This window comes from Papaver somniferum, chromosome 6, assembly GCF_003573695.1.
Source record: "Papaver somniferum cultivar HN1 chromosome 6, ASM357369v1, whole genome shotgun sequence".
Taxonomy (NCBI): Eukaryota; Viridiplantae; Streptophyta; class Magnoliopsida; order Ranunculales; family Papaveraceae; genus Papaver; species Papaver somniferum.
In genome coordinates, this window is record NC_039363.1 from 63016768 (window position 1) to 63088856 (window position 72089).

The 72089-nt window shown below is 35.9% G+C and overlaps 5 protein-coding genes across 9 annotated transcripts; 3 read left to right on the forward strand and 2 right to left on the reverse strand.

Annotated features, from left to right (window-relative positions):
• Positions 1-21149: 21149 nt before the first annotated feature.
• On the forward strand, positions 21150-23115 carry LOC113287765 (uncharacterized GPI-anchored protein At4g28100-like). The gene is made up of 2 exons (XM_026536601.1): positions 21150-22108; positions 22564-23115. Exons 1-2 carry the CDS (start codon positions 21371-21373, stop codon positions 22900-22902), a joined length of 1077 nt encoding a protein of 358 aa, XP_026392386.1. The 5' UTR covers positions 21150-21370; the 3' UTR covers positions 22903-23115.
• A 3611-nt stretch (positions 23116-26726) lies between these two features.
• Positions 26727-27449, forward strand: LOC113290857. Its single transcript, XM_026540446.1, has one exon. The coding sequence runs from the start codon at positions 26727-26729 to the stop codon at positions 27447-27449; it is 723 nt and encodes a 240-aa protein (XP_026396231.1).
• Positions 27450-37951: 10502 nt separating this feature from the next.
• LOC113287766 (lysine-specific demethylase JMJ25-like) lies at positions 37952-44559 on the reverse strand. 2 transcript variants are annotated; one of them, XM_026536602.1, is made up of 11 exons: positions 43944-44559; positions 43715-43860; positions 43273-43378; positions 42207-43148; positions 41720-42049; positions 40990-41454; positions 40820-40892; positions 40653-40738; positions 40155-40274; positions 39978-40048; positions 37952-38292 (listed from the first exon to the last, which is right to left on the reverse strand). In XM_026536602.1, the coding sequence occupies exons 1-11, from the start codon at positions 44127-44129 to the stop codon at positions 38058-38060; spliced, it is 2760 nt and encodes a 919-aa protein (XP_026392387.1). In that variant the 5' UTR covers positions 44130-44559; the 3' UTR covers positions 37952-38057. The 2 variants fall into 2 exon arrangements, with proteins under 2 accessions (XP_026392387.1, XP_026392388.1); XM_026536603.1 differs by lacking the exon at positions 37952-38292 and adding an exon at positions 38471-38792.
• A 413-nt stretch (positions 44560-44972) lies between these two features.
• LOC113287769 (equilibrative nucleotide transporter 3-like) lies at positions 44973-47324 on the forward strand. The gene is made up of 9 exons (XM_026536608.1): positions 44973-45044; positions 45142-45246; positions 45371-45526; positions 45635-45778; positions 45859-45964; positions 46077-46252; positions 46342-46505; positions 46630-46888; positions 47059-47324. The coding sequence occupies exons 1-9, from the start codon at positions 45018-45020 to the stop codon at positions 47164-47166; spliced, it is 1245 nt and encodes a 414-aa protein (XP_026392393.1). The 5' UTR covers positions 44973-45017; the 3' UTR covers positions 47167-47324.
• A 191-nt stretch (positions 47325-47515) lies between these two features.
• Positions 47516-50556, reverse strand: LOC113287767 (equilibrative nucleotide transporter 3-like). 4 transcript variants are annotated; one of them, XM_026536607.1, is made up of 10 exons: positions 50341-50556; positions 49892-49941; positions 49699-49803; positions 49340-49495; positions 49087-49230; positions 48879-48984; positions 48581-48756; positions 48319-48482; positions 47918-48176; positions 47516-47810 (listed from the first exon to the last, which is right to left on the reverse strand). In XM_026536607.1, the coding sequence occupies exons 2-10, from the start codon at positions 49916-49918 to the stop codon at positions 47703-47705; spliced, it is 1245 nt and encodes a 414-aa protein (XP_026392392.1). In that variant the 5' UTR covers positions 49919-49941; positions 50341-50556; the 3' UTR covers positions 47516-47702. The 4 variants fall into 4 exon arrangements, with proteins under 4 accessions (XP_026392392.1, XP_026392389.1, XP_026392390.1 ...); XM_026536604.1 differs by having other exon boundaries at positions 48319-48500; XM_026536605.1 differs by having other exon boundaries at positions 48319-48500; positions 50301-50556.
• Between the last annotated feature and the right edge of the window lie 21533 nt (positions 50557-72089).

Sequence of the window (72089 nt, forward strand, 5' to 3'; positions counted from 1 at the left end):
ACGCCAAGAATCCATGGTCGATGGGCATTGTTGAGGTAAATATGATTAAATCTCTTTTGTATCTTTATTTTCAAAAAAAAATTAGGCAATCAAACTAATTTAAAATTTTAATTTCATATTTTGTGATATACATATTTCCGAGTGGGTCAGATTAATCTTAAGAGGTTCGATGAACCACATTACATAATGAAAGTCAAGTTTGATGATAATAATTAGGAAAAAAAATATCAACCAATAGGAAAAAAATGAACATGTGTGGAGAACGCAACACATAACAAGAAACAAACATAATGTTTTTTTTTTATAAACAAAGGCCTTCAAAAAGGCTAATGGTCCTCCTCAACTGTTGGTAGAAGTCAAACAGGAGGGGCAGACCAGTACATAGTAGAATTATTTTTTTTGCCCACATTGCAAGTTCATGAGCTACAGAGTTACAGTAACGGGGTTGAAAAATAAAGATACAAGCAGCTAACTTAGAAGAAAATAAAAGAATATCCTTAAAGATAGCATCCGTACGCGTATTCCCTTCGAAATTCCAAGCTGAAAATTGGTCGATGAGGAATTTCGCATCACTTTCAATGATGATGTGAGTTAACTGTTGCTCCGAGGCTTTCTTTAGTACTGCCCAGATGGCTCTTGCTTCAGCTTCTTCAGCAGAATGTACTTCAAAAACTAAGGACGCACAAAAGGTTGCTTTTCTTAAGAAATCTCGCATCACATACCCTGCACCATTTGCTCCAGAAGTATCATCAAAGGTACCATCAGTATGACATTTAATCTAACCAAAAGAGGGGGGAATCCATTTATCACAAATACTGACAGAAGTAATAGTGGTAGCAATCAAGCAGGTTTTTCTAGTGAGAAGCGTAGCTATGGCTCTATCTAGGACAATAGTATGATTTTCAGCAATATTTTGGAAGATGAAATTGTTTCTGCTAGTCCAAAGAGATCATAAGATAGCAACAAAAAGACTTTGAGCTTCATCAGAGAGTTTAGACTGAGGATCAGTAAACCAAAAAAGAAGCCAATCAATGAAAGATTTGTTTTGAAAAAAATGGGTGTTAATGTTGAAATCAGAGATAAACCAGACTCTACTAGCAAAGGGACATAGGACCAAAGCATGCATAATAGTTTCATGAGGATCAGTACACCTAGGACAATCCACACTATGCATTGGCATTCTAGTGTGAAGTACAATTCTGGAAGGCAAAGCGTTTCTAGATGCTCTCCAAATAAAAACTTGAATTTTGTAAGGAACTTTGATTTTCCAGATACACTTCCAAAGATTTTTACAAGGGGAGGGCCTAAGACCTCTGAGCCCCATGTAGGCATATTTAGAGGAAAACTTGCCATTTTTTGAAAGATCCCAAGCCCTCCTATCAGGAGTGCAAATCTGGCTTAAGGGAATAGTGATAATCTTCTGAACATAAGCATTATCAAAGTGGGTGTTAAGTCTAGACACATACCAACTTATGGTTTGTGAGTCAATAAAATAAGACACTTTTATACTAGGATCAGGGGGGGACAAGAGGGTTGGATATGGCAGAACCCAAGGAGGGTATCCATTTGTCATACCATGGGTCAATAAATTAACCATCCCCAAGTATCCAAGAAATAAAAGGATTGATTAGTTCTTTGATGGCATGAAGACACTTCCAAGTCCAAGAAAACTTACCAGTGCACTTGGCATTCAAGTAATCATTTCTAGGAAAGTATCTAGACTTAAGAACGGTGGCCAGCAAGCAATTAGGATTTTTCAGGATTCTCCAAGCATTCCTAGCTAGCATAGACAAATTATTTAATTCAGCCTTTCTAAATCCCAAACCACCTTCAACTTTAGGGGAGAATAAAATATCCCAACCAAGCAGGTGAAACTTCCTATCTTTTGGATATAGAGTTTCACCCCACCAAAATTTGCAAAGGTGAGAGTCCATTTGTTTACAAAGGTGCTTAGGGATAAGAAAAGCTCCCATTTGAATAGAGGAATGGCTTGGCCAATATGTTTAATTAGAGTGGTTCTAGCAGCGTGGGACAAGAGCTTATGAAGCCAGACAGAAATTCTGGCATCAACAGGTTGGAGAATACCCATATGTGTCTGGATTTTAGAAGCTCGAAACACAGTAGGAGTGCCAAGATATTTTTCTCCTGAATCCCTGCTCTGGATTTCTAAAGTATCGGCCAAGAGAGATTTTCTATGCTCAGGAATCTTCCTACTAAATACCAGATTTCAAAATTTATTTCTTGCCCAGAAGCCAGGCAGTACTTTTGGAGATAGTTTTTGATGACTTGAAAATTTTGCAAAGTAGCTTTTGAAAAAAGGAGGGAATCATCAGCAAACAGAAGATGTGTCATTTCAGGAGCATCTTTGCAGACTTTGATACCCTCTAAAATACGTTTCTTTTGAAGACTATCAATGTAAGAAAACAAAGCTTCAGAGAAAATGATGTAGAGATAAGGAGAGAGAGGATCTCCCTGTCTCAGCCCTCTTTCAGGTTGGAAGAACCCGTTGGGCTACCATTAAGAAGAATAGAGTATGAGACCGTAGAAACACACTGATTTATGAGTTTAACCCAGTGGTTAGATAGACCCATTTTCATTAATACCTTTCTACAAAATCCCATTCAAGCTTGTCATAATCCTTAGAAATATCAAGTTTGATAGCGGCTATGCCCTCAACTTTTTCATTGTGACTGACAGCATATATGGCCTCATTGGCTAGAAGAATATTATCTGAAATACTCCTCTTAGGAATAAAGGCACTTTGATTTTGGGAAATTATATTGTTCATAAAGGGTTTGAATTTATTACCCAGGGTTTTAGAAAGAATTTTGTAAATAAAGTTACAGAGCCCTATTGGTCTGTACTAAGAGACAAGTTCTGCAAGAGGAACTTTGGGGATAAGAGCAATATTAGTATGGTTAAAGAACTTAGCAATATGCCCAGTTCTGAAACAGGCTTGTGTCATATCAATGACATCATCTCCCACAATATCCAGTGTTTTTGATAAAAAAGACATGTGAAACCATCAGGTCCAGGAGCCTTCTTTTTCCCCCATTTGGAAGACAACATTCTTAATTTCCTCCGGAGAAAGAGGCATATTTAAGAGAGCATTATTCTCAGCAGACAACTTAATAGGGAGATCAGCAAGAATTTCATCCTGAAACTGCTGAGGATAGGAAGAGTAAAGGTTTTTGAAATAGTCTATGAAAGAAGTTCCAATACTATCTCTATCAGTTAGAATAGTATTCAAGGAATTCTTAATCCAGCTAATGGAATTTCTTTTTCTCCTAAATAGACCAACTCTATGGAAATAGGGTGAATTTCTGTCACCTTCCATGAACCAAACCTCCCTAGATTTATCTTTCCAATATAACTCTTCTAAGTTATAAAGGTACTCAAGTCTAGCTTTGAGTCTAGAAGTATTACTGGTATCAGTAGGGTTAGACAGTTGGAGCTCAGCTAAATCTTTCCTGATGGTAGATATATTAGTTTGATTATTACCAAAAGAAGATTCATTCCAATCTCTTAGACCTTTCTTAGTACTTAAGAATTTAGCTTTAAGCTTGTAGGCAGGGGAGCCTACCACATTGGCAGACCAGGAGTTAGCAACAATGACTCTGCAAGTAGGATCCTCAATCCACATAGCCATAAAATGAAAAGGTCTAGGCATACAAATATCCTCATAGTTAAAACCTATATGCATGGGGCAATGATCATAGGAATCTCTGGGGAGATTTTTGACACAAAGTTTAGGAAAAAGATCTTCAGCTGTTTGGTTTATAAGACATCTATCTAATCTTTCAAGAATTAAATCAGGACCTTGTTGCATATTGGACCAAGTAAACCTAGGTCCAGAAAAACCAGGATCATCCAAGTTGAGCAGAAGTTTCTAAGGTTTTCAAAATCAAGATCATCAACTTCTAGACCACCATTTTTATCTTCAGTTCCTAAGAGAGTATTAAAATCTCCTATAAAAAAATAGGTTCATCTAAGGGAGCATTAGATTGTTGGCATTGTTGTTCCCAGAAGGCTTGTCTCAAACTACTATTGGGCTCACCATACATGAAATGAATATGACAGGTCTTAGAGTGAATGATGTCAGTAAATGTAACATAGATACCCCTCATACTGGATGAGACAATGTTGATATGAATTTATTTCTTCCAAGAAAGAGCAAGGCCACCACTTCTACCAATACTAGGTAAATTAAAGGTACAAGGGAATCCCATGTTTCTTAACTTTCTAGCAACCATATCTTTGTTCATTTTTGTTTCAGAGAGAAAAATGATATCAGGGTTGACATTCTTACATAGTAGACTAAGTTCCTTATTGGAAGATTTTTTTCCAAATCCTCTAATGTTCCAAGCAATCGGATTGATGATATTGACGGAAAATTGGTTAATAGTATTGTTGGCAGTATCAACTAAAGGGGTTGGGAGAGGTTGATTTACCTGAGTGGTAGAGTCAGACCCACCACTAAGAGAAGCACTGGTATCATCACCACTTTGAGAAGCATTTTGGGAAGAATCGAGATTAGAAGTAGCAGCATTGAGATGTGAATTATTGCGGACACCATTGTTGTTTGGGGAATTGTCAGCAGGTACATTGTAGATCCCATAAGAATTAACCATTGGTTGGGTATTGAGAGAATAGATAGAAAGATCGATAACAGGTAAATCCCCCGATTTGGTAATTGGAGGACACAACTGAGCATAGTCAGGTTCAGTGGTGTCTTGTTCTTCAGGAATAACCACAATACTTTCCAAACTAGAATTAGCTCTTGTACGTTTCTTCAAATCAGCCCTGGGGTTAATCTTCCTTTTGAGATTAGCTAAAGCATCATGTTCAGTTGAATTAAAAGTTCCTCTAGTGAAAATGGGGTTAGTATTTGGGGTAGCAACAGTCTTGACCTTCTTGAAGAGTTGGTAGTGCGAATCGGTCCACTAGGAGTTGGCTCAGAACCAGAAATAGTTGCTTCAACAGTAACATTTTGAGTAGTAACTTGTTTTAAAATGATTGGTAGACCATTATCCAGCTGAGTCGAGTGTTGTTGAACATGACCAATATCAAAGATCTTCAGGGTAGAGGATCTGCTTACAAAGGGACCCATCTGAAAAGTGTTTGATAAACCTTTATGAGTAGTATTTTCCATTCTCTGATCCACATCCTTTGCGTTTCCTTTGTTGCATATTGTGATAACAGGAGGTTCGATTTGAGTTTCGAGCACAGATTCGGTTTGTTGCATAATGGTATCTGTCAGAGCATTGGATGAAGAGTCTACTTGGTTGTTTACCATTGGTCGAGGCATCATTAATCTTGAGACAGCAGGGAGAACATACTTGCTGCTGGAAGCTTCAATTTCTTTAATTTTTTTCTGCTTCAATTTCCAAGCTGGACAGTTTTGATCTTTATGATCAAGAACACGACAAGAAGTGCAGAAATACCTTGAAACTTTGATGTGTCTACATTCAATCAAAAATGGTTGAGTTCTACCACTGGCAAAGAGAGGAATGCCTATTGGTAAAGCTTTCTGCACTGGGATTCTGAGACATACCTTGACATTCTCCTCTAGAGGGTGTTTACCAAAAGTATTTTGAGCTTCAATGAGTTCGCCCATGTTGAGAGTAAGTTTCTGAAGATCTTCAAATTTTGTACATTCATTTGGAATGTTGCACAATATAAACCACATAATTTATTCATCAAAATGGAGTTGATGGTTTGCAGTCCATCCTTCAACTGGAACCACTTTTAACACCATTAAGTAACCGCAAAAGAACCAAGGTTTTTGAGAGTTGATTCTATTGAAATCCTCTTCTGATAAGAAACGAATAAGGACTTTGTTTCGCAGACCATTGAAGGTGGTGATAGTAGGATGTTGAGCTAAAAGCCAATTATTGCATATGTAGAAACGGGTTGAGGATGTAGGAACCAACGTTTCACATCATAGATATCCCGCCATACACCATTTCCAGTTACTATCAGATTCAGCTAGGATAACTTTTTTGTCTATGAACACTGGTTCATCAAGTGTAGAAGGTAAGGATAATTTTTCATCCATTTGAATAAACAGGTTTTGAATATCTTGATCTAACTTTTGGGGGTTTCTTGAGGAATTTGAGAACTCCATCAGGTAAGACAATTGAATATATATGAATATATGTTGGTTGAGATCAGTGTTACATATAGTAAATATAAAATATATCTGAAGAGAAAGGAATCTCTTGTTGGTACTGTACTGGAATTGATCACAGACAATAAGGATGTGGAGAAAGCAAGGGGATTTTATTGGTTTATAAGTTTGACCTTAAAAGGGGAATGGGAAAGCTGTTGACTAGAATTTGGATAGATTCCAGGAGAAAATTGGTGTAAGGTAGTTGTAGTGATACTTCAAAGAATGTGTTGGGGAGAGGGTTCATCATAAGAGATGTCATTTTCGTACCCATGCTTTATGGACAACTTTAGATCTGGGGTGTTCATGTGAGTTTGATGATAAGAGGCCCAAGTAAGGACAAATCCCATAATACTTTGTATGTAAGCCTGGGGTGGAAGAGAATGGTATGTAAACTTGACATAGTTTGGGGTTGGTGAATCATTAATGGGTTTGTCTTTTTTTAGACTGACGTAGATATGATGGTAGAAAATGCCAAAGGTAATAATGGTATAAAAGGTAAAGACTGGGAAATAAAGATGGGAATGAAGGGAAAGATTTTGTTGTGGTTCAGGTTTTTGAAAGGGTTGTTGTAGGTTATTGTAGGCATAATTTTGGTAGTGAAGCTAGTAACCCATCTGGCACACATACCCCAGACCGCAATGGTGCCTCTTAACTGATGCTGCATTCTTCTAATCTGCATAAAACATAAAATCTTAATTAGACCCCAAAAATGCATATCAATATTAGATAACCTACCAGGTACTCCCTTAATAGCAGTTCCAAAAGAAGTAATGGCTAAGAGAAGAATTAGATGTTGAAAATATGGCTGAGTAGGGTAATTATGGTCTGCAGTGATTAAACCATACGCATGGTCTTGAAAGGGCGTGGTAAACAAAGCGACATGACGCTTAACCAAGCGCCTTAAATGACAATGAATGGGCATTATAGGTTCTTTAAAAGGGGTTTTATGGACGAGATTAGCATATTCAGAACTTAAAAGTTTGGTTTTTTTGTCAGAAGAGGAAAGGATTAGGGAGAATTTTGTTAAACTAGAATATGGCAAATCAAGGTAATGAGGTTGCTTCCAACAATGGTGTTGCCAATAATCAGAATGATCCTCCACTTTAAATCCCCTTTGAACAAGCCAGAGATCTTGTTCTGACTTTGAGTACCAGTGAACTTCAGCAATTGAGAGATCACATTCAAGCAGAGATTGATCATCGTCATCATGAGATAATTCGTCAGCAGGAAGAAGAAGAGCAGAGACGAAGAGAGAAAAAGGAAAAATATGATCGCAAGTTTACTGCATGGAAGCCAAAGTTTTTGGCATATGATCAGAGGAAGGGAGAGGAATGTATAGAGAAACATTTAGGGTATAAAGATATAGGAGTGCAACAGATGAAGATTCTGAGGACTCGGAAGAAGGGATGGAGTATGATCTTCAGGAGGTGAACACCAGTGATTTGGAATCTGATGCTGCAGCGGATAAAGCAAGGATGAAGCAATATAATGACAAGAAATTGAAGAGAGGATTTGAGTTTGAACTGTTAAATCCCAAGATTTATGCAAGGACAATGCGTGAGAGGGAGAGTAGCAGTGATAGTGAGGATACCCTAGAGGATGAAACCGATGAGGATCAGGATGGAAGTGATGCTGATGATGTTGAGAGTACTCCATCGTCTGTCGACACATCTCGTGCGCCCTCTGAAAGTGCTGATAAGTGGTTCCGAGAAGAGGAGGATTGGGATTCTGATGAAGATGATTATTAATCGTCTCTTCACAAGTACTGGGATTAACCAAATATTAAATTTTTGAGAAGATTTTGAAGATGGTCAACAATTTTTTTGCACAAAGGTAATTCCAGTACTTGTTCTCGTTCCTGCTAAGTCTCATACAAGTGGTATTGGCTTTAAGGTAGTTTCTTTTCTCTAGTCGGACAGTTTTTGCTTTCTTTTGTTGGTGCAGGTGATGTGAATAGGAAAGTATGTTGGATTTGGTATTTTGATAGATTTTTGTTGTGGGTTTCAGAAAATTATGATCTTGAAAAAGTTGAACTGTATTTTGGTGGTTAAAATCCAAGTGTTGAGTGAATAGTAAAATATTGATGTTGCTTTTGGTAATGATATGGTGCTTAGACTGAAATTTTTGATTTACAGAAGCACAAGTGATGTAATGGTTAGGGGCTTTGTTTAGGATGTTAAACTGGGTGTTGATAGAGTTGTAATGAACTTTCTTGATACCAATTTTTTCTTGTGTAAAAACAGTTGAATGAAAAAACTTAATGTTACTAGATAGGGTGTTTCTTGAATTTAATCTTAAGATTATATGTTTCCAAGTCTTGTGAATACGATTGCAATGCAAGAATCACAAACAATGAGCAAACAAACAAGGATAAAGTGAAGGAAGATAGAAATCTGGTAAGTTTGAGAAGGAATTGTGGAAAACATTCGGGAGAAACGAGAAAGAAAAAATGCTGACGTCAGGATGACGGAGCAGAGATTTTCAACAACCTTTGAAAACAAACATAAGGTTGTTTGAGAACTATATATCCATTATTCATAGATGTAAGTGAATATTTTATACCTGTGAACATAATGTTGTTTGAAGTACCTAGGCGCTTATTTTTCGGGGAAATATGCGTTAAATAATTATTGGATGAAATATTTATTTACCGGTACAGAATTTTTCACAATGTGCAACCATTGTTGGATCAAATTAAATAAACTTAACTAGTTTATTTACCATTGAAATATTTATTTATCGGTCCAGAATTTTTCGGATGACCAACTGAGCTAATTGCCTGTTTTTTCTAATTGAAATCAGTTAAATTAACTAATAAAAAATTTACGCTAAAAATTAAACATATTCATGGTACTGGACGAAAATTAACCAACAAGTAAAGGTTAAATCTGTTCATATTATGCTATTTTCTTTGAGTTTTTTATCCCTGCAACTTGTAAAACAAAATAAGTTAAGGATCACGAAAAATTTAATTTTCAAAGGTTGTCGGTTTCTTCGTATAACTTTAGTGATTGACTTGCTAAAACTTAGCACTCATTTGTTTTTCTGCACCAAGGAGAGGAAAATGGTACCATAAGACATAGTTTCTACAAATGGGTAAATCTTCTCTACAATGTACCTAGGATGATGAACTCTTGGTTGGAACAAATTTTACAAAGAGATTTGGTGATATTAAAAAATGCGAGAGTTGAAATGAGGCTAGATATTTTAGGAAATCAAATAAAAATCGTTAAATCTATTAGGCGTTACAAGTCTAGATAAAGCCATGCGGCTAAGGCTTGGTCGTTGAGCGACTAAATTTGAACCGAGTTGCACAAAGCTTTGCCACTTTGTTTTTTTTTTTGACCATGATAAGAAAATTCTAAAATTTGATATTTTTCCAAGCATATTTGCTAGTTTGGTGGTCTTATATTGGACCGAACACTAGAAAATTAGCTATGCCCGTTGGAATCATCGTCTTCTTCATTTTCTTCTTCTTCAATTTTAGATTTCTTATGAGAAAATAAAAAGGTCAATCATTATTTAATCGAGAACATGTTATTGAGATTTGTAATTTGTGAGGTGTCCAATGGATTATAGTTGTATTCATGTTAGTTTTTCCTTTTAGCATATATATAACTTTTTCATCTCATCTTCTTTTTAAGAAAATGCACCGTTGATTTTTTGTTTTCAATATATAAACAAGGAAACCTCGAAATTACATGAAATAAACAAAGCAAGAAATACAAGAAACACAAAATTTGTAACGCAAAACATGAGAGAGAAAGAGTCGTACAGAAACTTCATCTGTAACGCAAAAATAACTAAACAAAAAATCACTCAAACATCAATCCTACTCCAGATTCATAGAAATTAAAGAAACACAAAATCTAACAACAATGAAAGCAAGAACAAGCTATATTGCTCGTCATTCTCAAATGGAAAACTAGGAAAAAAATACCAAATAGTTATCTCAAACCCTGAAAATAGAAGAGAACAAAGCAACCCAAATAACTTTTCTTCCAAGAGAATCAAAGTTCGATTAAAGAAGCCCAATCACCCAAATCACTTCTTGGAGCCTGAATTTTTTGCAGCTCCCTTCCTCACCCTTTTTCTAGCTAAACTCTGGTTCTTTGCTTCTGCTGCACTGAATCCTGTATCAACGGCAGAACTTTTCCTCCCTCTCCTTCTTATTGTCGATTTGGATTCTAAATGTGCTGCACAAGATGGTATAGCTTCATTCTGCCTCTCCTGCAGATTCACTGGATCAGTCTTTATATCAATCACCTCCTGCTGTGGAACAATTGAAGTTATGAATGTTGGCCAAGGAACAAGAATCAAATATCCACTGGGTCATGCAATCATATCAATCTCCTCGGCTGTAACCCACGTTTTATATATCGGAACGATGTATTGGGGATTATTCTCATACATATATCTCTGCATCTTCATTTACATCTGAAACTTTTCAATTTCAAAATCTATGCATCATATTCTTTAATTGCTTATCTTTCGAACCGATTCAACTTCTGGAATTGTAAACTGACTGACGATTTTTTTTTGGATTTCAGGCATTGAACCATTACCGACAAACACTTTACTCTGGGACCCATGTACTCTATCCATGAGAACCACCTTGAATTTGGACCTTGAGATATGGAAAATTTGGTGTCTTATTCAATCTAACTAGCTGTCATCTATCTCACCCATGTGCTATACCTTTCCTAGTATATCAAACCATAAACTTTCTTACCCAACCCTCAAAAATACCTATTTAGTATCTCTTCTAGTATTGACCAATTTCTAGCCATATCAAAACAAGGAGCAATAAATACAACTTCATCAGCTTTATCTGGAGACTGTCCTCATCTATCAACAGTGAGTGTACAAGACAAATTGGAGCCAGAAATTACATAGCATGCAGAAGGGTTTCAAAGCATCTTTGTACTTTGATATTCAGAAGTCACGGACAATTACTTGGGATTCAAATTTGCATCACTACCAAAAATTATATTATTCTAAAAGAACGGCAAACCGCTTTGAACTCTCACGCTCTCCTGCTCTTAAGTTCTGTTAAGCATCGAGTTCAAGCTCTCTTCGTTTCAAGGTCATAATCCAAATATCAATCATCTTTGATAGAATACCTCATAACTTCAATCACTCTGGACATCTTCTGTGGATGAACTCACTGAAGCTATGAAAGCAAACACATTATCCAAGATCCTCTGAGGCCAGTGGTGATTCTAAGCAAAGCTTCTCTCAAACCTAGTGATGATAACTGGTGTGATGTGGGTAAACTTCATAGTAATACAAACGTCAACTACCAGGAAGCGCAAACTTATGCAAGGAAATACTAGAATCTGAAGAAAGATGTAATAGTCACCCCCTTCCAGAAGAAGAAGAACTTCTTTCACTTTCGTTTTAATCATGAAACTGACATCGTAGCTGTTAACTACCCCAAAACCTGGATGGTCTGTGACTCCATACTAGCCATGATCCAAATACCTTTTGAAGGAGTACATAAAATTAAAGATGAATAGTTTGAAAGAGTAAGATTAAGAATCACAATGAAGAGAGTTCCAAACAATTATATCACCTTCAGTGCTTTGGAAGGAATCCCAAAACCTGCTGGTCAGTTAATATTATTCAAGGATCCTTATGGAAGAGATTATTATGAAAATAATGTTGAAACAATGGTGGAGGTGGAGGTCACAAAAACACTCCCCCTTGGCTTAGATTGCTTGGTAGATGGTGTTAAAACATGGATATAATTCTCTTACGCTCTACAGCCCTTCAAGCTTTGTCAGTTCTGTCGTTCTCTTGACCACTCAAAGAATAGTTGCACTCCAAAAAGAAGAGAGATTCTAGCAGCCAAGAGAGCTCTGTCAACATCTCAATTGGTAAATCCAGATTTCAACTCTCCTGGTTTCAATCTCAATGGTAAAAAACCTTCTACAAGTAATCCCTCGGCAAACCCATTTGCTGCTCTAAGTCAGATGGAGGGGGATGTGATTATTAACCATGCCAAGAATGTGCACACCAAGAAACCTGATCCCCATCAGTTTGTTGACAAAATTAATCTCTCGGAGTCTATGATCCAGGTCTCAGATCCTTCCCCTCAAGGGTCTTCAGAAAACCATCATCGTGTCACAGTAAACAACAAGTCTGTATTGCTCCCTTCTCAAAATATTGAACAATACGCTTACAACCCTTTTAAATCCTGGCCCAAACTGAGATACCCGTTTCTGATCCGGTATATCCACCAGGTTTCGGTCCTTTCCCCCAAATACCTACAAACCGTTTCACCTCAAAACCCATATCTCGATTCTCAGAAGAATAAATGGAAAAGATCGAAATCTAGGAAACCATCAGAAAACCCCATCTTGATAGAATCTTCTAACACCCATGATAAGCAAAAGAGAGAAGTTGCTCAAACCCCCAAAACCTCTCAGAAGAAGCAAACAAACTTTGATCCCAACCTTAAATCCAATTGACGAATCTCTCCCAAACCCTAACTTCTCCAAAGAGCTTTCCCTTACCTTTCAAGAAGGCTCTACTGATAAAACCCCAATTCTGAGTAAAATATCCGAGTTCATTAAGTCTCAAAAGGAGGTCAATGACGCAAAGGGGAGGAGACTTGTAAGAGATGCTGGAACTAAAGTGGTTGAAGCTGCTACTTCTTTTCTTGCAAATCGTTTTGATATTGGCGCTAGCCAGGTTAGTATGATCTCCTCCAAAAAACAATCTTTTTTTATTGTGCAACCACTTTAGATTACACTTTGTTTGCATAATCACCTCTAGTATAACTTTAAACAATTTCATGAAACTACCTTATCTTACAGTGTCTTACTTCTGGAAATTCATTAAGATCATGTCGTGGAATTGCCAGGGTCTAGGTCCCCCTCATACTAGACAAAACTTGAAAAAACTCATAAACTCACATGAACCAAACATCTTATTTCTCTCTGAAACAAAACAATTCCATGATTTTGTAGTAAAAACCATGCATACCTCCATATACTATAATTATATTTGCCAAGACCCTATTGGTAAAGCTGGTGGTCTTGTGCTTGCTTGGGATAACAGTGTTAAAGTTCAGGTGCTTTATAAAGATGATAACCAAATAAACTGTAAAGTTTGGGATAACAAAACCTATTCTGACTGGATGCTTACTTGTATGTATGGTAGTCCTTACAAACACCATAGGTAAATTGACTCTTGGAAAGTTGTTAACCAGATGGGGACCTCTATGGTCTTGCCTTGGCTTGTTTTAGGAGACCTAAATGGTATCCTAAACCACAATGAAAAAAGAGGAGGTAATCCTGCTAGTGAAAATGACATTAGACTTTTCTCCTCTATGTTCAACTCTTTAGGTTTGAATGATATTGGCTTCATGGGATTTCCTTTTACTTGGTTTAACCACCAAGAAGGAGAAAATCTCATTGAAGAAAGACTTGATAGGGGTATGGCCAATGGCTCTTGGATTACCCTTTTCCCCAATGCTAGCCTTAGACACCTTAATCATGGAGACTCTGACCACTGCTCTATCCTGCTGGATACTAGTATTCCTTGCCAAGATAGTCATAGGCCATTTAAATTCTTTGGTCCTTTTCAGGAGGAAAAATCCTATAGGGATATTATAGCCTCCTCCTGGGAAACCAACTTCCATGGTTCAAAAGCTTTTGTCCTTGTCAATAGACTTGCTATTGTTAAAAGAGAAGTTAGTCGATGGAATAGGCTAGACTTTAGAAATACTAAAAATAATCTTAATATTATGAATAAGAAACTTGATCAAATTATGTCCAACCCCGGGGTTAGAATAAATGATCAAAATCTTCTAGACTAAAGCTGAAATACAAAAACTTCATGATTATGAAGAGGAACTCTGGAAAATCAAAGGTAGGGAAAATAAAATTCTGTTAGGAGATAAAAACACCCACTACTTTCACCAGAATGTTGTAATTAGGCAAAGAAGTAACAAAATAACATGCCTTTATGATCAAAAGAACACTTGGGTTGAAGATAGAGATAAGATAGCTCACTATTTAAACAATTATTTTGAAACTCTCCTAACTACGACTAGGCCTGTCATTAATCATGACATTGTTAACTTAGTTCCTACCTCTATATCAGATTCTGAGAATTTGAGTATGATGGAGTCCCCTACTGAAGCCGAAATCCATGATGCTCTCTTTGGGATGCTGCCTAACTCTAGCTCAGGGCCTGATGGATTTCCGGCCTGTTTTTTCCAGAAAAATTGGGGTACTGTCAAAAAGGGTGTCATAAAAACTGTCCAAGCTTTTTTTAAGTGGTCATATGCTGACTCAACTGAATCAAGCTCACATTTCTCTTATTCCTAAAGTCCAGCATCCCAATGGGCCTAGTGACTATAGGCCTATAAGTTTGTGCAATATTTTTTACAAAATTATCTCGAAGGTCATTGCTAATAGATTTAAACCATTCCTTGAAAGATTGATTTCCCTCTATCAATCTTCTTTTGTCAAGCAAAGACTTATCTCAGACAACATTCTTGTTGCTCATGAGATAATTCATACTATGAGAAAGAAAAGGAAAGGAAATGATTGACTGATTTTTTGGGTCTAAAAATTGATATGTCGAAGGCCTTTGATAGGGACGAATGGGATTTTCTGATTGCCATCCTTCGAAAAATGGGCTTCTGTGAAGCCTAGTGCTCTCTAATTTTTCAATGCATTAGTACTACCCACTCCTCCATCCTTGTGAATGGGGTTCCCTGTAAACCCTTTAAACCTACTAGAGGTCTTCGTCAAGGAGACCCTTTGTCTCCTTATTTGTTTATCTTATGTATGGAGTCTTTCTCTCGCACCCCGTCCAATGCTGAACAAAAAGGTCTCATATCTTGTGACGGACCGGAAAATTACGCCTTTGGCGCGTTCCCCGCAGGCCGTAACTCCCCCGGTGCGCCATGATGAAGCTACGGTCCGTGCCTTAAAACTAGGCAAATGCACGTCCATATGCCCTTGCAAGCATGCTCGTGGAGCATGATGCAGATAACTTAGCTTCCACACCATTCCAACTCACCCTTGATCCGCAACGGGTTCATTAAGAAAACAAGAACTTTCCTAAAACGGCAAAAACGACATTTTGAGGCCCTAGACGATGGAATTTGGCTAAATTCTGGTGACCATGTGGATATATAGATTAACATGTCTTGATATTTGGGCCATTTCCCATCAAGATGGACTCCTCTTGAGCTAAATTACGACACACGGGTTTTTAGCTTCCAGATAGGCTATAGCTTGCTCTTTGTAGCTTGATAGGAAGTATGAGCATCCACTTGCTGGCATGCAACTAAGCCTCATCAATATTGACCAAAATCATCTATTGCATCGAGTTACCGAGCTTAGATGATATGAGGGGCCAATCTGCCGCAATCATCTCGCAATTAGATGATATGAGCGACAACGTGCTGGACCGGCAATGCTGCAACTCATTGCGTCTGCCTACGTACCCTTCCCTACTCTAAAGGGATCAAGCACAGACCGTAGTTCATCCTCGAAGGGACAACAATTCAAACCATCTCATTTGCAAGGTCGTGGCCTAGCAAAAATGGTAATGACCTAGTCCGCATAGGCCGTTCCGTCATGATGCACAATGATTATGCATCATCGGGTCTGCGGCAGGGCATAGTGATGCTTAAGCATCAAATGCCCTCTTCTTAAGGCTACGCAACTATAAATGAGACTTAGGCATCATTTATACTCTTCTGTCTAAGCTATGAAGCTTACTTGGTACATAGTCCGCATATGCACCTTCAACCAACTACCCCTCCCTATAGATGTCTTAATGGAGTTTCTACAAGTTAGAAAAGGGGAGGAGATTGACATGCTTGCTTCACTATTCATCGCAATGATTGCGCAACACTCCTTTGGTCAGCCCTCTCTGGCCTGATGCATAATGATTGTGCACTACTCGTTCCGTCAGCCTTCTATGTCCTGATGCACAATGATTGCGCGCGATGATTGCGCGCGATGATTGCGCACAATGATAGCGCTGCAACTCAAGGCCACCTACCCAACTTTCCTAATTCATCATGATGATGCAACATTGGCTTCGGGCCAAACACATATTATTATGCAAGGGAAGCTTTAATGAAGCTTCAATCTCGGACCATGACGCATCTTTTAGCATTCTCCATGCTAAAAACACATGGTGTTACATATCTGGTTTTAAAATAAATAGAAACTGCCCCTTTATCAGTAATCTTCTCTTTGCAGATGAGTGCCTAATTTTTACAAAAGCTTCTATTTCTAATAGTAGGAATCTTCTAGCTGTGCTAGAAGAGTATGGAAAAACCTTGGCCAAATGATTAACTACTTTAAATCTAGTATTTTCTTTACTTCTCATATTCAGGGTAGGTTAGGGAGAGACATTATTGATATTCTGAAGGTGAAAATGATTAGATTAAATGATATATATTTAGGTGGCCCTTTATTTACTAACAAGTCTAAAATCCAATGCTTTGATAATTTGGCCGAGAACATGGGGAATAGGCTTAAGGGATGGAAAGGTGAATCTATGTCACCTCCTGGCAGAGAAGTTATGGCCAAATCTGTTCTAGAATCCCTTCATGTTTACACTATGTCCATTTTTATTCTTCATAAAACTACCATAAACAGAATCACTGGAATTATTAGAGATTTCTGGTGGGGGAAATTTGGTACTAATAAAGGCATATATAGTAAGGGTTGGAGAGGCTTATGTAAAAGCAAGGATAAAGGGGGGAATGGTATCAAAAAACTTGACTTAATGAACATCTCCCTTATTGCTAAGAATGGTTGGAGACTCTTCCACCAACCAAATTCTATTTTTACTAAAACTATGAAGGGGAAGTACTTCCCCAACACAAATCCGTTTCATTCCATCTGCAATGATGGATCCTCTTGGGCCTGAAAAGGTGTCCACAAGGGTCTTATGATTCTTAAAGAGTATAGTATCTGGCAAATATGCAATGGTAAATCTGTCCATATTTGGAAGGATAGATGTATTGTTGATTCTTTAGGAAACCCTCTAATACTAGAGAATTCTGAAAATAATAGTGATTTTAATCCGGTGAGTGACTTAATGACTGAAACTGGTTGGAATGTTGCTATTCTTACTAGTCTATTTGATTGGGAAATTTTTAACCAAATTCTCATGATAACTCCCAATAGAGAAACTTAGGACACCCTGAGATGAATTGATAACCCTCAGGGAACTTTCACCAACAAATCTTTATACAATTTATTGGATAAGAAGAACTCTCAACAGACTGATCACTTAGCTAAGAAAATTTGGAATATGCATGTCTCTCATATAATTAAATCTTTTAGCTGGAAGATGAAAAACAACATTCTTCCTTACAGTGCTCATCAAGCTAGATTTGCTAGACATATTGATACAATCTGTCTTTTATGCAAAGAGCATGCTGAAACTGGTGAACATGTTCTCATGAAGTGTAAATTTGCCAAGGTTGTATGGGCTCACTGCTCTATGAACCTTGACAATTCTAGCTCTAACTACAATAATCAAAATGATTGGTGTCTTAGCTGGTTTGACAGAAACAATGCTAGGACTCAGTGGGGAACTTGGGCTAAACTTTGTGCTACCATTTGCTGGTATATTTGGAAAGCCAGATGTGATCTAAATTTCAAAAAATTATCCCTTGCCCTAGGCAAACCAGCACCTTAATCTTAAGTCACTTAAATGAAACTAGCAACCTCTCCCTTGTTAGCAGCAATAGACTAACTCCTAGAAGCTCTGTTTCCATAGGCCAAACTCTCTCAAGGAAAGTTTCCTTTGCTTTTATGTCATTGCATGATCATGTTACATGCTTAACAGGAGTTGGTGTGTGTATTCTATCTCCTTCAGGTGAGACACTTGGCAGAACAACAAGAGGAATCAGAAGTCATGGAAAAGAAGAAGGTGACTGCACAACAGCTCAAGATGCTTTAGATCGGGCCTCTCAACTGAACTGCAAATCTTTCAATCTCCTATGAAGCAATCACTGCATCATGGAAGTTCTGAAGGGAAGCAAAAGAAACACCAGTTGGAGAACAAATGCCAGCATAGATAAACTTATTTCGTGTCTCAAAAACTTTGAAATTGTCTGTTGTAAAACTATTAAAGATAGCTCTATGCCTGACCTCCTAAAACTATCATCAATTGGAGGTAGATTTCAAAGTCCTCAATTGTGGGAGGCACCTTTACTTTCTCAGTACTGTCAGTAACTTTTTTCTTATCTGTAGAAAAAAAAACATACAAGAAATAACACTAGGTAACCAGAATCACAGTGACCCAAATCCCGTAGCCAGAGTCTGTTAATAGCACTGGGCCACAAATGGTAACAGTGATGGTGGGAGTAACACCCGCTCTCATATTGGAGAGCTGATTGATGAAATATGATCCAACTTAGTTGTTTTTTTTTAACTAACCTAGAAAAACCCTTTTCCAGAAAATGAGAAGTAAATAACTCAAAATTTATCCAAGTCTTTTAAAACTGGTGAACAAAAAACTCGCCGAAAACATCACAGAAATTTGCAATTGACCGGGAAAGATCTATATCTATCTTGGGGTAACACATTTATAATAGAAGGGCATCACCCATCTTGAAACATAAATTTATCAAATAAACTAACACAATCCATGAAAACACAGCTAAATGAAGGAGAAACTAAATTGATAACCCTAATTAATAAATATAAATCCCCTTTTCGCAAAGAAATCATGTAGTCGCAGGAAGTAACAACCTCTGATTACGGAAAAGACAGTTTTGCTAGTTGATGATGCAAAAATTTGTTTTTTTTCTTCAAAATCTTGTACCGGCCGGAAAAACTTAAGGTGAAGATTTTTGACGGCAACCTTAAGAACTCTCTTTCGTTGTTAATTTCAATGTAACCTGTTATAGGGGCGGCATTTTAATAGGACAAAAAGGGTCATTACATGATCATTCAAGGAGTCCCTTATAAAAAAAATTGGAAATGACAAATTAATCCTCATAATTGATAAACTAGTTTAATGATGATAATCAAGTTTAGTGTTAATGATTAATTTCACTTATATTAACTCAAAATCAAAACCAAAATCAGATTTTTAGAGTTTAAAAAAAAAGGTTTAGAGGAGAAGGTCAATCTCAATCAATTGAAGAAATTAACCAACAAAATGAAGAACCAGGACCTGAAAATGATCGGGGTATACTTCTAAATTAGTCCCCAACTAGCTTTTTGTTGCTCAAAGTTATCTAAAGTACGTAAAAAAATTCATTTTTTTTACATTTTCAGAGCTAATTACGGTTGGAATTTTACTCATAACCAACCGTAAATCGAAGTTACGGTTCGTTAAAGATGAACTACCAGCCGTAACTGGTTAAATTTGAAGAAACCCAATCGTAAAACCAGTTACGGTTGGTAACCAAATGCTCGATACCAACCGTAACTGAGTTACGGTTCGTAAACTAAAATGGTTACCAACCGTAACTGAAGAAAATTCTCAGATATAAGAACATACGGTTGGTAATTGAACTATTACCAACCGTAACAACATCAAAATATCCAGTTACGGTTCGTAATTGAGTTAAAATCAACTGTAACTCACATAAACCCAGAAACTTCAATTTCAATTTTCATCTAAAATCCTAATTTTTGATAGATATTAAACTTAAATCGAACAAAATAAACCAAATCGTAACTGGGTTTTCAAAACATACCTCATATAAGTCATTACACTACACTTGATTAATTTTCGAATCGTCGATTAATCGAAGATGATGAAATTTTGAGTTTTAATAGGAAAAGAGAAGAAGAAAGAAAACAAATTTTCAATTCAGCTTTGATTTAGGTTAAAAAATAAGGAAGGTAATCTAATTAATTTACACCCTTTATAGAACATCCCTAATCAAATAGAGTGACATTACTATCACACCGTCGCGCCTCCAATAAACCATGCCTCCCCTGTAATAGGTTACATTTCAATTCAAACTTCATAAAACAATAAAGGATTAGGTATTATTATTGAAAAAAGTGGGGTGTCCAATAATGCCGTCACCCACGACTACTGTCTATAGACAGATACCAAACCATAAACTTTTTGAGTCACAGAAAATGGTATGCTTAAAAAGGCTTAAACAGTGTAAAGTCAAAATAAAAACCTACGACCACTACTCACTAGTGTGTTGTTCTCGGAGGAAAAAAACCTACGACCAATACTTTCCCACCCTGTGCCTCTGTATACTAAAAACAAAACCATAAATAATTGCATTCTTATTTTTACAGTTCCCCATTCCAGTAAAAATGTTTGAAATTATGAGAAAGTTTCATCTTGCGCAGATCTCAAGGTTAAAAAATTATCCTTGTGTCAAGATCGAAAGTGCAACGGAAGAGTATGGGACCACGTGGAGTCTGATTTGTGAGAGTAGTGTGATCGTGTGGAGTCCGTCGACTATTCCGTAAAGTGAGAACTCCAGAAATTAGAGAGTGAACAGGTAAGCTAGCTTAGAAGAGGACAAAATATGAGACCAGGCTTTTCTTTATCACCCACCACTACCCTGCATAAAGTACACACATACAGACCCCATCAACAGACAATTGAAGCCCAAAGCAAAAATACTATTCAAAGGCAAAATCCAATTGCAAAAATGCTATTTTTGAGCTGGGGCCGGGAGGAATCTTGGCCGTATAATAAACTAAAAGCCTAAGACGTAACTTTCATTTTTACTGCTGGGAATATGTAACTTTCGCCTCCACAAAACTTGAAGCCTGTGACCATTCTAGGACAGTCCCCAATCCGTTCACCAACTTTCTCCAAAAACCTCTGTTTCTCATGGGAGATGAAATGAGAAACTAATCCGAGGCTTATTTGCCTTGTGAGCCCCAGCTACCTTTTTATAGTTAAAATAATAATAACATGACATTTAATAATTTTAAATAGTGTAAGTCTTTCTCCGTGACAGTGGTGCGCATCATGCTATATATTACCCACTCACTCCTTGTGTTGCATGTTTTCTTTCACTCTTATCACTCTCTGGTTAGTAGTAGTAGCCTAAACTCTATCCCTTTCAGAGTTCTTACTTTCCTTCCACCATATCTTTTCTGAAAAGTAAGATTCTCTTGAATCCTCCAATTTCCATCAAACTTCTTCTTTTCTACTCTATTTTCAAAAACCAGGATATTCAACAAAATCTTCTAAAACTGAAGAAAGAAGATAATGGAACTCAAACTCACTCATCACTTTCTTTTCATTTTCTTGATTCTCTTTTCTCTTTTCGTAGCTTCATCATTATCACAAACTGAAATACCTTCGTCTTTGACATCATCAGATGGTGATGATGATAATGATGGACATGAACAGCCATTGAAACCAGGAAACTACTCAGCATCGATGCCAACAAATACAGTACCAGCATTTCCAGTACAAACACAAACAAAGACATGTCATCTAGATCTTTCTGCTGAACTTTTTGGTGGTGTTAATGAAGCTTGTGGTCATAACTTGGATAGAAGTCGTTGTTGTCCTGTTTTAGCTGCTTGGTTATTTGCTGCTCATGCTAGATCAGCTTTACAGATTATTACTAATACTAATTCATCATCAAGATCACCATTTTCATCATCAGATCTTGATCCAATGATGCCTGATGATTCAACTAAATGTGTTAATTCACTCCAAACTTCACTTGAAAATCGTAATATTCATATTCCACAACCTAATTCTACTTGCGATGCTATTCTCTGTTTTTGTGGTATTCGTCTTCATCAAATTACTTCACTATCTTGTCCTGCTGCATTCAATCTTTCTTCGACCACAACAACGAATTCATCAGCTTCTCATCATAATGCTACTGGTACTACTTCTGCTATTCCTACTTCTGCTGTTAAGAATTTAGAACATAATTGTCTAAATTCTTCTTATGCTGGTTGTACTAGATGTCTCGGTGCTCTTCAAAAGGTATTTACTCGTTTCTGATTTTTCAATCATTTTTTTTCTAATAATTTTTATAACGTTGAATTACTTTAGCGAAATCGATTGAACTGTTGAAGAACAAGATAATGGGTGATGCTATAAATTGTTTTTAAAAATATAACAGTGGATTTGGTACAAGAATTATTGAGGCATTATTTTTAGGGTTTTTGCCTAGTGATAACGGGGTACAATGCGAGGTGTGAATGGCCGTTTTTATGGAGAAAAAAGACGAAAAAGTTTCATAAAAATCACCGGAAAAGAGTAAAACTTTGCCAATTTTTGAGATTCTGAGAACAACAGCAAGGATTTCATGGAGATTTTCCTTTTTATTTTCTTTTGCAAATTAGCTATTTCAGTGATCTTAATTTTGCTGAATACTTTTTGTTTATGATAATTACAATTTGTATTGTTAATGACGAAAATGGCCTTTGGTGGAACAGTTGACAGGAGAGAAGAACGCAACAAAAATAGGGACAGAAAGGGCAAATAAAATGTTCAGCAGAGATTGTAAGCTAATGGGATTGACATGGTTGCTTGCAAGAAACAAAACAGCGTATATACCAACAGTGTCAGCTGTATTACGCGCCATCATGTATAGTGCGCACCCACATGAATCTAAATGCAGTCCTGATCAAGAAAACATGCCCTTAGCCGTCGATTCTCTCCACTTTGACAAACATACATCTTCGTCGCTCTCTCCACCAGTGATTTCTGTTCCTCTCACTAGAATGTTATTTACCTTTTTTACCCTTTGTAGTTTTTATCTTTTACTGACTTAGAATCGACGGTTTTCCTATTTTGACCTATTCTGTCACTTGTCGGGTCACGTGATGGTAAATGACAAACCTAGAGTCCTTTTTCGTCTTTTTGTTACATACCCACCACTGTAAATTTTCAGGGTTTCTGTTTGTTTGTCACTTTTTTGGTATGGTTACTGAACTTGTTCTGATGTTAGAAAAAGGTACTATAAAAATTTCTCACTTTTCCTTTCAGTGTCTCGTTATCAAGTTGGTATGTGATTTTCAGTGGATGTGTATGGCTAATGTGACATACTAATCAGAATCATTTTAGCTCTATAATTGAAGATAGTGCTTAGATTAGAATTGTAGGGACTAGGAATTACTCAAGAAAAAGTTGAGAGATATAAAAGCAGTGATCACGAGTTGTAGGGGAACTTACGTGAGTGATAGAAATAAGATAGTATATGGTTATGTTAACGAGGTATTAGGATTTTGATTGGAGAGGGAATCTGTTGCGGTTGTAGTGGAGTGAGTTGTTAGTTTTTGGCTTTTCACTATCTGTCTGTCTCAACTTGATTTTCTCTTTTCTCTTGAGTCCTAGACTTGGGAATTATAAGCTGTAAGCATGTTGGTCGTATGCATGTTTGTTGTAGCGGGAAATAAGGGAATATCATTTACAATTCTGCATACAAACAAGCAGGAAATGAAAGTTCAATGAAGTGGGGACATTTTGATATTAACATAATCACATGTGAAGGATGTCATGAGAGAGAGAATTTGGGTAAAAATATTTGTCTTCCTACTAATTTAACACTTGAGCATAAGTTATGATATCCGCGAGTCAATATTATTAAATGAAGTACAAGCTGTATAGTATGGTGCTGAAATGGTACTCAAAAACATGTTACGTCTCTTAGATTGTGTGTCTTCGCTTTTCATTTCAAAGGAAAAACAAAATTAATTTAATGGAGAAAAGAAAAGCGGGTCACAATATAGCTGGAGGAACGGGAAGCGGAATACTCAAATACTTGGTTTGTTCATTTATATGTGATGTTTTAAACCAAAAAAAATTAGTAAGAAAATCAAAAGAAGAGAAGTAACCCGTTATAGGGGCGTCATGATTTATTAGAGGGGTGACATTCTAATGGGACCAAAAGGATCATTACATGATCATTCAAGATGTCCCTTGTCAAAAAAACTGGAAATGACAAATTAACCCTCATAATTGATAACCTAATTTAGTGATGATAATCAAGTTTAATATTAATGATTAATTTCATTTATATTAACTCAAAATCAAAACAAAATCAGATTTTAGAGTTTTAAAAAAAAAAGAAAATTGGAGATGGTAGAGAAGTTTTAACCCAAGGTGAAGGTCAATCTCAATCAATTGAAGAAATTAACCAACAAAGTGAAAACCCAATGTCTGAAAATGATCAGGTATACTTCTAAATTAGTCCCAACTAGCTTTTTGTTGCTCAAATACATAAAAAAAAATTCAATTTCTTACATTTTCAGAGCTAATTATGGTTGGCATTTTGCTCGTAACCAACCATAATTCATAGTTACGGTTCGTAAAAGATGAACTACCAACCGTAACTGGTTAAATTTGGGGAAAACCCAATTGTAAAACCAGTTACGGTTTACTAAATACTCGATACGAACCGTAACTCAGTTACGATTGGTAACCAAATGCTCGACACCAACCGTAACTGAGTTACGGTTGGTAACCAAATGCTCGATACCAACGGTAACTGAAGAAAATTCTCAGATATAAGAACATACGGTTGGTAATTGAACTATTACCAACCGTAACAACATCAAATTCTCCAGTTACGGTTCGTAATAGAGTTAAAATCAACCGTAACTCACATAAACCCAGAAATTTGAATTTCAATTTTCACCTAAAACCCTAATTTCTGATAGAAATTAAACTTAAATCGAATAAAGTAAACTAAACCCTAACTTGGTTTTTCATAACATATCTCATATAAGTCATTATACTTGATTAATTTTCGAATCGCTGATTAATCGAAGATGATGAAAATTTTGAGTTTTAATGGAGGTTACGGTTGATGGGAGGAGAAGAGAAGAAGAAAGAAAACAGATTTTCAATGATTTAGGTTAAAACATGGGGAAGGTGATCTAGACAATTTACAAAACCATTTGGACACCTCCTAACCAACCAGAAGGCCACTATTATCACATTGTCGTCCCTCTAATAAACCATGACGTCCCTATAACAAGATAGGGAGAGAAAGGATAACGGGTCCGAGAGGAATTGAGGTTGATTAGTAAAACTGTAGGAACCAGAAATGGTTTTGGCGTGAGGAAATAATCTAAAAGAGTGGTCTGAAGACTCTGAACAGGGAGCTCATTCAGTGAGTAATTCCTATATTTTCTTGGAAACCTGATCTACGAAATTTCTATAAAAGTTGAGCAAAGGAAAGGAGGGTGAAGGGCAAAAGATGCATACCGATAATATACCATGCATACACCACCTATCCACAACCTTTCTGGGACTATTTTATAGTTTTATTCAATATGTGGCATTCAACAATAATTGTACTTGATTTCCTTGTGGATTTCATTCAAAATTTTTTTACAACGATGCTACACAAACCGAAGTTTACACTTAGTTTTTACCCGAATGGAAACTGAACAGATAGCACGTTGCATTTTCAGCATTGGGATTAGTATGGGCAAGAGCGAACCCCAACAATTGTCTCTGTTGGTGGGGATTTCAGTGAAAAAACCGAAGTGAATATAGACTTACTCAAGAGTTTACGACCCCAAGACCTAAGGTGTGGATCTCCTCTAGCGATTAGGTTTAGGAAAAAAAAAACAGACGACGCAGTTCCCTCTCAGCGCAGAATTATCCCGTTTCATTTGTGTATTTTCCAGTTCTCAGTTAGATTTCATAGTTTGTTAGGATTTATTTTAGATTTTTTTTAATGTTTTTCTCTTGCTTTACAACAAGGTTTCTGCCCTTTAATGGTGCTTGTTGTCTACCCTTCAACGGTGCTTGTTATCTTCCTTTTAATAGTGCGGTTTTATTCTTTTCAGAGCAATTCTTCTTCAGTTTAATGACTGGGTTTGGTTAGGGTTGGATTTTCAGTTTACATGCGAAGAAATATGACGGCTGAAAGGTTTATCTCTAAGGACAACAATATGAGATTATCAGTATTTTGATTTAAGAGTACTTCTTGTTGTAGAAGACAACAACAATCAAACAAAATGGTTGACTTATGTGTCCGAAACCATTCCTTCTCCGATTCAATCGACTTTGTTCTCGTACATGTATTTGATCTACACTGTAATGGTGGTGCCCTTAACTTCATAGAGTTTGTTCTTAAACTTTCTATCTTTGGTAGTTACACATGTGTGTTGTACATGTGTAATCTGATCTGCTTTGACCACTGCTGTCTCTACACGTGTACAATGTAGATTGGTCACAGAATTTTCCTTTACAGCTTTTGTCTATATAACTGTAATGTCAGAATACTGTCCTGTATATCTTCATTTCATTTCACTATCCATTATGGTACCGAGAGCATGTTAAGCTTTTAGCTTTTTTGATCCTCTAATGGTGATTTTTTTTCTCTTTATCAAAACTCTGTAATTCTTTGTCTAGTTTTCTGATTCTGTACAACCGAGGCTTTGGTGAAGATCTCTTCTCACCGTATTTATTATCTTTCGATTCTTGAAATTCTTTTCATATCTACTTTTATTTTCGATCTTTCCATTAGTTTTTCATCAAGATTCATTCACATATCTTGATCAATTTGTTTCTCATCATCATCAATTTCTTGATTTCTATCTCTCTGTGTTTTCAGTTTTACCGCAAATCTTGATTTCATACAATGGATCAACGACCTAATATTCGTATTTCCACACTTCTGCTCAATATTATTGCTAATAGCATTCCTTTAAAGCTTAAGGATGATACTTTAATCACCTGGAAAGCTTTATTGTTACCTTTTTTTAAGAAATTGCAGGTTGAAAAGTTCATCGATGGATCTTTTCCATGTCCTGATCAAGGTAACACAAGAGCTCAACTAGCTGAATATCAAGATTGGATTGCAGAAGATACTATTATTCTTCTATGGATACAATCAACAATATCTGACTCTGTAATTAGTTATGTTGCTGGTGCTGATACATCTAGAGGATTATGGCTTAGCATTCAAGAACGATTTTCTCACACTTCAGCAACTCATGTAATTCAACTTCGTACCAAGCTTCAATATCTCAAGATGAATAGTTCTGTATTAAAATATCTTATGGAGATCAAAAACATTCAAGATCAACTTGCAGCTGCAGGATCTCAGATTTCAGATACTGAAATGGTGGGAACTATCTTATCAGGCTTGCCTCTAGAATATAATTATTTTGCTACTTCTATTCGAATTCGTAATCCTCCAGTATTTAGCAAGGAATTGTTCAATTTGCTTATGAATGAAGAAATTGTTGTCAACAACACTAAAACTGATTATGGGGCCAAAGCCTTTGCTGCTCAGCAATATCAGCAGTACCGACCTAATTCTAGTTATCCTCCTAGACCTTCATACTCCAACTCAGGATAATATAGAGGTGCTTCAAGAGGTCGTGGTGGCAGACATCCAAATCCCAATTTCTTCTCCATACCTTCTTATGGAGGAGGTATTACTCCTGAAATTGAGCCCTGTCAAATATGTAAAGGCAAGAATCATGATGCTACTGAGTGTCATCAAAGACTTAATTTCTTATATCAACGCAAGCCTCCACCAGCAAATCTTCAAGCCATGTTAGTAGCTGCAGATATTTTTGATGATTCTCCCTGGTATGCAGAGAGTGGAGCTAACAACCACATTACTTCTAATGATGCTAGTCTCACACACTCTTTTCCATATGATGGTGCTGAGATGATTTCAACAGCTAGTGGCCAAGGTATGCACATCTCTCATATTGGCCACTCCTTAAAACATGTGGATTATCAATCCTTTACTCTAAGTAATGTTTTAGTTGTTCCAAAAGCTTCTCAAAATCTCTTGTCTGTTCACAAATTTACCACAGATAACCATTGTTCATTAACTTTTGATTCTTTTGGATTTTATGTGAAGGACTTGACCTCTCAGAGGATTCTTTTGCAAGGGCCACATAAAAATGGTCTTTATCCTATTCAATTTACTTCACACAATGCTCCTGCTGCATACTCCATTACTCTCATCACCAATGACATCCTACACAAAAGACTTGGACATCCATCATTTCAAACCTTACAAAGACTCTGTCATCATTTACAACTGCCAAAAGTTTCTAGTAAACCTTTATTTTGTAATGATTGGAAACTGGGAAGAACGCATAAACTTCCATTTACTCTCTCTAGTACTTTAGATACTCAGCCTTTAGAGCTCCTTCATATGGACTTATGGGGTCCCTGTCATGTTAGTTCTATTTATCGCTCATACTACTATGTTAATATTGTACATGAATACTCAAAATATTGTTGGATCTTTCCACTAGTTAATAAATCTGATTTCAGGCAAGTTTTCATTAATTTTGTCACTCAAATTGAAAACTTACTATCTTTGTCTGTCAAATGTGCTAGAACTGACAATGGTGGTGAATTCACTAGCAATCTTCTTAAAGACTTTCTTATTCAAAAAGGAATTCTTCATGATTTTTGTTGCCCAAATACCCCTGAGCAAAATGGTGTTGCTGAGGTAAAACACAAACATATTTTGGATATTGGCAGAACTCTTTGATTCAATCTGGTCTCCCTGCAAATTTTTGGGTTGAGGCATTTCAAACTGCCAATTATCTAATTAACAGATTACCAGCAAAAGCTTTAAACTTTGCGTCTCCTTTTGAATTCCTATTTCATAAGTCTCCCAATTATGATTTTTAAAAGTCTTTGGTTGCTCTTGTTTTCCATGGCTGAAGCCATATACATCCAATAAGTTACAGCCTAGAAGCAAACATTGTGTTTTTCTAGGCTATAGTCTTTACCACAAAGGTTATAGGTGCTATGATTTCACAACTGGTAAAGTCTATATTTCTAGACATGTCTTGTTCAATGAGTCTAGTTTTCCTTTCAAAACATTTTCCTCACTTACTCCTTCTGCTACTGTCCAAGCAATCATTCCTCATTCAGATGTTTCTAATGCTCCTACACTCACTGAGTCTGCTACTCCTACTACTCCTGCGGCATCTATAATTACTCCATCATCGCCAGTCATTCCCCAAAATGATCATTCCATGATTACTAGGGCAAAGAGAGGTGTGTTTAAACCTAAAACTATGTTTTCCACTAAAAATTTCTTGCCCGCAGCTTTCTTAAGTGATAAGGCTTCTCCAGTTCTAACTTGTTTTTCTCAATCCATAAAGAGTCCAAAGTGGAAGGTGGCCCTGTTTCAGAAACAAGATGATTTAATCAATCCTGGCACTTGGTCTTATGTGCCTGCCTCTCCTGAGCAAAATATAGTTGGATGCAAGTGGGTCTTTAGGATCAAATACAATGCATATGGATCACTAGACAAGCATAAAACAAGGCTAGTGGCAAAGGGATTTCATCAACAACCAGGTCTTGACTTCACAGAAACCTTTAGTCCTGTTTCCAAGCCAACCACTGTGAGAATTGTTCTTGCTCTAGAAGTTCAGTACAACTGGTCCATTACTCAACTTGATATAAGTAATACCTTTCTTCATGGGATATACAAGAACAGGTATTTATGGCTCAACCACCTGGCTTTATCAGTCATAAATATCCCAACCATGTTTGTATTCTTCATAAGTCTATCTATGGAATCAAGCAAGCACCCAGAGCATGGTATGCTAAACTTGCTCAAGCTCTTATTTATCCTGGCCTTGTTACTTCCTATGCTGATACATCTTTATTCATCCACAAAGTTGGTTCTTTTATCACTATTGTCCTAGTTTATGTGGATGATATATTGCTTACTGGTAACAATCCAAATCATTTGAAAAACATTGTCACTCAACTACAAAGCAAGTTTTCCTATCAAAGATTTAGGCAATGTTCACTACTTCTTGGGGTTGGAAGATAAGAGAACAGCCTCAGCTCTGCATCTATCTCAGTCAAAGTACGCACTTGACCTACTGAAGAAGACTAATATGACTGGTGCCAAAGCATGCTCTTCCCCAGCCTCAGCTACTGTAAAACTAAGCAAATCAGATGGAACTCCACTTCCTGATCCTTCAGAATACAGGTCAATTGTTGGTTCTCTTCAGTATTTGACATGGACTAGACCTGACATCTGCTATGTTGTCAATCAAGTCTGTAAATTTATGCAGAATCCCACTACAACTCACTTTGAAGCAGTCAAAAGAATTCTGAGATATGTCAAAGGTACAATTGAGTATGGCATTCACTTCACAAAGGGTTCTTCCTTCTTACGAGGTTTTTCCGATGCTGACTGGGCTGGTAGTATTGATGACAGAAGGTCAACTGGTGGCTACTGCATTTTTCTGGGTAATAATCCTATTTTTTGGTCATCTAGAAAACAAAGTACAGTTGCTAGATCCAGCACTGAGGCAGAATATAGGACTCTGGCTCATAGTGCTGCAGAACTTGTTTGGGTTTGCTTTCTCCTTAATGATCTGCATTTTCCCCTACCAGCTATTCCCAGGTTGGATTGTGACAATATTAGCTCAATCTCCTTAGCATCTAATCATATTCAACATAGTAAGATGAAGCATGTTTCTCTGGACTATCATTTTATCAGAGAACTAGTACAATCTAAAGCTTTGGATGTTTTTTATGTTAACACACTTGAGCAGGTGGCTGATATCTTCACCAAAGCTCTTCATGGTCGCAGATTCAGCTATCTCAGAGACAAACTGCAAGTTCATACATCTGCACTTCAGTTTGAGGGGGGGGGGGGGGTAATGGTGGTGCCCTTAACTTCATAGAGTCTGTTCTTAAACTTTCTATCTTTGGTAGTTACACATGTGTGTTGTACATGTGTAATCTGATCTGGTTTGACCACTGCTGTCTCTACATGTGTACAATTTAGATTGGTCACAGAGTTTTCCTTTACAGCTTTTGTCTATATAACTGTAATGTCAGAGTACTGTCCTGCATTGAATTCTGTTATTCATTTCATTTCACTTTCCATTACACTGATGTTTCTTTTTTTTCCCTTATTGGAACCTTTGGTCTTGTTCTCTTACTATATACTTTTTATTTTGGTTTCTTGATGTTCTTGATGATGTAACCTTATTTCGCCATTAATGGAATGAATTCTCCGTTATTGAAAAAAAAAAAGGTGTAGATTGTGTACACTCAATGGTCTACACTTGGACTAACAAAAAATGGTCTGAGTTAGAAGATGATGATTAATTCTTTCGAAAAAAAAGTTAGTGGTTACCGTTAGTAATGAAGGGATAAAAAACTTTGCTTAGATGCAAGATACCTGACAACATTAGACTGGTCGAGTTGTACTGGATTTTCTTGTGGCAATTGCTATTTGAAAAATATTTGTCAGTATTTGTTGTTTTTGTCAATAGATGAGTTTATTTATGGTTATCAATAAAGTCCATAAGAGAAAACAAAAGGATGTGATTATGGGTGTTGGGGCTTTGAACTGTAAAATCTATGGGTTTGTCATTTGGGAGTTCATCAAAGATATGATTTATATGAAAGTTGCATGAAATGAATATGTCATGTTGTCTTGACAAATTGGTATTGTAAGAGAATATGGATAGCCGTTTGTAGAGCCGCATTGCATCTTGGATAGGAACTGGAACTGGTGAGATGTATTCTGTTGAGGATTTTGAAGGTGGTAATTCTTCAATATTTCTTTCCACAAAAAAAAGATAATTTTTTTTGGTGGATATGGGAAAGTCTAAGGAAAGTTGGTATTGGGAAGATAGTTTGTCTGGTTGATATTCTGGTTTAAGCATTCGAATCCAGAGGCAGTTATCTAGGATCCGATTTTGTGTGTGACCATATGATATTATTAGGTTGTTCATCCATAGGAATGTGGATGTTTATAATTCTTAATGTCGTCGAGGGGAAAATGGGCTAAATTCTCATGAACCTATGTTGTGATATTGGATCAATTGGTTCCGCCACTATTTGAAAAGTATCGTACTTGTTATATTTGGTGGTGTGGCTTGAGGGATCCAACATTCCATGATAGGGGGTTGTTTTTCCGTTTCCAATTTGGTGGAAGATATGTTGTTTGTAATAGGTATAAGAGAGTTCAATTGTTTCCATTGTGAGTTTGCTTTTGAGTATGTGCATAAATTTTGGGAAAATACTGGTTGTTATTTTAGGTATTTTTCTCAACATAAGCTGTCCGAGATGGAGTCTGGTTGATCATGAAATGTCCAAGATTGTTCTTATTATGTTTCTCACTGTTTCGAATTCCTAACTTGAGTTTTTGATTTGGTTAATTTATCGCACCTAAATGGGTGTAGTTTTCTGATATATGAATCATGATATATAAAAAGTTTCTACAAATTCGGTTTAGCTTGTTATGGATATTGATAGGAAGATGTTGTATTTGCATTAAGTGATTAAAAGTTGGCATGAGTGAGGATTTGATTAGTACTAACCTGCATGTTGGAGTTATGCATGTAGTCATCCAGACTTTAGCTTGATGAACAAGTCTTTAAAGTAAGGAATAAAAAGGTGAGTGCTAGATCTTCCGTGTTGTGATTAGATGCCTAGTTAAATATGAGGAATTATATTGGTTGAATGTGAGCATTAGATCTCCCATATTTTAAAGGATATGTTGATCCCTTTGACGTTGTTTGAATTTTCCAGGTTTGCTAGGTTAGCGGAAGAATCTCTGTGTAAATAATGAATACACTATGGAGAAAACGGATCACCTTGTCTTATGAGATTTTGTCATTCTAGCATTATCCACGAACATGCCCTATTCTTTGCTAATTTTCCTAGTTTATCTTTTAATATATTTGTACTTAAATTTGGTAATTAAGTGATCCATCAATCTTGTTGATAAGATTTAACATTTTCAATGCTAGTTTTTTCACATATAAATAATTAATTCTTTTGTAGAATAATCTTGTAAATGAAAATGATATACTTCTCGTAGAAAAATAAACACGTTGCAAGATGAATAATTTCACCCTTTAATAAATATATTTTCAACCACTCAAAATCAAAACGGTAGATAATAAAGTTATATTTAGAGATATTTTGTAAATAGGTAGTATGTTTAATGCCTAATTAGGGCCTGGGGCGTAGAAGATGCAGTTGATGTGTTAGGGTCGTAGACTGACTTTAACCGTTAGAAAAATGTAAGCTGGATTTTTATATTTTACCACATACCCTGACCTTTAGTTCGACTGACATTGAGTTTTCAAATAAATTAAAACTATTATATTTTCTTCCATCTTCCTAATGAATTACTCCATAGACTAGGTAGTGATTAAAAAAAAACAACAACAACAATTTCGAAACCTCTCTTTATCATCTCGATCAACTTTTAGCGTAATACACATATGCTTTAACTGAAAAATTCAGTATAACTAAATACATCACATGTTGGGTAGGCCATACAAAGAGCTAAAAAATACATCATCTTTGTTCAATGACCCAAGTTGTTCGCACGACAAGCAATGGGTATGATGGATCGTGTGATGGTTCTCTATGGATAATTGTCATAGCTAAAGGATATGTTCAGGATAAAGAAATGGGTACAAATTTGTAAGACATATATCAAGAGTTTTTGCTAGTTTAAAGAAAGTTATAAACCCAAGATTACAACCAAGATGTGCAATGTTGCCATTGATTTTAGGTGATGATGATTGGCTATGAATAAGTGAGGGAGTTTGCTCTCTCTTCTCTGCAAAGTAGGCGACTGACTGAGTTAAACCAATTTTCGAATTTTTCAATTCCCTCCCATCTAGATGCTACAGTGAAATCATTTCTAACTCTTTATTTGTTTCTTTTTCTATGTTTCCTCTTATCCTTTATATTTGATTTCACAGATTTGCTCGTTTTTACAACAAATCTAATTAGAAAGCCTTTTGTGTTCAAAGTTGAAATGTCTAACTAAAACTCTTTTCTTCACTTTGTGTTTACAAATTGTTTGTCCAAAAATGGCGTTGGCCTGTATCAAGTGTTGATTATTGCGTTTGTTGTTGTAGTTCTATTGCTTATTGAAGCTGAAGTTTTTACTGTAAATCTCATTGCTATTGGTATCTTCTTGAAAAAATCTTGGTTCATCATTGATTAAACCAAGGATAAACTAACTCGTGGTAGCAGAAGATATATAGCCCGTTACAAATTTGAAATTTTGGTATTCCTCTCTCATCTTTGGTCAAAAACAACTCATATACCTGCCTTTTCAGTTTTAACCGATCCCAAAAATCTCTCGATGATTAATTCACAAAAATATTATCTCAATCCTATTTTCAGTAACCCTAATTTTAGTAGTACTATTCTAAGTTGTAAAAGTCAGAAACCTATTCACCTTGTTTACCTTTTGAAGAAAATAAAAAATATGGCTGGGAACAAAACTAGTGGCTAGATTGTTCAAAGTTCGAGCACTGCAATTTCTTTATAGCTATGAGGTTCAAAAAACTACTTTGGAACTGCAATCAGATAATGAGTCAATTCTACTGAATCCAGATGAGTCTACTAATGAAGAAACAGAAGATGGAGAATGGGATTTTTGTTTGATTGGGAAGATAATAATAGAAGGTAAAATGCCTTATGGTGTTGTTTAAAAGAATATTCGTTTTACCTGGACTTTCTAGAGCTCTAAAATCTACTGAAGGCTCTAATCTAAGTCATCGTTTCAAGGTAACAAAAGATGGTCTTCCAATCGCTCACCTGTTTTTTGAAGATAAATTAATGTTTAGTCCTCATAAAAGCTAGAAGTAGAGAAGCTAATCACTTAGCCTCTATTATTGATCAATTTAGTAAATTCTCTGGTCAAGCTGTATTTTGATAAATCTGTTGTTGCTTTTAGCCCTAGAGTCCCAGGTAATGTTAAGAATGCCATATCTAATATCCTTCAAATAAAGAGAATGACATTGCAAGAGAAATATTTTGGTGTGCCACTCCTTCTTCAAAGGGATAAGTCTCAATCTTTTTCTCACTTGATTGATAGATATAAGTTCAGTCTGGCCACTTAGAAAGGTAAGTTGTTGCTGATCCTGGTAAAACTGTTCTCATACAGTCTGTGTTAGGGACTATGGGTATCATTCTCTTTTTCCTATGCCTAAAACAATCACAGATAACATGGACTCAGTTCAAATGACAGTGGGGAAAAGATGAAAAATAAGGGTATCCTAAAAGATGGTTGGATGTTGTTCTTCCTAAATCTTTAGGGAGCCTGAATATTAGAAGGACAAATATCTTGAATCTAGCACTTCTCACTAAATTAGCTTGGAGAATGCTTAATCAACAGGATGAGTTGTTGGTAAAAATTTTAACTTGCAAATATTTTAGTAGTACAAATCCTCCTAATGGTGTTTTTTCCTCACAGGGTTTGTGGGTCTGCAAAGGCATCTGCCAGGGTTTTGATATTGTTAAAAGATATTATGTCTAGGAAACAGGAGATTGAGAACATATATCAATCTAGAAGGATAATTGGACGCCAAGTAGAAACAAATCACCAGACTCTATTAACAATTCTACCCATATGCAACATGTTTGTCAGCTTATAGATAATGATACCCACTCTTGGAAACTAGATACTCTCGATATCCTTTTGATAAGAGTACTGTAATAATTAGAATTCATTTCGAAGGATGTGATAAACTTATATGGTCCCCTATTCATAATGGTTGTTTCTTCGCTAAACTGCTTATACAGTTATTCTGGATAAGTCTCTAGTTAATTGCCCTACTAGAAATAATATGAATGTGAACTGGAAATCTTTTTGGAAGATAAAACTACCACCTAGAATACAACATTTTCTGTGGAGATGTCTTCACTCTTGGATGTCTATTAAGGCGAGTTGGTCGGGATAACTAGGCACAAAAACACTTCCTCTTTGTGGTGCCGAAATTGAATCGGTTCAGCATCTCTTTATTGATTGTCCAGTTGCCATTAGCATATGGAATAAAGTTAATTCTAATATTATCAAACCGCTAGTAATTATAACCTTCATAATTGGTTATGTAGTATTCTCAGTGCAAGCATTTCTGGTGTGCAGGTTGGTTTTAAAAGATTTGAATATACCTGTTTCATAACATGGTATATATAGAAGGAAAGCTGCTCTAAGAATTTTGATACTATACAGATTAATGTAACCAACATATCTGATAATATTATTAATCATTTTGAGGATTGACATTATTTTTTATCTAATGCTAGTAGTCAGAGTAACAATAATGTTCAAGAAAGACAGACTTGGCATCCTCCCTTAATTAATTAATGTGTAAATTTTAATGCTTCTCTCAATGATATTTCAGTTTCTTCTAATCTCACTTCGAATTAATAACCACTTTCGCCAAATAAATTATCAGTGTCAATCTTTTTTCAAACTGTATCACTTTAACACTATTACTACATCCTCCATTTACTAAGGATCCGTTTGGCACGCTTAAACCAGAAGTAGTTGGAGGGTGTAGTGCAGTCAAAGGGAGTAGTCAAGGGCTGCATTCAAATGTTGGGTGTTTGTCATGGATCCAACTGCACGACATAGCAACTACATGTAGTTCCTACTATCTCCAAAGGGTTACTTTGAATAACCTCCTCTTGAGGTGTGCATTGAAAGCGTCTCTGTATTATCCCCTCCAACTACACCGTTGACAAATGTTGACCGTTTATTTTATCTGCAAAATCAGATATATTTTCATTATATTTTTTTTAAACTTTATTTGTTGAATTTTTTCTGTTAATTTATCTTTTATTACTATTTTATTTACTAATTTATTATAATAATTATATTTTTTTCTTATAATTTTTTTTCTTTATTATATTATGTTCAGTTTTAATTATTTATTTTTTGGTTTCTTTTTTTTTTAATTATTATCATTTTTTTGGTTTCTTTTTATTTTTATTTTATTTTTCAATTTCACTATTTTAATATTATTATATTTTATTTATTAAATGTACAGTTTTAATTAATTGATTTAATTCTTTTTTTCTTATTTTTTAAATATTTTCCTTTAATATTTTTTTTATTTTTCATTATTTTATTTACACTTTAGCAAATGTTTTTTTATTAAAAATTTAATTTTTTTTAATCTTAATTTTCTTACTTAGTTTTTTTTTTTTGTTTAGTTTGTATTATTATTTTTTTTAAAAAATTCTTTTCATAATTTTAGTTGTTATTAAAAAATTTAGTTTTTAATGTCTTTTTATATTGTTTATTTGTTTATAATTTTTATTTCTATTGTAATTAGATTTTAAAGTTAAAAATGCATCGTTGTATTACATTTATCTTATTTTCATGCCAAACAACAAACATTGAACTACATGTAGTTTTAATACATGTAACTGACAATTATATGTAATTGGCAACTGCATGCATTGCTAATACTGACGTGCCAAACGGGCTCTAAGAGTAAATATTGGGGTGGAATCCAACTTAAGAAAGACGTGGGAAAATGCGAAAAATCAAGTCTAATGACTATCGGTTTTTATTCGGGCTTTTCCCAAACCATCTTCCAAAATTCATAGAAGGTAACTTGGAACCCAACCCAAAGTGTCAACTCTTTTGATCATCATTCCAATGGTTTTGGAGTGTTCAGAAACTTAAACACCGTTTCTGACCATCCGATCTTGTGGTGCAAGGTGGAGCGCCAAGTCTGGCAACCAACTTGAAAATCTCAAGTTCTCCACCATAATAAGACTTGCTCTCTAGCTATGAGATTTATTATTGTTCATTCCTATTTTTAATTTGAAACAGCCGTCTCTTGAGAGGCAAGCTTTAGTTAGTTACTGCCAGTCATATTATGGGGTTACCTATGTTTTTACATTTTTTCCTTTTGGCAATGACTTTTGCCTATGTTAAGTATTTCTGGTGCAACTTGTTTCTCTTAAAGCTAAAGTGTAACCGCGTACCAACATGGGACGAAAAATTAACACAAAAACAAAGTAGAGAAACTCGATGTCAATAGGGTCAAGTTATTGATGGACTAAAATGGACTTGACTACTCATACGTTGACAGTGAGTGCACAATTCTACATTTCCCAGTAATCAGTGATTCAGTATTGCAAATAGGTCCACAATATGTGGTATCAGTAAGCAAACAGCAGGTCAATAACATGGCATTAGCGTTAAGCTCAAAAGCGTCAAGCGCAAACCATGTGGTAGCACGACTCCCGAAGCAGTACCCAATTGCAGTAAAGAGAAGGGTCCAAGACTGCCCGAAAAGTAGACTCCACTGTAATAGTCATCCAGCCTAGTTGATTTGCCAAGACATCCGCTTTCTTTTTCTTTTAGACTTTTAGTGCAATGATATCGCAGAGAATCCATAGAAACTGTATCATCCCTGAGAAAGTGAGAAGTACTCTTCATACAACTTTTTCAATCCATGGAATGTTTTGGTCAGATTTAGGAATTGGATGCACACAGAAACTGATCCGTTACTGTGACTATAATAATTACTGAATAGATCCAACTGCTAAAAGAACATATACATGGAAGGTATTTGCTTTCTCTGAGGCCGATGCAACAAAAAAAATCTTATTTCCACTTAAATAATTTCGAGTAGCAAAGACACAAAAGTATGCAGAGTCATATGTACAAAAACAACTACCAACGAACAAAGACGACTAGGCTACGTATAATACATGACTATGCTAACCTGCACACGCATAAACTATGTAAACTAAGCAGCAACAAAAAAAAAACAAATTATGAATGCCATGCGTGCTAGGGAGAGCAAAAATCTAAAAGGCCGTATAAACGGCCATGAGGATATCCAGCAACACTAGTGTACATGATTAGGGAGACTCCACAGAGACAGCACTTGTTCATCACCTATTCTTCCTGAATACAACTCGATATAGTAAAATTGTTAGTGAAACATCCGCAATTAAAAGCTTAATTAAAACACTAGATCATTCAGGGAAAGTTTACAAATAAAAAGATTTTGCAAAATTCGATATAAATATGATTGGTTTAAAAGGAGCTCAGCTGAAAGAGCAAACATCAAGATATTAAGACTGCCCAACAGAAAATTGCAACTAATATAACAAGCAGAGAAACACATAAACGTAATTCAGAAATGAAAAAAGTATGCGACAGACTTTTGATATTTCAGATGATACTAGAACAAGCTACAGAAAGGCGTTTTAGGAAACAAGCAAGCAATTATATACAGGTAAACCTTTACGTGTTAAATGAAGAATCTAGTTGATGTGCACTATCAGATATGATTATCTCATAGCTGTAACAATTGCATAACGTTCTAGTACCTTAGTTATTTCTAAAGTACCTTTATCCTATTACCAATCTCTGGGTGCTAGGATATAGCTAGAGTGATCGAGTGGATCAATAAGGCTGAGTAACCACATATATCTCATCTAGAGAAAAGACCGCCCTCAGATTTTAGGACTTATTCTTAAATATGAACAAACGTTTTTAATAACGAATTTGTGTACAACAACTTTTGATGTACTAAAGAACAGATCAAATTTAATGATCAGGCTGCAAATTCCATTTTTTTTATTTTCTTCTTTTTTTTGACCAAAATTCCATAATGGTGCATATTGATGAGGAGAAACAAAAAATCAAAGACAGGAAAAGGAAGAAGAGTTTAAAGGCCACCCTGACAAAGAATGAAGTTAATATGCTAAAAGTTAATCTACAGTGAGGATGACTAATAAGACGCCTAGCCATAATACGAAACACAACAACTGGAGAACTCCATCAACAAGAAAACGAGGATTTGACACCATAATTAGCTAACAAGCCAGCACAAGGTTACCAACTGATGCATAAAATTATCCTGACTGGAAAACCATTTAGTCAGTAGAGATAGAAAAGATAAATAAGAACAAAGTACATGGTATTAATGCTCCTCTTTGTTCTATAATATATACACAACACAAAGTTGTGAAGTGCTTCTATAGGCATTCTGGTGTTCAACTGTTAAAGTAGATCCAGCTCACTTCTATAACTATAATAGCTAGAATCACAACGACATAATTCAGCATCTATAGGAGAACTTACATTGCTGATGATGTGAGTTCACGGATTTCTTTGATTGCTGCATTAATACCATAGAGACTCATTTTCTTCACCTGTTTTGCATCAAGCCATATTAATTTCACCATCAAGTATCGAATTCATATAAAGATGTGGCAAAAGAAAAGAAGGATATGTTGGCAGCCGTTATGAAGATCTTACTTCTAGCCTATCTTGTTTGGCTTTATGGTTCTTTGGAAGTAGCCGAAGTTCTTCAACTAACTGGATGCTCTTGTTAACATTTTCAGGAGACACAAAATCCATTTGCACGTTTATGCAACGCTGAAGATCAAATGAAAAGCGAAAGTGAGTTCCATCACCCATCATATGTTTAAATTAAACAAAAGTTTTCCATGCACCTTTACCAAGCAATGACAGATATACCCTACAGAAGTTAAAGAGATGAAACTAGTCTCTAAACCCAGGGGAACTGCAGTACACATGTTTAAATGCACGATCATTATCAAAAGGCATAGCGAAGGAAGAAATGGACCATTTCAATATTACAATCTAATTTGGAGGAAGCCCATATCCGAGAGTACTGTGCACAGTACGCTCCGTTAGTCATGTGAATACATCATTGACATGGCACTGCTTTTTGACATGTTTTATCCAGCGAGAGCAGTATATTCAGCTTCTATAATATCTCATTAGATTTACCTTAAGATATCTTATTTGATATGGACATCCAGCTGGAACAATGATGGCCTCGCCAAGGTTCTGATAGAAAGTCCAAGGTTCAATTTCTGGAAGAAGCACTAAGAAGTTAGTTTAAGCTTTTTCCAATCATGCAACAAAAAAAGAGACACATGAAACAAAGTGCTCACTGTACTCCTCCTTAAGCTTCTTCTTGTGAGTTGAATCTAGAAAGAAACATTCATCAAATATTGGATGAGCGACCTGCAGAAAAAGTAAGTACTCATAACTATTATCTATTGAATATTAATTAATATAGATGAACCACTGAAAATTCCAAAAGGTGTTCTTGATTGCTTACATGTTCAACTGGAGAACAATATATGTGACTGAACTCCTTGGAATGTATACTGAGGTACTCCTGCAGCTTTGGTACATCTTCTCTTCTGAAAACATCCCACTGGGCGCCAAGGGAATTCGAAACTGGACATTTTCTGAATACGTTGTAGATTTCTATATTCTCTTCAGTATCAGACACCAATTCATCTTTCACAAGAAAAGCACCCTCATCAGCTCTAGTTGCTGGAACGCCAGAAACAGCATTTGGAAATTGCACCTGTCCAATAACATCCTGTTTTTTACTATTGTTGGCTTTCTCAACGTTCTCTATCCCCAAATCTGGTTCGCTCTTCACTTTATTCACTAACTTCTTATACAAGTGAGACTCCCTTCGGTTTTGATCTTCATGCTTTTTCTTTAGCTTTTGTATCTTACCATGTTGTTCCAAAGAAGTCGCAACCTCTGTAATGTGTGTCAGAACATTTACCTGAGGGTACAGATTAACAGCAAAGCATGAGTGGAGTTAGTCTTCTACTAACCATCCGGTTGTGTGTGTGTGGGTGGGGGTTCAAAAATGTTTCACAACTTCAACTGTTTGAAGGCTCGGGTACGAAATCAGCTGGTATACTTACAACCTTGATGCCAATACGATGGTAAAGAAGTAGAAAACTCATGCATCTATTTGCACTTACTAAAATATAAAAAGTAATAAAGATCACAACCACGTAAGCAGCGGAAGTGTAGTTACCTACCATATCAGATAAATCACAACGCAGCTTTGTAACAGAATCACCACGCCCAAGTTCCTCAGCCATCCCATATGAAATATATACATGTGGACCAAGGTCAGGCTTTGATAATTCCTTTGGTAACTTCACAGCAAGATTTAGAAGACCAGAGTTAGGATTTGTATATTCTTGAAAAGGTAGAGCATGGATAAACTGATCATTATGATTAGGGAACAGTTTTCCTAACATTTCTGGAGAAGGCCATTCCTTCACTTTAAGCATCTCAGGCCACAAATTTAAATGCATCCTCCCTTCTAGATACCAGATAAAGAATTGTTGAATTCCAATTTCTACCTGATAAGAAAATTCTAGAGCTTAAACATTTGTGATGCTAAACAAATGGGCAAGATTAGCCTCACCATCCAAATTGTAGAGTAAAAAGAAACATAAGATAAGATATTATAGAAAGGACAAGAACTAAAAACAATATGTGAAATGGAGTGGCACTGACCTCACACCAATCCATGCAATCTATAGCTGTCACTACCTTCTGATCATTTTCAGGTATGTCCACATCAAAAAAGTCCTTGAACATGATTAGTGGATCCCAGGTCAAATCCGAGGTGTTCTGAAGAACGTCTCGAACTATTACAGGCTGACCTCTTCCCAAATGCTTCTGGAAATGTTCAATGCCATCTTTAATATCCCGTCCAGGTGGATAATACAGGAAATTGTCTTCCGAATCTTCCCTGGTTGCTGCCTTTTGTGTATTAGTATCAAATCCCTGAGTTGTGCCACGGGAGCTAATGCATAAGGAACAGTGAGAGGAAGAATACAAACTATCCGGAAAGTCATAGGTGCAAGCAATTTCTTCAGCGTTTTTTTCTAACTCTTCAGTCCAATTTGATGGAAATACGCATCTCAAATCCAATATGTAACTACCACAACCACCCAACTCCTTAGGTGGGCAAGGAATACTATGATCGAGATCATTAGCTTTCCAGACAGGCAACGCCTTCAGAAAAGAAGATGACCCACGCATACATTTCCGTTTCAATGAGCTTCTCTGCTTAATCGTGATAGGTTTCCCACCATGCATGTAACTTTTCCCTTTATCAAGGTAAGCAAAGATGGCTTTTTCATTACCTCCAGGTAAGTTTCCACAACGGAGCTCCTGACAACAACTAAGGCAAAGGTCGTATGAACAATTTGAGCAGCTTCTATGAAAATCTACAATAGAAGTTTTGCAATTATTACAGAAGAGTTGCTCGTCGTAGCTGCATTCTACTTGCTGAATAGAAATTTCAGATGAAGACTTTCCTCTTACTTTTGCTTCCACTTCCAGTTCAAACCTTTGTTCCTTATTGATTTTTTTCAATACTGGAAGCAGCAGACAGACCACATAATGGAACTGTAGGATTTTGCTAACCTTATTCTGATCCCTCATAAAGTCCTGAAAGCGAAATCGACGTTAACTGACTTGTGCACCCATGAAAAAAGGAAAGAGTAAGAACAAAAAAAAATGCAAAGCAAAGGAAACTCGAGTTCTCATAAAGAATTCATAACCTGATTCAGACCTTAAATTCACCATCTTCATCTAGAATACTCAAACATGTCTTGCAGTTGCAAGAGCCACGGCATACTGGGCATGACATCTTAACTTCTTGGGGCACAATGTGATACCTAAATTTCAAATTTGTGTCAATGTCAGTGACTACATATGTATGCACTCACGAAATTTCCAAAAACTGTGGAGCATCAGAAAAATACAAATGCTTTGGTTGCTATTGTATTCGAAATCGAGTTTTACCAGAAGGATAAAGAAGGCTCATTTCTTATTGATTCTCCTCAATACTCAATTGTTCATTTGTTATCTCAGTATACTACTAGTAATTTGTTGTAAAAGTTTCAGTGTATATTTGCAGTTACTGAAGGAAAGAGAGGTAAACAAACATGTATATGATCTTCTAACATTCTCAAGTATCAAACTATTAAGCAGACAAAAGGAGGAATGTGTACCATTTCTCAATGCAGTTCATGCAAAAACATTCTTCTCGACAATTCGTGCACCGTATAATACTCAATCCATTACTTTTTCTACATCTATGGAAAACCCTCCTTAAACCCTTCTCCAATTCAACAAGATTTCTTCCGTAAGGAACAACCTGAAAAAAAATGAACAAGCAATTAAGAATTTTTTTTTTACGGAAATTGAACAAAACATAAGAACTGATAAGAAGAATGAAACCTGAAGAGTACTAATTGGGAGAGGCTCTATATTCTTAGACCGAATAGAACGTCTAACAAAAACCCCAGTATCTAAACCTAGTTTTCTATCACAAAAAGAAGCAGCATTGTCAAAATTCACATCAGGAACAGGAGAAATCGCCATTAATCCATTAGGCAAATCCCTCATTAACTCCCTTTCATCCATATAATCACTTTCATATTCCTTCTTTCTTTCAATTTGTCTCTGTAAAAACACTTTAATCAACTCCCACTGTAAGGAATCCCCTTTATTCAATTTCAATTTCTTAAAAACATCATCTTGAGAAAATTCAACTTGCCGGGTTTTAGTCTTCCTAATAGATTTGAGAAACTTTTGAGAAACTTACTAGAATCTTGATCTAAAGTAAACAAAGAATCTAATTTCTTTCCGGATTGTCTTAGATATTTAATAGAATCTGGAACTTTTTGTTTGTACTGGCGATGTCGAGATTGGAGATGATGGAATTCACAGAACTTAATACCATCCAATACTCTTCTTCCGCATCTCCATTGTTTACCATCACTTCTATTGCAATGAAGATTTTCAGGTAATGTTTCTTTCATTGAAATTAGACGATTCTATCAGAGAGAGAGAGAGAAACTAAAGAACTTGCATCTACAGCAGAACTTCTGGAGTTTTGTTTTATTTAGTCAGAAAGGAGAGCGAGTACCAAATTCCTAGGAAAAAAAGTGTTTGTTTGGGTCAAAGAATTTGGACGCATGATGTGGGGAACCGGGATGCAAGACTTTGCAAGTTTGCCAAGGACTGCTCTCGCAATTGGGATGCAAGACGGTGCATTCTGTCCTCCATATTATGTCTTGGACACTTGGTTTGAATTGTGTTTCAGTTCCGAATAATGCCTTTACAGTCGAGCTCGTGATAGTTCAGTGCCTTCGTAATTCTATTTGTCTTATTGAATCTCTGTTTACAGTCCACGAAAACATCTTATCAACATGGATAAGGTTTTTGTATATAAAACTGATGACAAATGCTATAATCCAAAATCATACTTTTTGCATTATTGGAAGGAATTGATAAAGGGGGAGAAATCTAATGGCAGTCCATGGTGCAAATGAAGAGGTATGTTAATATCTATTTCTTTTGTTGAACATTTTTGTGCTGATGTACACTTAGTTTTGTGAGAAGTAAACTGCTAATAAAGTGATTTATTTATCAGGGAAAGCTTACAGCCACGGTAGTATGTTGGCTTCTAGGAAATGGATGCCTTTTCTCATGGAATAGTATGTTATCAATTGTTGATTACTATGAAAACTTGTTCCCGGTACATTTCTTGTTTTGATATTCTCATTTACAACTCGGTTTTGATCATATGCATATATTATCAATCATAGGAGTTCTCCTAGCTTATGATCAATTTTCTGTCTCGAGTTTCCTTCGTCGTGTAGAAATACCATCCAGCAAGGGTTCTTCCCATAGTCTATCAACCTTTCGCAGTTGGAATATTGGTTAGTTTAACACACAACGAAGCAAAAATAAATACAAGAAAAAGGAACTTACTTGGTTATACCATTTTCTTCATAAGCGCCTTACTGGTTCTTGTTGTAAGTCGGCCCTCGCCTCAATGCTTATTTTCTCATTTGAAATCGCCAGCTCCTAAGGAAATATATGAATCATTATTCATCCCAATTTTCTTCACTTTCCGCAAATAGTTGGACTTGGCTACATCTGGAAAAGGAGGGATTGGAACATACGTTGGTCTATGTATAATCAGCGGTGTATTTGGAGTTGGTGAAGCCTGCGTTCAAGGTGGAATGATTGGAGATCTGTCCTTGATGTGCCCCGAGTTCATTCAAGTGAGTAATTCCTCTTCTTTTTTGAGTGACTCATTATTTGATAGTATCTATCTAATGTTTTGTATCTCTATTCTTTACAGTCTTACTTGGCTGGTTTGGCTGCTTCTGGTGCTCTAACTTCTGCCTTGAGGTTGATCACAAAAGCAGCCTTTGGAAATTCAAGAAACGGCCTGCGTAATGGAGCTAGTAAGTAAACGACAACATTTCGTTATGGAAATACTAGAGACACAACAAATTTTATCGAGATGAATTAATTTCTTAGTCTTAAAATACTCTCTATTCTGATTTCATAATGCAGTGATGTACTTTGCTATCTCCATGTTATTTGAGCTGCTATGTCTGATTCTCTATGCGCATGTCTTCCCCAAATTGCCTATTGTAAAGTACTACCGTTCAAAAGCAGCCTCAGAAGGATCTAAAACTGTTTCTGCTGATCTTGCGGCTGGTGGAATACGAGTACTAACAGACGGACAAGTACTTTATCTCCACTTCTTTCTTCAGATCTTCTTGTGTGAGTCTGATAGAGCTTAAGTTACAAGTAGGTTTTGGATACTTGCATGCAGGCTGCAGAAAAGATGCCCGAGTATATGGAGCGCCTAAACAACAAACAGTTGATTGTTCAAAACATGGACTATGCAGCTACAATATTTCTCATATTTGTTTTGACATTTTCGATTTTTCCTGGGTTTTTAACCGAAGATACTAAAAAGCACAGCTTGGGGAGTTGGTAAGTTCTTATTTACAAAGCATAGAACCAAAAAAGAACTCTTCGAGCAGTTTTCTGCGTGGTTATACTCTTTGATATTGTCACAGCATTTTCATGAATCTCTTCTACTTGACAATCATTTCAGGCACGCGCTTGTTATGATTGCCATGTTTAATGTCTGGAATCTGATTGGAAGATATATTCCTCTTATTGATTCCTTGAAGTTAAAATCACGTCGATGGCTTCTGATTGTGTCTCTTGCTCGTTTCTTACTGATCCCATGTTTTTACTTCACGGCTAAGTATGGAGATGAGGGTTGGATGATCATGTTGACTTCCTTATTGGGATTAAGTCAAGGATATCTCCCTGTTTGTGTTCTAACTGAGGCGCCAAAAAACTATAAGGTACTCCATTTTCTTCACCCCATAAATTATTTCATGGAATGAGAATCAGCGCCAGATGATAACAGGTGAACCAGGCAGTAACCTGTTTTCAAAAAATGTTCAAATTCGCCAATGCCCCCCAATAACTTAGCTTAGAACCTCATGGAGATGAATGTGCATTGGTTTTGCAGGGACCGGAGAAAAACGCACTGGGAAACTTGCTTGTATTGTTTCTGGGCGGAGGGGTACTTGCAGGGGTAACACTAGACTTGTTATGGCTTATTGGTAAAGGCTGGTAAGCTCCTCTGTAATAATACTTGGAACCGTTCTTTGGGATAGAAACTTCCAGTGTTACAGATAGATTCGATCCATAATAAGGTTGCAAAATTGGTTCTTCAAGATTCAGCTATCGCATATGTTTGATGTTACAAGTAAAGGTTCTGTTTTTAGCGACTGATGGACTGATTTAAAATAGTTCAGTTCAATATAACTCGAGGGGAACTATGTAGATGATAGGTTGAATCTGAAATGGGAAATCAAGGCCCTAATCTGCTTATGAGTATTAAGGCCAAATGAGGTCAAGATTAATAGCTGTAGCAGCACACTCTTTTGTCAGATGAATAATGGAGCATTGACTTCCCACAAAGATAAAACAAATCTGCCTGCAACTTAAAAAGAGAATAACCATTAACAAGTCACAACTGTAAGTTTACGACATCGGTATGGTACACGTGGTAATGGAAAACCAAGTTTACAACCTTCCGACTCAAATCAATCTATAACATTGTAACAAATTTCCCTGTCCGGCTTCTTCGAATGATGTTTTTACAAGAGCTCACCAGCCTTTACCAATGAGCCATAACCAATCGAGTGTTACCCCAGCAAATAAGCCCCCGGCTAGAAATAACACAAGCAAATTCCCTAATGCATTTTGCTCAGGTCCCTGCAAAAACCAATGCACACATTCAATCCCCATTAGGAAAAAGGAGATGGTATAAGAAAAGGAATAGTTTACGATGGTGTGTTATCCTAGCAATGACGACAACTAACCTTGTAACCTTCTGGAGCTGCGGTTAGAACGCAAACAGTGAGATAACCATTACTTAAACCTAAAAAGGAGGTCAACAAGATCATATAGCCTTGATCTCCATACTTGGCTGTGAAGTAGAAACATGGGATAAGTAAGAAACGAGAAAGAGAGACAACGATGAGACCCTTCCGCGATTTCAACTTTAAACACTTCAGTAGAGGAATATATCTTCCAATTAGATCCCACACGTTGTACATCGCAATCAAAACAAGTGCATACCTGATACATTTCCAAGAAGTAGAAGATATTCACGAATATGTTTAACAAGTAAAAATAGTAACCACATTTTTTAAGTGTCTAAACTAATCAAGAAGTGCTAAAACAGATAATGTGGTTCCGATTGCTGAAACTGAAAATTTACCATGCGCCCAAGCTGTGCTTTCCGGTATCTTCACTTAAGAACCCAGGAAAAATTGATAATGTCAACACATATATTAGAAACATTGTGATTGCGTAGTCCATGTTTTGAAAAAGTAACTGTTTGTTGGTTAGGCGTTCCATATTCTTGGGATCCTCTTCTGCAGCCTGCAAAAAATCCAAAGCCTGATTGAAGTTCAAGCTCTCTCAAAATCAAACAAACATCTGAAGCTAACACAACAACGAAAGATGTAGAGAGAAAGTACTTGTTCGCCGCTTAATGTTTTCATTCCACCGGCAGCAAGATCAGCAGAAACAGTTTTAGACCCTTCTGAGGCTGCTTTGGCACGGTAGTGCTTAACAATAGGCAACTTGGGGAAGACATATGCATAAAGAAGTACACATAGTAGCTCAAATACTACGGAGATACCTAAGAACAACACTGCAGAATAGAACCTAATTTGGTAAGTACAAAGAATACGAGATATCTCAATACCTGAACAGTGTCCTTTCTTTTCACAGGAAAAAAGAAGTGTTAAAAGTAAAAGATCGAAGTTTACGTACTTGCACCCTTGCGAAGTCCATTTTGTGAATTTTCAAAAGCTGCTTTTGTAATTAATCTCAATGCAGAAGTTAAAGCACCGGATGCAGCCATACCAGCCAAGAAAGACTATACGTTAAGCACCAGAGACAAGACATTAGATAAAGTATGAACGATAATATATAACCTGCAAAAGAACATGAAATTGTCCGCCAGAAAAAATACACTTACCTGCATGAATTCAGGGCACATAAAGGATAGATCTCCAACCATTCCACCTTGAACATGAGCATCTGCAACTCCAAAAACACAGCTGGTTATACATATACCAATGTACGTCCCAATCCCCCCTCTCCCTGATGTAGCCAAGTCCAACTAAAGTCGGAAAAAGGAAATATCAATGAGTAGCCCAAAAGATAACAATCAAATTAGGACTAAACCAATTCAAATGAAAGAGAAAATCAGATATTTGGGGCGTACTTACAACTACAACCACTAAGGAGCTCATGAAGAAAAGGAAATAACCGAGTAAATTCCTTCTTCTTGTGTTTATCTTTGCTTCATAGTATGTCAGAATTGCAAGTGTTCCAAGTGCAAAAGGTTGATAAACTAGGGTAAGTACCCTCGCTGGATGGTAATTCTGCACAACCAAAGGAATCCAAAAAAGAAGATTGTCATTCACTAAAATAAATCCTACCTACACAATATTGAAAAAGTAATATTCACATAGAAATAAACTTAGTTCACCCGAGAAATAGCATTAACTACTAGAAGTAAACTACTAATCCTAATATCTGAAGTGTAGGAATAAACAAAACCGCCAAAATCAGGAAATTAGCGTACCGGGAACACGTTAACAAAGTAATCTTGAAGTGTTAACATACTGTTCCATGAGAAAAGGCATCCATTTCCTAGAAGCCAACATACTAATATTGCAGTAAACTTCCCCTGGTATATTGACAACAGAAAAATTAATCAGCATTTTACTACTCCCACCACTTTCACCAACACGAAAAGCATGAATAGGTTAACTTACCTTTCCGTTTTCACTATGAACTGCCATGGTATGCTCCCTTCAGTCAATTTCTACAAAATCATAAAAGAAACTGAATTATTAGATTAGAAAATCTTTCCGGCATCCACAAGATGTTTCACAGATTCTGCATAGATAGTTGCTACTGTAGAAATTATGTAAGAAAAGTTGAAGACGGTTTCAAATTTCGCTAGGAAGTATATATTCTAATGAAGTTGAAACCAATATTTCCAATCACAGATCCCCTTTGTATATCCATGAATGAATATCCATCTTATAAATTCTCATCAAACAAGCACTAAGTAATCAAAACCCAAGCTTAAAAGTTAGGTTTAAGCATAAATGAGAGAAGATTCAGTCAGAACTTGTACCTAAACTAAAGAGAACAGAGTATTAATGATTAAGAGCTTACATTTCCATGAGTAAAATGAAAAAGAAGAAGAGATATGAACCTTATTGGCTGATGCTTGAAGGAAGAAGAGCAATAGATAACATAGTGGTGGAGTCATTTGAGTATGAAGTTTATCTTCACTTTTTATACAATCAAGAATCTGATTTCTGAAATGAATGATTGGGATGTTAGGTTGACTCCAGAGTTCTGAACAATTAACGAAACTGGGGAGAAGAAAATAACTTGCCTCTGCTCTAGGGACTTTTCTATTTCTATTTTTCTATTTTTATTGGTTTTGCCAATGTGAATGATGATGATAGCAACTCTTTATTATCGGATTACCCGGTTAGTTAGGTGCCCACATTAAAAGTCTTTCTTAGCGTATAAACACATGGTTTTTTGTTCAAGGAATAATGCGCCGCCGGTGTTAGCTGTCCACTGCATATGCGCCGTGCTGCGTTCACATGGCCACTCCAGTTGCCAAAGCAAATTAAAATCTTATGCATGCGTTGAAAAAGATCGTTTTGAGCTTGGCTCCGACTCCGGGCCCTCCGAAAGTAGTATTTCACTGAGATAAAATTTAAATTTTGGCCGTGTAGTCAAAAAGGTCAAACCTTAATCCGGTGATACGGCCATCCGGGAACGGATTTGCACACCAACACTCACGGATTTCGGAAAGTATAAACTGACCGCGGGCTGGGATCCCACGGTCTGTTCCACAAGAGACGGTGGGGTGGGCCCTATCAAACCCACTCCTGATAAACCATCGGGTTAGGGAGGTTTCCTCCCCACTGTCTTTTACGAGACAAATCACGGGTCCAACCCACTATGAGGGTATCAGTTTCGACAGATTTAGCCCATTTGTTAGGAGTTAAAGTGATCCCCAAATTTCCATCAATAGATCTTGGGGCAGAGTTAAAAAGGGAAGAAGAATCAGTTATCCCTGCTTACCCACTGTTTCCACCCTTGTTAGGGCAACTCCTATGATATGGAGGTAAAATCATCCACAACCCAAGGAGTTCCCACATGTATATGGACCCTCAGTAAATATTGGAGTCAAATTCCACCATAGGTAAACTCCGGAAAACTAATCCATCCGGTTACTTCTAGTTCGGATTTCAAAAAAAAAAAAGAATCACCACAAATTCATCCGAGTCTTCCATGACCGGATGAGAAATTTTTTAATTTAACTTCAAATGATAGAAACAAGCAACACACATGACTGTTGCTAATTCAAACAAAAACCGTTGCAATAATCTAAAAGAGTATATTCGTTCAAAAAGTAAAGCTCATGTCCTATAATTTAGTAGCCGGATTAACAAAACAAAGGTTCTGTTTGGGAGCTTGGAAACGAGATGATGTATCCTGGAAAAGTTTATTTTAATTTAATTTATGATAATTTTGTTAATGGTTAGTTTTAATGGTGTTTGTTTAAAATTTTATCATATCTTGGGCTAAGTTAATTTGTGTTTGTTTGACTACAGAAATAGGTTAATATAAATAATTATTTTTTAGCCAAATACTTATTTTAAAGGAAAATAACTATCTAACCCAGGTGAGGATACATATATCCCAAGTATTTGGAAGAATACCTTAATCTCACTTTTTTAGCTTCCTAAAATTAAGGAAGGTTTAGTAATCCTTATCCATGATTGGAATTGCAGTGAGACAAACACATTTTAACAGTTTTTTACTGGATAACCCAATCTAGGATGAGATATCCAGGATACCAAACACGACCAAAATTATTTCATCCGGTCACTTAGTGACCGGATGAGTGAAAAAGCAAATAAATAAATAAATATCCGGACACTTAATGTCCGGATGGGTATCGAATGGACCAACGATCGGATGGACTATTCCATAACACCCTCCTCAAATGTATGGAGTACCATGTGGATATCACAAACATATGGATGATAATTTTTCCCATAATGACGCTTTTTGGTCCATAAGATGCGGACCATCACAAAGATGTGGATGATTTTCTTCTCCATAGGAGTTTCCCTTAGAGCTTAAAAATTGACATTTAAAAAAATATATAACTTGTGTTTTTCATTTTATGTTCGCCACACAGCAGAATATCTTTTTTTTCTTTTTTCACTCCTATGTCCTGAATAAAAAAACCTTATGGGTTGCAGGAACCGAAATAAATCTCAGATATCTCTCCATAAGTCCTTAGAAAAGGGTGTAAAATGACTATCAAAGAAATCAAATCCCTTCATGCTTGATGTGTCCCCTTTGATTTGTAGGCCTTTTCTTGTATTTGGCTTTGACATATCTTAAATTTATAAAAGCTTATAATCTACTAGAATATCCCTTAAAAATATTTATAAGAATAGTGTGAATGGTGTTTAATCATGACGATCAAACTATTCTTTTCATTTTTTTTGAATCGAAGGGAATCTCACACTTAACTACAATAAATCCACTTGCTATCCATAGTGAAGTCATATTTTAGAAAAATATTGTAATAATGAAGACTCTTTAGTTTCCATGATTAATTAGAATCTCTGAGTAATATACGTGGATTTGAAGTTTCTTTCTTAGAACAAGGGTTATGGGATAGTGTTATAGAACTCCATCCCTTTCAAAATGGACAAGAGACTAGGTGATAGAGGGAAAAGTCTATTGTGGGATTGTTAGAGCATTGCTCGGTCGAACTTGCAAGTATTGCTATCTCAAGCTTGTTTGTCAAGTTTAGTTGATCAAAATTATAGTCTTGATTTCTAGTCTATCTATAGGAGTTTCAGACTGGGATAGATTGTATAATTGAGTTTAGACTTCACGACGCTTACAAATGAAGACGAAGATCTACTGAAGAACTCAGAGGAACTTCATCAACAAAAGGTATGCGAAGACTAAAATTTATCTATCCTCAGAAGTCTATTCTATTCTTACTTATCTCCTATTGAGACAAAAGTCGTATATGATATAGTCTTTTATATCATAGACATTTGATATTTCGAGCTGAGTATAACTCGCTTATCAATTTCTCGAAATACGTGTCGGCAACTTTCTGTCTTAGCTAGATTCATCATTATTATTGACTTTATGTCAAAATATGATCATGTGGAAATTGCCTTGAAACATCTTACATGATTTGAGACAGTCATTTGATGTCGACTTGGAAAGTTTCATATTGATCATTCAATCATTTGAAAATTGGTTATTATCTAATGGTGTGTGTGAGACATCCATTGTCGTCTTCTAAGAATGTTTCAATGATTGAAATGGGAGTTAAGAGCTAAAACCCATGTCTAGATACATTACAGTTTGTGTACTTAGTGTACGAACTGTTTTGACGGAATTCAAGACCGGAAGTTTGCATACCCGTTCGCAAACTTATTCAACTGTTTAAGTCAGGGTATTTAAGTTTGCATACCCGTTTGCAAACTGGTTTAAATGTTGAAGTCCGGGAACCGAGTTTGCGTATCCGAGTTCGGTCTGGCGCCAAAATTTGCTTACTCGTCCAATGTCCGGAACTTAAGTTTGCATACCCATTCGCAAACTTAAGCGGATTAAGTTCTTAAATCGGTAAAGTATGATTTCATACTCATGAAAAAATACATTTATATAATAAGGAATGCAATCTTTGCAAACCGTGGCTTGAATGTTCGTGAATTGATTCTTCCGAATCAATCCAATTTTGCTTCGATTCGTTCATGTATTTTACTATAAGATAATGAACAATTTGAACAACTCTATGAAGAACAAAATTTGATCATTTGATTATCTTTAATCATCATAGTTAATTTGGATGTGTTAGATGAATGTGGATCAGACAAAAGTTTTCATATGGATAACATTGGTTGACTATTATTGAACCAACTAAATGTACACGTTTAGGTACAATTACCCATATCTAAATGAAGTATATTTCATTTGTGTGTCACAAGCTAAGTCCATCTAACGGTGGAGAGATATTGTTTTGGTTTCAAGAAAAACTTAGTTTGTATCTTAAATCAGGATTTCATCTAACGGTGAATAATGAATGTTTTGTTTCTAAGCTAACTAAGCAAACCCCGATTTGAAAGATATATAAAGGAGAACTCTAGCAACTGGGAAACCTAATCCCCACACCTCTTGTGTGATACTAGTTGCGTACTAGAGTCGGTTCTCCATTAACCTAGGTTTTTCCTAAAACCATTTAGGTTAATGACTTAAAGACTTCATTGGGATTCTGAAGCCAGATCCAACTATTTTCTCTGTAGTTGCGTACTCTGATCTTAGTTGTTCTATCGTATTGAGTACTATCTTCTCTAAGATTAACTCGAGATTTATCTCCGGTAGGTAAGATATAAAAAGTAATCACAAATCTCTTTGTATCATACTTTGTGATTCCACAATAACTTGTTCTACTACCATATAGTTAAGTTAATGTGAGGTGATTGATATTTCTAGGCTGTTTTTCGGAAATATAAGACCGGATTATCAATTGGTTCCTGTGCGATTCATCATAAAACGAAACAAAACTTCATAGGTATTTTCATGGGAGATAGATTTATCTATCAGAATAAACATTTATGTGGGAGACATAAATGTTTATAAGTCTTCGACTTTGGGTCATAGCAACTCTTAGTTGTGGGTGAGATCATCTAAGGGAATCAAGTGCGTAGAGTCCAGCTGGATTCAGAGGCGTAAGGAACACGACTGTACCTCGATCACTATGAGATTGATTAGGGCTCAACTACATTCCAGTCCGAAGTTAATATTGTAGTAGGCTAGTGTATGTAGCGGATTAATACAGTATGGTGTTTAATATGGACTAGGTCCCTGGGTTTTTCTGCATTTTTTGTTTCCTCGTTAACAAAATTTATGATGTCTGTGTTATTTCTATTCCGCATTATATTTGTTTATATAATTGAAATACCACAGGTTGTACATAGTTCAATCAATTGGTGGTTATTCATTGAAATTTGATTGACACTTGAACATTGGTCTTTGGTATCATTCAATTTATTTCTCATATTGACCCGGATCACAGATTTCTATTTGTTTGATTGCAGATTGATTTGAGAAATTGAGATATAACTCTTGGATACTTTTCCATGATTGAGTCTGACCGTCTAGTTGATTCTCTTGGAATTATATTGGAGTTGTCCATACAGATTGACGAACGAAATATTGGGTGTGGTTGTTAGAACCTCGCTTTTTCAATTAGTATCAGAGCAGGCAAACACGCTAAAACCTCAAAAGTTTGTGTTTCTATCAATCTGACTTTATGGATATAAGTGCTATCTTTGTTAAATGCATCACCAGAAATAAAAGTTCTGTTTCTTTAAAATCTATTAAAGCGAAAGACTTGTCGATCTCGCAGGTAGATGAACATAATGTTCCTACGAAACAGACAAATATTGATATGTGTTACCCTAATTATCTTACTGGAGAGTCTGATTTTGAAGTAGATAGGGAAGCATCCCAAGAAAGTGCAACTATTATAAAACGTTTTAGAATCCAGGCAGCTGAAATTAACAGGCTGAAACACAAAGTCAATATGTTTATTGGTATGGTAAAGGATCGTGATTCCCAGTTAAACATTCTTCATGATCAAAACGCCGAAGTTTGCTCATCTCGAACTTTACTCGAGACTAAACTCAAGGAGGATGCTTTGGAAATCGAACACCTTTTGAGTAAACTACCTATTCAAGGCAAAGGTTTTTATGAGAAGCCAACTATACCAATTGCTTCTGACACAAAGGTGATGTTAGATAACGTGGCTACATGTAATCATGTTTCTCTGATGAAACATGTTCCAGAAGCCAACTTGAAAACCCTTTACGCTGCTAAAGATGTTCTTGTTAACTCCACTAATCAAGAAATCACCACATTTCACGAAGGAAGAAATCTTCTAACTATTTTGTTAATCCTACTCACTTCGGTGATTAGAAGGTATGTCTCTTTTGTGATTCAAAAGGACATGTTCAACGGAAATGCAAATTGAGGATGAATGAAAACTATTTTGGTCGTCCTCAACACACCTAAGATTTAATTCTCAAAGGTGTAACTGACATTCAGATGTATAAACCAATTGGATTTAGTACTCACCTGTGAATCCTTCCAGGAAGGTCAGTTCAATCTGTTCATCAAACGTTCAAACTAATTGTAATATTAATACAAATCGTTCAAGGAGATTTCAGAAAAGTCATTTTCAACCTAAAGTGAAGGATGATGTTCAAGATGTGAGAAAGGTGCAAGTAGGTGGAAGCAAAAATGGAGATATGAAGGACAACCTCTGATAATTGAAGGATACAAGGATACTATCAACATGCTGTCAAAATCCTCCATACAAACTTCTTCTGGTAAAGATTCAAACTTAGTCTCATACTTTGATGACAGTAAGTTTTATGATTCATTTTCACATCAAAACGGTTTTCCTCCAAAAATTAGAAGGAAAAAGAGGATTAACATTATTTGATGAGCATAAAGCTCATATTTGTGCTAATTAATCACAAGGGTTGAATTCTTACTCATAAAAAACCTGTTGAGTAAGTTCTGCTAACGATCAAGTATACTTATTGGAAAAATGCTTTCTGATTAGTTGAGCTATTCTCTTATCGTTCATACCTAAACTATTGTCTACAGATAGCTTTGCCTAAATATTGTTTTATTATGAGTGTTTACTTTTTAATCCTGAAAAAGTATTTTACATTTGATTTGAGAGCTACTTTTGTGCTCTAAATTTTCCTCCTGTGAGAGTATAAAATTTATTGAGCCAAAAATTGTGAAAGAATTTTTTTCATGTAGCAAAATTTTGCTATGTTCTTTTTACCTTGAAACGAAGTACTTTACAGTTTTTGTTTTGGGGGCCATTCCCATTGACTTTGCAAACCTTGGCTTGAATGTAAAATAATGAACAATTGAACAACTCTAGGAAGAACACAATAAGATCCTTTGATTATCTTTGACCATCATAGTTGATCTAGATGTGTTAGATGAATGTGGATTAGACAAAAGTGTTCATATGGATAACATTGGTTGACTATTATTGAACCAATTAAATGTACACGTTTAGGTATGGTTTGAAAAAGCGGGGGTCTAACAACCACACCAAATATTTCACTTAGAAATTTATATGGACTAACCCAAATATATTTTCAAGAGAATGAACTATACAGTCAGACTCAATCTTGAGAAAAGTATATCCAAGAGTTATATCTCTATTTCTCAATTCAATCTGCAATCAAACAAATCAGAATTTGCGAGCCCGATTGAATATAAGAAATAAATAGGTCGGTATCGAAAACAAATATCCAAGTGTCAATCAATATAATCAACAACCAAAGGTTGGATTCAAAATTGATTGAACTTACGCAGAACCTATGATATTTCAATTATATAAACAAAAATAATACGGAAAACAAATAACACAGACACCAAAATTTTTGTCAACGAGGAAACCGCAAATGCAGAAAACCCCGGGATCTAGTCCAATATTAAGCCGCTACAGACACTAGCCTACTCCAAGTTAACTTCGAACGGGAATGTAGTTGATCCCTAACCAATCTCACACTGATCAAGGTACAGTCGCGTTCCTTACGCCTCTAGAACCACGCCGGATTCTGCGCACTTGATTCCCTTATCTGAACTCACCCACAACTAAGAGTTGTTACGACCCAAAGTCGAAGACTTGATAAACCAATTTGTCTCACACAGAAAAGTCTATTTAATAGATAAATCTGTCTCCCATAGATATGCCTATGAGTTTTGTTTCGTATTTTGATAAATCAACGTGAACAGGAACCAATTGATACACCGGACTTATATTCCCGCAGAACAACCTAGTAATATCAATCACCCCACAATAATATTAATCGTATGGTAGCGAAACAAGATATCGTGGAATCACAAACGATGAGACGAAGATGTTTTTGACTACTTTTTATCTTGCCTATCGGAGATTAAATCTCGAGAAAATCTTGGAGAAGATAGTACTAAATACGATAGATAACAACAAGATCTGAACACGCAACTATAGTGAAAATAGTTGGGTATGGCTTCACGATCCCAATGAAGTCTTCAATTCGTTAACCTACAGGGTTTTGGAAAAACCTAAGGTTAAAGGTGAATCGACTCTAGTCGCAACAAGTATCACACGGGAGGTGTATGGATTAGGTTTCCCAGTTTCTAGAGTTCTCCCTTATATATTCTTCAAATCAGGGTTTGCAATCAATGCTACCTTGGTAACAAAGCATTCAATTTACACCGTTAGATGAAAACCTGATTAGACTCAAGTTACCATCTTTCGACCATTATATCGAACTTAGCTTGTTACACGCAAATGAAAAGTGACTTCATTTAGATATGAGAAACTGTACCTAAACGTCTGCACCTTTTTTGGCTCAACAATAGTTAACCGAAGTTAGCCATATGAACACTTTCATATCAACCATATTCATCTTAACCCTAACTAGTTCAAATGACTCAAATGAAACTAGTTCTAGAGTTGTTCAATTGTTTATATTCTTATAGAAGTATACAAGACACAATTGAAGCAAAATCGATTTTGATTCACTTGAATCAATTCATGAACATTATAGCCACGGTTTGTAAAAGATTGCGTTCCTTATTGTATAAATGTACTAGTTCATGAACAAACCGATTTTATAACATAACCTACTCAAGTATGCAACGGGTACGCATACCTAAGTGGCCGGATTAAGTTTGGGTTCGCCAGTATGCGAACGGGTACGCATACCTTCCAAACTCAGTTGAATTTCCGGAACTTGAAACTCACAACAGTATGCATACATGTGTGCATAATAAGTTCCCGAACTTTCATTAACCCACCAGTACGCATACGGGTATGCATACTATGGTTTCAGGACTTGGAATAACTTGCAACAGTTAGCATACAAATACGCATACTATGCTATATCCAATCATGGTTATTTGTTTTAAACTCCCATTTCAATCATTGAAACATTCTTAAAAGACGACAATAGCTGTCTCACACAAACTATTAGCTTCAAAGCAATTTTCAAGTGATCGAATGATCAGTACGAAACATTCCGAGTCTACATAAAATGACTGTCTCACAGAAATCGTGTAACATGTTACAAGGTGATTTTCACATGATCATCTTTTGACTTTCGTCAAGAATATAAGAAGAACTTGGTTAAAGAAAAATCTTACCAACACATATTTCGAGAAATATGTAACCGAATTAAAACCAACTCGAAATATCAAATGTGTATAATCGAATTCTATATAGCTATACGACTTTTGTCTCAAATAGGAGATAGAGTAGATAGACTTTTAAGTGATAGATGAATTCAAGATCCCACATACCTTTTGTTAATGAAGTTCCACAAGATCCCCTTAGTAGTTCTTCGTCTTCAATCGATGAACGCTGTGAAGTCTAATGCTCAACTACACTTACTATCCTAATCTGAGACTTAGCTATAAGTAGACTAGAAATCAAGACTTATAGTTTTGGAAACTAAACTTGACAAACAAGCTTGAGATAGCAACGCTTGCGAGTTCGACCGAGCAGTGCTCTAACAATCTCCCCCTTTGTCAATTTTATTGACAAAACTATCAATACATATGGATTACAAAATAAATAAACTTTGTAGATTCTCATCCAAATGCTTGATTTCCTTGGTTCTTCAACATTACTTGAAATCTTCGTCACTTCCAAGTACTCCAGTGATTCTGAACGTGTTTAACTCAGTATCACAGTTGTTGAAGATCCGTGGACACAACAATATATTAAAACAAGATGTTTTTGTATTGTTATATAGTGTCATAGTATTATCACACAATATCAAAGTCCAATTGTATCGCAACTTTGACAACAATACTATGGTGATATGCATCACTCCCCCTTAGTCAATACTTCATCTCATATGAAAACCACTCCTCCTTACATAATGATCCGTAAACCATATGTATTTGTAGTGTGAACTACACATTAATTTTCTCCCTTTTTGTCAATATAAATTGGAAAAGATACAAAAATTAGTGGTATCATAATGAAATTCTCATAGAGATTCTTCATGACTAAAAGAGAACATATCAACTTTGTTTAGATGCAACCATATAGTCGAAACTAAATGCATTCATCTAGGAGTTAATAGAGATACACGAAAACTCCTACAATATTCCACAGTCGCACTCCCCACAAAGATTTGGCGATTAAGCACAAGTTCAATTAAGAACTCCCCCCCCATAAAATGTCATTCCCGAAAGAACAACAAGAGCGACCTTACTTTTACAAGAAAAGAAGGATTTATTTGGACATTAACAAATTACATGAAACATGAATTTGTATTCAGAAATCTCAATTAAATTAACCACAAGAGAACCTATGATTAATTTAGTCGGAAATGATCAACATAAGTGAACTTACGGAGCCAGACAATACTTTCACATGAAAGTGGATTAGGGAAAGATCAATACTGAGGAATATACAAAGATTAACTCTATTTTTCATCAATATTTGCATAAAGACATATATTAGACTTAATCTTTGCAATCAAAATTTCATCTTATCTTCCATTAATATTTGCATAATGACATGATAGGCTTAACTTTTGACGTATATGGGACAATCATAGTTCACAGACACAACCAGATATATCCCGTAACAATTTTTGCAATATATGAAACCAATAAAGATTAATACTGCAAAATCATCTTCCAAATAAATTTTATAATTTAAATAAATAAATCTTTAAACATTGCAAGATGAAAAACGTTGGCAATATTTATGTGTATTCACAATAATTGATACTCCAAACCCTAGTTATCCTTCTTAAAACACAAGAATAAATTATCATAAGAAGTTTCCTAGATAAAATAACAAGAGAGAAAGAATTTACTCCCCATCTTCATCATCGGAAACCATCCAAGAAGCTTGAATCCTATCCATATCTTCTTTGATCTCGGGAAACTTAAGCAAGGAAAGCCCAACTTCTAATTGGATGATGTCATTGAAAGCATTTGGATAATGATGAATCCAAAAAATATCAAGACTTGGAGAACCCAATTCAAGGAAATAGACTAACTCTGCAAACTCATGACTCCATCGAGAATTCTCAATTGTGGAGAGGCAAATACTATATATACCAAGTTTTTCGAAAGACATCAAAGCAAGACTAAGATAATTAGTAGGAAATTCCCTTTAATCCAATCAACACTCTTTCCACAAACACCATTAGAAATGGTTTCATAAGATGGTCTATCTTCCATTGGTCTAGGAAGGCGAAAATTACCCAAAGGAATTTTGGTAATCCTTGAAATCAACTCTCTATAACAAGAATCCTTTCTCTATTTATCATGGTCTTGAATTCCATGTCATCAAGATCAACATCATGGATGTTAGCATAGAAGATTCTTGTGAGAGTGTCAAAACCTTCACCAATAGCACTAAAGATGTTTCCAAGATTAAATTTTTTAAAACACACCAGATCTTCTTTATGACCACTAACCATATCCAATTTCTTTTCTAGAATGAAACCACTAGAAGAAATCCTTTCAAATATCTTACTACTAGAATCATTGACAAATCTAATTCTAATAGAATCTTGATTTTGAGGTATAGTCATGCTAGAAGATTATGAATCCAAGTTTTTTGAAACCTTCTTTGAAACCTTGAAATTTCCCATGAGACCTAGAAATTCAGAGTACAAGGAGAAGGAAGAACTTACTTGATTTTCTTATTGATGATAAATTAAAACCCTTAGCCTCTTTTGAATCTCCAAAGATGAATTTCAATGGAGATGATACATGAACCCTAGAAAATTTCACGTACACGGACTAGAGAAGGAAAAAGAAGGGTACGCATACCATACTTCTTATATACCCAATAATAGGTGGACCTGTTCATGAACCGCGACCGCAAAAGGAAAGAAGGATTTCTTTAAAGCGCTCAACAGCCAAGGTTCGCACACTGAAAGGATTGGTATAGTGCAGTAAAAGGATAGTACAAAGAACTATATCACCTTAATTATCCTTGGGTAGAGAAAAAAAAATTGTCAAGGAATTTTCCTCAAAAAAAAAAATGAATTAACCCAAAAAATAAAAAATCAAACAATTACTTGCCCCATATAAAGTTATATACAAATAGGGTAGAGCCAAGCTTGATACCAAGAGGCTGGATGTGCAGAGAGATCCTTATGCAACTTTTCCGGTTGATATTTGTGAAATGTACCAGAAGTATACTCATAGTAATGATGATACTCATGGTTAATAGAATTTTTTAAATCCTTTTTATTATGAACAAGGAATGATGTTTTCCGACAAATATAACCTACACCGAACTCACCAGAGATCTTCTTATCAATTTCACATGAGTTGGTAGTAAGCATAGTTCGTACATCATGAATACATGATTTGACAGGTACAAAACTTTTATCAAAAAGATTATTTTCCTCAATCGAATTAAGCTTTTCTAAGAATTTAAAAACGCTTTAAAAAGCTCTAAATAGATCTTTGTCAATTGATCCATCACGATAGTATTCCTCAAAAAGATTAAGAGTTAATCTAGTGAGATTCCATATCTTTGAGCGTTGACAACGTTTTCTCGAACGATTTTTCTTAGAAGAACTTTTAATATTTCCTTTAGACTGTTTCTCATTATCTAAGTTTTCCAAAGTCTTAGGTGAAAAGAGATTATCATGAGAGAGCAGAGGTCTAATAGATAATAAGATCTGAACAGTCTTTGAGGAATTCTGGCGTGCGTTACAGATGCCTAGAGAAAGTTTCCCAAAGAAATTTCCCATAGCGACAGACTTTAAGGATCAGTCAAACACAAACTTATTAGGTTTATCGTGTTTGCCTGCTCTGATACCAATTAAAAAAGCGGGGGTCTAACAACCACACCCAATATTTCACTTAGCAATCTGTATGAACTAACTCCAATATACTTTCAAGAGAATCAACTAGACAGTCAGACTCAATCTTGAGAAAAGTATAATTAAGAGTTATATCTCTATTTATCAATTCAATCCGCAATCAAACAAATCAGAATTTGCGAGACCGATTGAATATAAGTGTTAGAGCACTGATTGGTCGAACTCGCATGCGTTGCTATCTCAAGCATGTTTGTCAATGTTAGTGATCAAAACTATAAGTCTTGATTTCTAGTCTATTTATTGCTAAGTCTCGGACTAGGACATAAAGTGTAGTTGAGCTCTAGACTCCATGACGATCATCATACAAAGAAAAAGAACTACTTAAGGAACTGGTGGAACTTCATCCACTAAAAGGTATGTGGAGGCTTGAACTTATCTATCACTCAAAGGTCTATCTACTCCATCTCCTATCTTGAGATAAAAGTCGTATTGCTATATAGACTATGATTATACACATTTGCTATTTCGAGCCGAGTTCATCTCGCTTATCTATTTCTCGAAATATATGTTGGTAAGCTTTTGCTTTGGCCAATTTCATCTTTACTAGGGACGAAAGTCATATTATATTTTAATTACTTGAAAATTGCTTTGACGAGAAATGGTTTGTGAATAACAACTATATAACGTCCTCTAAGAATGTTTCAAAGATTGAAACGAGAGTTTAGAATATATAACCGTTGTTGGATATAAACATTATTGTGTGATAACTCATACGTGTGTAAGTCCTTATTCCTTGAACCAAAGTATGTGTACTTTGCTGCTCAGGAAATCCGGAACTAAAGTCTACGTACCAGTACGCGCACCATCGGAAGTTCACGTCCCGTGAAAATCTGCTGGAGTTTGTGAACTGAAAACAAACTTATTACGGGTACTTAAGTCCGCGTACCAGTACGCAAACTTAGGTTGGTTATTTTCTAAAAACGATTATTCGTGAACTTAATAAACTAAGGAATGCATATTTGCAAACCGTGGCTATAAAGTTCATGAATCGATTCGAGTGAATCAAATCGTTTTTGCTTCGATTGTATCTTTTATACTTCTATAAGATCTAAGAAATTGAACAACTCTCTAACTAGTTCATTTGAGTAATTTGAACTAGTTATGGTAAAGAAGAATGTGGTTGATATTAAAGTGCTCATATGGCTAACCATTTGGTTAACTATTTTTGAACCAACTAAGTGTACATGTTTGGGTACGGTTACACAAACCTAAATAAACGTGCATTTCATTTGTGTGTAACAAGCTAAGTTCGATCTAATGGATGAAAGATATTACCAAGGTAACTTATATTGCAAACCCTGATTTGAAAGTCTATATAAAGGAGAACTCTAACAACTGGGAAAACTAATCCCCACACCTTCTGTGTGATACTAGTTGTATTAGCTAGAGTTGATTCTCCTTTAACCTTAGGTTTCTTCTCGAGACCCTGTAGGTTAACGACTTGAAGACTTCATTGGGATTGTGATGCCAGACCCAATTATTTTCTTTATAGTTGCATGATCTGATCTTACTGTTTCTATGGTATTTGAGTACAATCGTAAGATTGGCTTGAGATTGATTTCTCCGATAGGCAAGATATAAAAGAAGTCACAAACACCTTCGTCTCATTGTTTGTAATTCCACAATGTCTTCTTTCGCTAGTCGATTAAGATTATTGTGAGGTGATTGATAATTCTAGGATGTTCTTCGGGAATATAATTCCGGGTTATCAATTGGTTCCTGTTCACCTATATTTATCAAAAGACGGAACAAAAACTCGTAAGTATTTCTGTGGGAGACTGATTTATCTATTACCGTAGACTTTTCTGTGTGATACAAATTTGTTTATTAAAGTCTTCGACTTTGGGTCGTAGAAACTCTTAGTTGTGGGTGAGATTCGCTAAGGGAATCAAGTGCGTAGAATCCTGCTGGGATCAGAGACGTAAGGAGCGCAACTGTACCTTGGATCAGTGTGAGATTGATTGGGGTTCAACTACAGTCCAGACCGAAGTTAGTTTGTAGTAGGCTAGTGTCTGTAGCGGCTTAATACAATGTATGTTCAATCTGGATTAGGTCCCGGGGTTTTTCTGCATTTGCGGTTTCCTCGTTACAAAACTTATGATGTCTGCGTTATTTCTTTTCCGCATTAAATTTTGTTATATAATTGAAATATCACAAGTTTTGCGTTGAATCGATCAATTGGGAAATCCAACCTTTGGTTGTTGATTAAAATTGATTGATCCTTGAACATTGGTCTTTGGTACCGTTCAAGTGTTTTCTCTTGTATTCAATTAGACTCTCACATTTCTATTTGCTTGAGTAAGTATTGAATCGAGAAAGAGAGATATAACTCTTTAATATACTTTTATTAAGATTGAGTCTGACTGTCTAGTTGATTCTCTTAAAAAGTATATTGGAGTTAGTCCATACAGATTGCTAAGCGAAATATTGGGTGTGGTTATTGTACCCCGCCTTTTCAATTGGTATCAGAGCAGGCAAACACGTTTAAAAACCTTACAAGTATGTGTTTGTAGCGATTCGAATCTATGGACAGGAATTCTATCTCCATAAAGGTACCACCAGTCTTCGATGGCTCAAACTACTTATGGTGGAAAATTTCTATGCATGCTTTTCTTCAAGCTCGTGATTTCAAACATGGGTACGTGTTGTTAATGGCTATGAGCCTCCGGTTAATACAGAAGACAATGTATCTATACCGAAGGATATTGGTAGATATAATCCAGTAGAAATTCTTGCTGCAAAGCAAAATTCTGACGGCTTGAATGCTATCGTACATGCCATTACCCTAGCGCTTCAGCACCATGTGACTATGTGCACTAAGTCTAAAGAAGCCTAGGATTTCTTGGAAACCGTATTTGAAGGAAATACCAGTGAGAAAGAAGCTAGGCTTCAGAACGTAAATTCTGACTGGGAAAACCTTCGTATGGCAGATAAAGAAACATTTGATTAGTTTAATCACAAAATGTCTGAAATTGTTAATGCATCTTTTGCATTGGGTAAGACCATTCCTGAAAAGGACATTGTGATGAAAATTCTCAGATCGTTGCAATCTAGATACGACTCTAAGAAGCATGCCATCGTTGAAGGAAATAATCTCGCAACGCTGTCTAGAAATACTCTGGTTGGGAAGCTAAAGATCTTTGATCATGAGCATACGTCCAAGTCTAGTAAGGATGTTGCTTTCAAAGCACTAAAGAACACTAAATTACTTGATAAAAGTAAAAGTGTTTACATCTCTGAAGATGATCTTTCTGAGGCTGATTCATTAGATGAAGATCTTGACAAGTCAGTCTCATTGATCACAAAACAGTTTAGGGATCTTCTTTTGAAGAGAAGTAAACGGTTCTCAAGAGATAAATCCTAGTCATCAGATAAACCAAATAATCGTGTTCCTCCTAAAAATAGGGATAATTATGAAATTGATGACGAGGATATGCCTCACTGCTTTAAGTGTAAGGTTATTGGTCATTTTGCAAATGAGTGTCCATATCGAAAGAAATACACTGGGAACAAAGGTCTTGCTGCAACTCTTGATGAAATGTCTGACAACTATGATTCTAATGAAGACGAAAAATCAAGTGTTGCACTTCTTTGTGAAAATATTAATTTTGATAATTGTAGCAATACATACATCAATCTTGATATTCTTTCAGAAGAAAACTCAACCAATCTGGAAGAAAAAAAATTGACCTTTCCATTGTGAAAAAACGGGGGTCTAACAAACACACCCAATATTTCGTTTACAATTTGTATGGACAAAATCCAATATACTTTTAAGAGAATCAACTAGACAGTCAGACTCAATCTTAATAAAAGTATGTCAAAGAGTTATATCTCACTTTCTCGATTCAATACTTATTCAAGCAAATAGAAATCTGCGAGTCTAATAGAATACAAGAGAAATCACTTGAGCGGTACCAAAGACCAATGTTCAAGGATCAATCAATTTCGATCAACAACCAAACGTTGTATTTCCCAATTGATCGATTCGACACATAACCTGTGATATTTCAATGATATAACAAAATATAATGCGGAAAAGAAAAAACACAGACACCAGAAGTTTTGTTAACGAGGAAACCGCAAATGCAGAACAACCCCGGGACCTAGTCCAGATTGAAGACACACTGTAGTAATCCACTACAGACACTAGCCTACTACAAACTAACTTCGGTCTGGACTGTAGTTGAACCCCAATCAATCTCACACTGATCCAAGGTACGGTTGCGCTCCTTACGTCTCTGATCTCAGCAGGATATTATGCACTTAATTCCCTTAGATGATCTCACCCACAACTAAGATTTGATACGACCCAAAGTCGAAGACTTTAATAAACAAATATGTATCACACAGAAAAGTCTACGGAAATAGATAAATCTGTCTCCCACAGAAATACCTACGAGTTTTTGTTCCGTCTTTTGATAAATCAAGGTGAACATGAACCAATTGATAATCCAGACTTATATTCCCGAAGAAAAGCCTAGAATTATCAATCACCTCATAATAATCTTAATCGACTAGCGAAAGAAGATATTGCAGAATCACAAACGATGAGACGAAGGTGTTTGTGACTTCTTTTATATCTTGCCTATCAGAGAAATCAATCTCAAGCCAATCTTACGATTGTACTCAAATACCATAGAAACAGCAAGATCAGATCATGCAACTATAAAGAAAATAATTGGGTCTGGCATCACAATCCCAATGAAGTCTTCAAGTCGTTAACCTACAGGGTCTCGAGAATAAACCTAAGGTTAAAGGAGAATCGACTCTAGATAATATAACTAGTATCACACAGAAGGTGTGGGGATTAGGTTTCCCAGTTGCTAGAGTTCTCCTTTATATAGACTTTCAAATCAGGGTTTGCAATCTAAGTTACCTTGGTAAAAAGCATTCAATATTCACCGTTAGATGAAAACCTGATTAGATTCAAGATAATATCTTTCAACCGTTAGATCAAACTTAGCTTGTTACACACAAATGAAATGCACATTTATTTAGGTTTGTGTAACCGTACCCAAACATGTACACTTAGTTGGTTCAACAGTAGTTAACCAAATGGTTAGCCATATGAGCACTTCCATATCAACCATATTCTTCTTTACCACAACTAGTTCAAATGACTCAAATGAACTAGTTAGAGAGTTGTTCAATTGCTTAGATCTTATAGAAGTATACAAGACACAATCGAAGCAAAAACGATTTGATTCACTCGAATCAATTCATGAACTTTATAGCCACGGTTTGCAAATATTCATTCCTTAGTTTATATAAGTTTAAGTTCACGAATAATCGTTTTTAGAAAATAACCAACTTAAGTACGCATACTGGTACGCGGACTTAAGTACCCGGAATGAGTTTTTTTCAGTTCACAAACTCCAGCAGATTTTCACGGGACGTGAACTTCTGATGGTGCGTGTACTGGTACTCGGACTTTAGTTCCGGTTTTCCTGAGCAGCAAAGTACGCATACTTTGGTTCAAGGAATAAGGACTTACATACATATGTGTTACCACACAATGTTTATATCCTTCCAAGGTTATATATTCTAAACTCTCATTTCAATCATTGAAACATTCTTAGAGGACGTTATATGATTGTTACAAACCATTTTTCGTCAAAGCCATTTTCAAGTAATTGAAACTTAATATGACTTTTGTCATTAGTAAAGATGAACTTGGCCAAAGCGAATGCTTACCAACACATATTCGAGAAATAGATACGCGATATAAACTCGGCTCGAAATAACAAATGTGTATAATCAAAGTCTATATAGCAATACGACTTTTGTCTCAAGATAGGAGATAGAGCAGATAGACTTTTGAGTGATAGATAAGTTCAAGTCTCCACATACCTTTTAGTCGATGAAGTTCTACCAGTTCCTTGAGTAGTTCTTCGTCTTTGTATGATGGTCGCCATGGAGTCTTGAGCTCAACTATACTTTCTATCCTAGTCCGAGACTTAGCTATAAGTAGACTAGAAATGAAGACTTATAGTTTTGATCACTAACATTGACAAATATGCTTGAGATAGCAACGCATGCGAGTTCGACCGAGAAGTGCTCTAACAATCTCCCCCTTTTTTAGTTTTAGTGACAAAACTATCAATACATATGGAATACAAAAATAGATAAATAAAGTTTGTAGCTTCTCTTCCACATGCCTGATCTTCTTGGTTCTTCAACATTACTCGAAATCTTCGTCACTTCCAAGTACTCCAATGATCCCAAAGGTTGTAAGTTTAGTATCACCGTTGTTGAAAATCCATAGTCATAACAATGAGAAAACAAGAATTCTCAATCATTGTTATACAGTGTCATAGTATTATTACACAACATCAAAGTTCAATTGTATCACAACTTCGACAACAATACTATGGTGATATGTGTCACTCCCCCTTAGTCAATACTCCATCTCACATGAAAACCACTCCCCCTTACATAATGATCCGAAAACCATATGTATTTGTAGTGTGAACTACACATTAATTCTCTCCCTTTTTGTCAATAAAATTGGCAAAGGTACGGAAACTAGTGGGATCCTAATGAAATTTCCATAGAGACATTTCATGACCAAAAGAAAGCACATATCAACTTTTTAGATGCAATCATATAGCCGAAGATAAATGCTTTCATCAAGGAGTTTATATAGATACACGATAACCCCTATAATATTTAGGGATGCACATGGGCGGGTATGGACGGGTATAAGCTAAAACCAACCTCGCACCCACAGGCTGCAGGTTTTTATTTTCATAACCAATCCCGCACCCACAAACAGCGGCGGGTTTTAATACCCGCCGGCTGCGGGTTGGGCGGGTATGGGTTTAAGCGGGTTTAACCCGCTTTATATTTAAAAATCATTCACACACATCTGTTTTTTAAAATTTAAATAAACTACTTAAGTTCTTGTATAACTTAAAAAAACAAACCATAAACATAATATGTTAAGCTTAAACAAGTTTAAACAATACAACTACTCTACTACTTTAAAGTTCAGATTAAAACTTAAACAATAAAAGTTTCCAGACTATCATCTTCAAGTCTCTCCTCCTAGCATCCTCAAGGATCAAGGATTTCCGACACGGTCTTCTTAAATACATCTGCAACCAAATTAAAAATTATGTTAGCTTCCTTTAAGGTCTTTACTCTTTACTGACCTATACATAAAATAGAAAACAAAGAAGAAGAACATTTTGAAGATTACCTTCCTCAATGCTAGAGGAATCATCTGGTACATACTCCATTAGAAAATCAAGATCGACAGGCTTTTGTAACCAACTCCGCGTACATAGTAATGCCTCAACTGTCCTCGCAGACAAAGAGCTTATCCATTGACTAAGAACACGCTTCCCTGTACTAAATGCATATTCAGAGGCTACTGAAAAGACAGGTATAGTTAATATATCCTTCGCCATATGTGAGAATATTTTATACTTGGTGCTATTTTCTTTCCACCAAGCCAATATATCAAAATCGGGATCATTTGGAACACAATCATCCATCAAATACTTATCTAACTCTGAGTTTGCATCAAGAACTGGGTTTTTTCTACGCTTTTTCTTCCTTGACTCAAGAATAGCCTCAATCGAATCATCCACCATAACATCAGGAGTTACATCCACAGCAACAACACTAGATGACCCTTCCTCCACTGTTGAAAACATACACTTATACTCTTCAAAGAGTCTCACAAGTTCTTCCTTTACCTTTTTCATAACACTTTCAACCCTGTATTCATCGTTCTCATACAAACACTGAAGCACAAACTCTAACCCACCTTCTTTCTCTCTTGGATCAAGTATTCGGGCAAAAAATAATGCTGAATTCATATCTTCATACCTATCCCGGTACTTATTGTACTTTCCAATCATAAGAGTTGCCAAACTTGAAATATAAGGATCTGGATTTCTGGTATCTCTAAAAGAAATTAATTGTTCATGGATGATTGCTAATTTCCATAAAAATATATGTGATGTAACCTTTGTTGAAGCAGAAAACTTAGCAGTACAGTCAAAGAATACCTTAAAACACTTCACAAGGCCTCTGGAATAATCCCAATATTTGGCATAAGGAGCATGATGCTTATGCTTCTTCTTCTTTTTCTTTCTCAGTAGTAGCTTCCTGCCTCTTGGATTAGCATTCATACTTTCACTGTCAGATTCAGAACTAGATGAAGAGTCGGAAGATAACTCTCCAAGGTAAGAATTATCAATATCAGAAAGTATATCTTGAATATTAGGTAAAGCAAACGATTCATCTTCAGGGAAAATATACTTCTTTTGGAAGTCTTTGTCATTCCTTGCTAACCTATTAAAAACTCTTTCGTACTTTTCAGCTGCCTCTAACATCAAATATGTGCTATTCGAACGGGTTTTAACATCTAAAATCAAACCTTTCTTGGAGTCAATCCTTTCTTTTGTACAATACTCTTTAAATGTAGCCAACCTAGTAGGAGAAGCAGTAACAAACTTCACAACTGACCTGATCATCTTAATCGACGCGTTATATTTAAATATTGCATCTCTTATAACCAGAAGGACATGTGCAGCACATCTGACCTGATAAGAACAAAAACAAGAGAAACTTAGAAATTGCATTGGTTGAATCAGAAATTAAATCGTCATTTGTAATAAGAATAAATATAACTTTCTTACATGTAAGTACGCAACTCTTTCAACTGCACCTGTCCAACCAATTACACTAGTCTTCAAGTAATCAATGGCCACAATATTAGCATTAACATTGTCAAGAGTCACAGTAAAAACATCTTCGAGTCCCCAATCCACCAAACAATTTTCTAGCATGATACCAATGGCTTTACCTGTATGACCTTTCACTAAGCAAAACATGATAATTCTCTTTTGCAACTTCCATTTATCATCTACATAATGAACAGTTACACACATATAATTGAAATTATTCGGCGATGTCCATGTATCTGTTGCTAGAG

What these genes read in the sequence shown, in the direction of transcription:
- LOC113287765 (XM_026536601.1), top strand. Translation starts at nt 21,371, where the DNA reads ATGGAACTCAAACTCACTCATCACTTTCTTTTCATTTTCTTGATTCTC. An exon ending in GTCTCGGTGCTCTTCAAAAG is followed by an intron (nt 22,109 to 22,563) that starts GTATTTACTCGT and finishes TTGGTGGAACAG; the next exon opens with TTGACAGGAGAGAAGAACGC.
- LOC113290857 (XM_026540446.1), top strand. Translation starts at nt 26,727, where the DNA reads ATGGATCAACGACCTAATATTCGTATTTCCACACTTCTGCTCAATATT.
- LOC113287766 (XM_026536602.1), bottom strand. Translation starts at nt 44,129, where the DNA reads ATGGATGAAAGGGAGTTAATGAGGGATTTGCCTAATGGATTAATGGCG. An exon ending in ATTGTTCTCCAGTTGAACAT is followed by an intron (nt 40,893 to 40,989) that starts GTAAGCAATCAA and finishes CTTTTTCTGCAG; the next exon opens with GTCGCTCATCCAATATTTGA. An exon ending in CCAAACAAGATAGGCTAGAA is followed by an intron (nt 40,049 to 40,154) that starts GTAAGATCTTCA and finishes GATGCAAAACAG; the next exon opens with GTGAAGAAAATGAGTCTCTA.
- LOC113287769 (XM_026536608.1), top strand. Translation starts at nt 45,018, where the DNA reads ATGGCAGTCCATGGTGCAAATGAAGAG. An exon ending in ACTATGAAAACTTGTTCCCG is followed by an intron (nt 45,247 to 45,370) that starts GTACATTTCTTG and finishes TTCGTCGTGTAG; the next exon opens with AAATACCATCCAGCAAGGGT. An exon ending in CGGCCTGCGTAATGGAGCTA is followed by an intron (nt 45,965 to 46,076) that starts GTAAGTAAACGA and finishes TTCATAATGCAG; the next exon opens with TGATGTACTTTGCTATCTCC.
- LOC113287767 (XM_026536604.1), bottom strand. Translation starts at nt 49,918, where the DNA reads ATGGCAGTTCATAGTGAAAACGGAAAG. An exon ending in TGGACTTCGCAAGGGTGCAA is followed by an intron (nt 48,757 to 48,878) that starts GTACGTAAACTT and finishes TCTATTCTGCAG; the next exon opens with TGTTGTTCTTAGGTATCTCC. An exon ending in AAGCACAGCTTGGGCGCATG is followed by an intron (nt 48,177 to 48,318) that starts GTAAATTTTCAG and finishes GAAATGTATCAG; the next exon opens with GTATGCACTTGTTTTGATTG.